The sequence below is a fragment of the Bos indicus x Bos taurus genome, chromosome 5, assembly GCF_003369695.1.
Source record: "Bos indicus x Bos taurus breed Angus x Brahman F1 hybrid chromosome 5, Bos_hybrid_MaternalHap_v2.0, whole genome shotgun sequence".
Lineage (NCBI taxonomy): Eukaryota > Metazoa > Chordata > Mammalia > Artiodactyla > Bovidae > Bos > Bos indicus x Bos taurus.
This window is the reverse complement of record NC_040080.1, coordinates 54,483,800-54,555,888: the sequence shown is the minus strand read 5'-3', so window position 1 is coordinate 54,555,888 and position 72,089 is coordinate 54,483,800. Positions and strand designations below refer to the sequence as shown.

General features: G+C 43.5%; 1 protein-coding gene across 1 annotated transcript; it reads left to right on the top strand.

Moving 5' to 3' along the window:
- The first annotated feature begins 16,735 nt into the window (after positions 1-16,735).
- On the top strand, positions 16,736-52,901 carry DRAM1 (DNA damage regulated autophagy modulator 1). The gene is made up of 7 exons (XM_027541978.1): positions 16,736-17,319; positions 34,870-34,937; positions 37,422-37,564; positions 42,110-42,287; positions 46,357-46,415; positions 50,292-50,384; positions 50,982-52,901. The coding sequence occupies exons 1-7, from the start codon at positions 17,189-17,191 to the stop codon at positions 51,024-51,026; spliced, it is 717 nt and encodes a 238-aa protein (XP_027397779.1). The 5' UTR covers positions 16,736-17,188; the 3' UTR covers positions 51,027-52,901.
- The last annotated feature ends 19,188 nt before the right edge of the window (positions 52,902-72,089 follow it).

Here is a 72,089-nt window from a genome sequence, read left to right as displayed (position 1 = left end):
AGGATTTTGTCACCTCTTCTAGCTTTGTTTGAAGTAATGCTTCCTAAGACCCACTTGACATCACACTCCAGGATTTCTGGCTCTAGATGAGAGACCACACCAGCATGGTTATCTGGGTCATTAAGACATTTCTAGTATAGTTCCTCTGGTTAGCATTTCCTAAAAGAACCAACCTGTCCTTAATCCCCACTACTATCTGGAGTCCATTCACCCAAGGCCTGCAGGAGTTTCACCACAAAGAATAAACCATCCTACTCATAAACTTTCTCCTTTTTCTTAAAGTTTTTTTTCCATGTTATATTCAATCACTTTACCATGTTGATGCAAATCCCCTCACACTGTCATCCCAGGATCTCCCAGCCTTATCTTCATGTGTTCCAGTCACACAGGACCACTTTTCTTCCCCCTAAGCAAAACAAGTTTATTTGAACACCAAATAATTAATTTCAGGTACTGAGAGTTCACTATATATATCATTAATCTCAAAGCATGTCTGACAACTTGTACATCTTTAATCAATGTTTGTTGAATGAATTAACCACAAATCTTGAGTGACTGGTTCTTTAATAAGACATTGAGTGAGTAAGCTAAAGTCGCTCAGTTGTGTCTGACTATTTGCTACTCCCTGGACTATACAGTCCATGGAATTCTCCAGGCCAGAATACTGGAGTGGGTAGCCTGACCCTTCTCCATGGGATCTTCCCAACCCAGGGATCAAACTCAGGTCTCCCATATTGCAGGTGGACTCTTTACCAGCTTAGTAAGTAAAATAATTGTTAAAGGACTGTCTTCTTCAAAAAATTACATTTGGGGAATTTCCTGGCAGTCCACTTGTTTGGACTCGATACTTTTCACTGCTGTGGGCCAAGGTTCAACCCCAGGTCAGGGAATTAAGATCCCAAAAGCTATATGTTATAGCCAAAAAAAGAGAAATTACATTTTTTTTTAATTCAAATGAGTGGGAGGCACACAACTGTTTGCTGTCCTAGTATTTCTTCTATTATCCTAGCCATTTTCAAATCTTGTCCAATTCATGTCAGACTATCAAAAGCAGAATAGCTTTGACAAAATCTTTTCCCCCCTTTCCTATAATATCTTTACTATGTACAAGAATAAATTCATGAGATCATAGTAAACATGAGCATATACCTTAGTTTTTCATAGATTATGACAACTAAAGCATAAACTACACCTCCTAAGAAAAATCTATGTAGGACTATTGAAGTAAATATTTAAGACTAGCCAACTTGAGAAATATTGACACCTGCTTATTTAACTTATATGAAGAGTACATCATGAGAAACACTGGGCTGGAAGAAGCACAAGTTGGAATCAAGATTGCTGGGAGAAATATCAATAACCTCAGATATGCAGATGACACCACCTTTATGGCAAAAAGTGAAGAGGAACTAAAAAGCCTCTTGATGAAAGTGAAAGAGGAGAGTGAAAAAGTTGGCTTAAAGCTCAACATTCAGAAAACGAAGATCATGGCATCTGGTCCCATTCATGGGAATAGATGGGGAAACAGTGGAAACAGTGTCAGACTTTATTTTTCTGGGCTCCAAAATCACTGCAGATGGTGATTGCAGCCATGAAATTAAAAGACGCTTACTCCTTAGAAGAAAAGTTATGACCAACCTAGACAGCATATTAAAAAGGTGAGACATTACTTTACCAACAAAGATCTATCTAGTCAAAGCTATGGTTTTTCCAGTAGTCATGTATGGATGTGAGAGTTGGACTATAAAGAAAGCTGAGTGCCCAAGAATTGATGCTTTTGAACTGCGGAGTTGGAGAAGACTCTTGAGAGTCCCTTGGACAGCAAGGAGATCCAACCAGTCTGTTCTAAAGGAGATCAGTCCTGGGTGTTCATTGCAAGGAATGATGCTGAAGCTGAAACTCCAGTACTTTGGCCACCTCATGCAAAGAGTTGACTTACTGGAAAAGACTCTGATGCTGGGAGGGATTGGGGGCAGGAGGAGAAGGGGACGACAGAGCATAAGATGGCTGGATGGCATCACCAACTCGATCGATGTGAGTCTGAGGGAACTCCAGGAGATGGTGATGGACAGGGGGCCTGGCGTGCTGAGATTCATGGGGTCGCAAAGAGTGGGACACGACTGAGCGACTGAACTGAACTGAACTTGAGAAAGTCAGATCATATGAGTTCCTATATTTGTAAATTAATTTAGAAACTATTCATAAGGGGAAGGAGGAAAAAAAAAGACTTAAAATTTTTAAGAAATTCTCACTCTCTTTGTTGTAATGGAAATCCCCAAATTTCTCAAATTCTTTCTTCTCTATGTCTGGAAGCCTAAAAATACCTGTTAGGAAGTATGATGAAACTGATGAAGTTTCTGGTTCCACTGCCCAAACCTGTAGTAACTTGTAATGAGCAGATATCACTCCCACAAAGGGCTCTGGCTTCTCTCTCTTTGAGTAACCAGAATTTCTAAACCTTTACTGAGACTTTCCCATCTCGGCATTTAGTGATATGGGGATAGTAGTACCTCTTCAGTTCAGTTCAGTCACTCAGTCATGTCTGACTCTTTGTGACCCCATGGACTGCAGCACACCAGGCTTCCCTGTCCATCACCAACTCCCAGAGTTTACTCAAACTCATGTCCATCAAGTCGGTGATGCCATCCAACCATCTTATCCTCTGTCATCCCCTTCTCCTCCTGCCTTCAATCTTTCCCAGCATCAGGGTCTTTTCCAAGGAGTCAGTTCTTTGCATCAGGTGGCCAGAGTATTGGAGTTTTAGCTTCAGCATCAGTCCTTCCAATGAATATTCTGGACTGATCTCCTTTAGGATGGACTGGTTTGATCTCCTTGCTGTCCAAGGGACTCTCAAGAGTCTTCTCCAACACCACAGTTCAAAAGCATCAATTCTTCAGCACTCAATTTTCTTTACAGTCCAACTCTAACATTCATACATGACCACTGGAAAAACCATAGCTTTGACTAGACGGACCTTTGTTGGCAAAGTAATGTCTCTGCTTTTGAATATGCTGTCTAGGTTGGTCATAGCTTTTTTTCAAGGAGCAAGCATCTTTGAATTTCAAGACTGCAGTCACCATCTGCAGTGATTTTGGAGCCCCAGAAAATAAAGTCTGTCACTGTTTCCACTGTTTCCCCATCTATTTGCCATGAAGTGATGGGACCGGATACCATAATCTTCATTTTTTGAATGTTGAGTTTTAAGCCAACTTTTTCACACTCTTCTTTCACTTTCATCAAGAAGCTTTTAAGTTCTTCTCTTTCTGTCATAAGGGTGGTGTCATCTGCATATTTGAGGTTATTGATATTTCTGCCAGCAGTCTTGATTCCAGAATGTGCTTCATCCAGCCTGGCATTTTGCATGATGTACTCTGTATACAAGTTAAATAAGCAGGGTGACAATATACAGCCTTGACGAACTCCTTTCCCAATTTGGAACCAGTCTGTTGTTCCATGTCCAGTTCTAACTGTTGCTTCCTGACCTGCATACAAATTTCTCAGGAGGCAGGTCAGGTGGTCTGGTATTCCCATCTCTTGAAGAATTTTCCACAGTTTGTTGTGATCCACACAGTCAAAGGCTTTGGCATAATCAATAAAGCAGAAATAGATGTTTTTCTGGTATTCTTTTGCTTTTTCAATGATCCAGCAGATGTTGGCAATTTGATCTCTGGTTCCTCTGCCTTTTCTAAAACCAGCTTGAACATCTGGAAGTTCATGGCTCACATACTGTTGAAGCCTGGCTTGGAGAATGTTGAGCATTACTTTACCAGAGTGTGAGCTGAGTGCAGTTGTGCATGGTTTGAGCATTCTTTGGTATTGCCTTTCTTAGGGATTGGAATGAAAACTGACCTTTTCCAGTCCTGTGGCCACTGTTGAGTTTTCCAAATTTACTGGCATATTGAGTGCAGCACTTTCTCAGCATCATCTTTTCAGGATTTGAAATAGCTCAACTGGAATTCCACACCTCCACTAGCTTTGTTCGTAGTGATTCTTCCCATGGCCCTTTGACTTCGCGTTCCAGGATGTCTGGCTCTAGGTGAGTGATCACACCATCATGGTTATCTGGGTCAAGAAGATCTTTTTTTGTATAATTCTTCTGTCTATTCTTGCCACCTCTTCTTAATATCTTCTGCTTCTGTTAGGTCCATACCATTTCTGTCCTTTATTGTGCCCATGTTTGCAGGAAATGTTCCCTTGGTATCTCTAATTTTCTTGAAGAGATCTCTAGTCTTTGCTATTCTATTGTTTTCCTCTATTTCTTTGCATTGATCACTGAGGAAGGCTTTCTTATCTCTCCTTGCTATTCTTTGGAACTCTGTATTCAGATGGGTGTATCTTTCCTTTTCTCCTTTGCTTTTGCTTCTCTTCTGTTTTCAGCTATTTGTAAGGCCTTCTCAGACAACCATTTTGCCTTTTTGCATTTCTTTTTCTTGGGAATGGCCTTGAGCACTGCCTCCTGTACAGCTTCACTAACCTCTGACCACAGTTCTTCAGGCACTCTGCATATCAGACCTAATCCCTTGAATCTATTTGTCACTTCCACTGTATAATCGTAAGGGATTTGACTTAGGTCATACCTGAATGGTCTCATGGTTTTCCCTACTTTCTTCAATTTAAGTCTGAATTTGGCAATAAGGAGTTCATGATCTGAGCCGGTCTTGTTTTATGCTGACTGTATAGAGCTTCTTCATCTTTGGCTGCAAAGAATATAATCAATCTGATTTTGGAATTGACCATCTGGTGATGTCCATGTGTGAGTCTGATGAGTCTGTCTTCTCTTGTGTTGTTGGAAGAGGGTGTTTGCTATGACCAGTGTGTTCTCCTGGCAAAACTCTGTTAGCCTTTTCCCTGCTTCATTTCGTACTCCAAGGCCAAATTTGCCTGTTACTCCAGGTATCTCTTGACTTCCTACTTTTCTATTCCAGTCCCCTATGATGAAAAGGACATCTTTTGGGGGGTGTTAGTTCTAGAAGGTCTTGTAGGGGTTCATAGAACTGTTCAACTTCAGCTTCTTCAGCATTACTGGTCAGGGCATAGATTTGGATTACTGTGATATTGAATGGCTTGCCTTGGAAACGAACAGAGATCATTCTGTCATTTTTGAGACTGCATCCAAGTACTGCATTTCAGACTATTTTGTAGGCTATGAAGACTACTCCATTTCTTCTAAGGTATTCTTGCCCACAGTAGTAGATAAAATGGTCATCTCAATTAAATTCACCCAGTCCAGTCTATTTTCACTGATTCCTAAAATGTTAATGTTCACTCTTACCATCTCCTGTTTGATCACTTCTAATTTATTTGTGGACCTAACATTCCAGGTTCCTATGCAATAGTGTTCTTTACAGCATCAAACTTTTCTTCCATCACCAGCCACATCCACAACTGGGCATTTTTTCACTTTGGCTCCATTTCTTCGTTCTTTCTGGAGTTATTTCTCCACTCTTTTCTAGGAGCATATTGGACACCTACCAACCTTGGGAGTTCATCTTTCAGTGTCATATCTTTTTGCCTTTTCATACTGTTCATGGGGTTCTCAAGGCAAGAATACTGAAGTGGTTTACCATTCCCTTCTCCAGTGGACCATGTTTTGTCAGACCTCTCCACCATGACCCGACCATCTTGGGTGGCCCTACATGGCATGGCTTATAGTTTCATTGAGTTCGACAAGGCTGTGGTCCATGTGATCAGTTTGACTAGTTTTCTGTGATTGTGGTTTTCATTCTGTCTGCCCTCTGATGGATGAGGATAAGAGGCTTATGGAAGTAGTGTCTCTTAGGAGTCGTTAATGTCCTGATAGTATGTACGACTGTATAAAGACCAGGTTCTCTGGGTAACAGTATTAAACTAGTATCAAGCATTCATCAGTACACATTTTTTCAAAAACATTTATTAACCATTTATTTTGTGCTGGTGTGTATTGTAAGCCCTGACCATTTTTTTTTTCCTTTTTTGTGATGCAAGAGCTTGATTCTTTTTTTTTTTTTTTTTTGTCCATTGCCACTCGGCATGCAGGATCTTCATTCCCCAACCAGGAGTTGAACCCATGCCCCTACAGTGGAAGTGCAGAGTCTTAACCACTGGACTTCCAGGGAAGTCCCCTGACTTAAGATTTGGTCACCAAGGCATCCAAGGATCACCATCTGAGATAAACATATTACCAGCCACACACTAGATAAAGAGGCATGTTTCTTTAAGAGATCTTTATTGACTTCAATAAATGACCATGTGGACTATTTGTTTTTTTTTTTTTCTCTTCCCTTGATTTAAATTCCTGCTCCGTGCTATCTTTGTAACTTTCCCATAATCTAAAATTATTCCAAAATATTTATTAAAATTTCAGGAATCTGTCCCACCCCAATAAAAGCAGAACCCAGGCTCATTTGTGCCCTCGCTCTCTCTCTGTCACAGGTGTGCTTCTGACTTCACAGATGTGCTGACTTCACAGGTGTTTTGACTTCTTTCTCTGACTTCACAGGTGTGCTGTATGATTTCCAGGTTGTATAAGTAATAACGCCTTATCTTTTCAAAGTTTCCTGCTGGCTATTGCTAAAGGGCATCTTGCACTCAAAATGACCACACAGGCTGGTCCAGCCACATTGGTTATTGATACAGCCTGAGACCAGCCCACAACCTAGTGCTGGAGATACAAATATAGGGAGGTTTCGTTTCTGCCCACAGAATTTTGAGTCTAGTGGGTAGACTGAGATGTTACATTGTGAAGTATATAATAGAAGTAGCCCAGATGCTTCCAGATGCAGAAGAGCAGCACAGAGGGAAGACTTCCTGAAGAAGATCATTGTGAAGTAAACGGATTCAGCAAGTATTTATTAAGCACCTATGTCAAAGCACTGCTCCAAACCTGGGAGCAGAGCAGTGAACAAAGCAGAAAGAATACTCTTTCTAGCTATTCCAGGAGAATATATTGAAGAATGTTTTCCAAAAGAACAATTTAAATAAAACAAATCATATATCTTCAAAGGTTAATTATGTATTGATAAAAGTGAGTAAGCTCAGGCACCAGAAAAATCTGGCTCACTGTATAACATTTGCTGCCTTTGTGTGCAGAGGTAACTTCTCTCCATACCTGAATCTATTCACAGTTCAGGGATCCTTGCCATAATAAACACAGACACACACACACGCACACACGCACACAGTGTGGATCACCCAAATGGTGATCAACACCGCAGTGGTAACATCCCCATTATGAAAATGTCCCTTTGCTAGAGCAGGAATATGAGAAAGAGATTCTACTTAGCCCCTACCTCTAAGAGCATATTTTAAGTTCTTCTGTATCATAAAAGGGACATTGGAAGTTATACACAGTGCTTCATAAAGGGATGGTAGACATTAGTATGAATATGAGTTGAAACATAAAGAAGGCTGAGCACTGAAGAATTGATGCTTTTGAATTGTGATGCTGGAGAAGACTTTTGAGAGTCCCTTGAATAGCAAGAAGATCAAATCAGCCAATCCTAAAGGAAATCAACCCTGAATATTCACTGAAAGAACTGTTGCTGAAGCTGAAGCTCCAATAACTTGGCCACATGATGTCAAGAACTGACTCACTGGCAAAGACCTTGATGCTGGGAAAGATTAAGAGCAGGACGATAAGGGGGTGGCAGAGGATAAGATGGTTGGGTGACATCACCCACTCAATGGACATGACTTTGAGCAAACTCTGGGAGACAGTGAAGGACAGGGGAGTCTGGTGTGCTGCAGTCCATGGGGTCACAATGAGTTGGACACCACTTAGCAACTGAACAACAACCACCTTTTGTTCAGATAAATTTCCTGGACTGTTTCAGAGACTCTTGGAAGGAGAAGGATGGTGACATTCTCTTGGGTGGGATGATCCCTGAGGCCCTCTCATTCATTGAAAAATACACCATTTTGATTTGATTTTGAATGTATTGAATTATAATCATCTTTTACTCACTTTAGCTCTCCTATGTTTGTTGTCCATAGCAATGTTTGTTAACCTCTGCCTGACTTTCTCTGAGAATCTACAGATACCATGTGAATAGTTCAGATGAGTTAAAGAAGGTGGGAGAGTCAACTTAAGCATAGGTATATGTTGAGAAGTGGGCTTCCCAGGTGGCACGAGTGGTAAAGATCCTGCTTGTCAATGCAAGAGATGTGGGTCTGATCCCTGGGTTGGGAACATCCGCTGCAGAAGGAAATGGCAACCCACTCCAGCATTCTTGCCAGGAAAATCCCATGGACAGAGGAGCCTGGTGGGCTCCAGTCCATGGAGTCACAGAATCAAACACGACTGAGCATGCACACACACATATATTGAGAGATGTGAGCTGCTGTAGCAGATAAACCCAGAAATCTCAAAGGCTTTAGTTTCTCATTTATGTAGACCCAAACCAGTGTTTCTGAATGGTTGGGCACTGGGGTTTGGATGGAGTTCTCTGCCTCACAGAGCTGTTCAGGGATCCAGGTTGGCAGTCTCTATTCATACAAGTGACTTCCACGGTCATCATGGGCACTGCTATCCAGCCAGCCAACAGGCAAAGAAAGTGAAAGAGGGATACCCACTCTTTCACTGGGAAGTGACTCACCACCTCCATCGGTAAGAACTAGGAAATAAAGCTCCTGCCTAAGGAACCTCTTCCCAACAAACACCAGACAAGGGAAAAGAAGCAGGAATCTTTCATTCCGTTTTTTTAAAACTTTTAATTTTATATTGGAGTATAACTGATTAACAGTGTTGTGATAGTTTCAGGAGACTCAGCCATACACATGTATGTATCCATTCTTCCCCAAACTCTCCTCCCATCCAGACTGCCACATAACATTGCACAGAATCCCCTGAGCTATACAGAAGGACCTTGTTGGTTATCCATTTTAAATGTAGCGATGTGTACATGTCCATCTCAAACTCCCTAACTATCCCTCCCCACCACCCTTCCCCTCCCTCCTCCCCCACCCCCTCCCCCGCAACAATAAATTCATTCTCTAAGTCTGTGAGTTTGTTTCTGTTTCGTCAATAAGTTCATTTGTATCAATTCTTTTTAGAGGAATCCTTCATTCTAGGTGAACATCTAGGCATACTGTATGTTCTCTACTCCTACAATACAATTGAGAAAAGTAACATGATTGTCAAAAGGTGACTAATGAAGTATGATATTGTAAATATGAAATCTTATTGAATTTTGGTAAATACTTTACTGAAACTTTGAAAAACAAGTATTTTCAGTTGTTCCGGGTCTTTGTTCTGGCACACACATTGTTGCGTGCAGGCCTTCTCCAGTTGCAGCCAGGGCGGACTACTCTGATCGCCAGGGCTTCTCACCGTGTGGCTTCTCGTTGCAGAGCACAGGCTCACGGTGTACGGACTCAGTAGTTGTGGATCACAGGCTCTAGAGTGTGGGTTCGGTAGTTGTGGCACGTGGACTTAGTTGCTCTGAGGCATGTGGAATCTTCCAAGACCAGGGATAGAACCCATGTTCCCTGCCTTGGCAGATGGATTCTTATCCACTGTACCACCAGGGAAGTCTGCAACTTCAAAAAATATTTTGGACTAATTGCAGATCTATAGAAAAGTTGCAAAGATAGCACAGAGAATTCCCACATACCCTTGACCCAGTTTCCCCTAATATTAACATGCACCGTGGTAAATTTATCAAAACTAAGACATTAACATTGGTGCATTACCATTAACTAAGCTATAGGCTTGATTCTGATTTCACTAGTTTTTTCACTAAGGTCCTTTTTCTGTTCCGGGATCCAATGTGGGATACCGGATTATGTTTAGATGTCACGTTTCCTTTGTTCCTCTAGTCTGTGACAGTTTCTCAGTCTTTCCTTGTTTTTCGTGACTTTGACATGTTTCAAAGTAGCAATCAGGTATTTTATAGAGTGGCCTTCAATTAGGGTTTGTCTTGGAAGGCAATGGCAACCCACTCCAGTGTTCTTGCCTGGAGAATCCCAGGGACAGGGGAGACTCGTGGGCTGCCGTCTATGGGGTGGCCCAGGGTCGGACACGACTGAAGCGACTTAGCAGCAGCAGCAGCAGATGAAGCTGGGAGGGAGTAATGGGCTTTGGGGAAAAATACCACAGAGGTGAAATACTTTCTCATCACATCAGGATATCTTATTATATCAATATATAGAATATATTATTATTATATCAATATGTGGGGCTTCCCCGATGACTCAGCAGATAAAGAATCCACCTGCAATGCAGGAGAAGCAGGAGGCCTGGGTTCAGATCCCTGGGTCAGGAAGATCCATTGGAGGAGGAAATGGTAACACGCTCCAGTATTCTTGCCAAAACAAATCCCATGGACAAAGGAGCCTGGCAGGAGTCCAAAGGGTTGCAAACAGTCACACAAAACTAAGGGACTGAGCATGAACACACACACATATTAATCTGTAGAATATAGAACATCAGTTTACTCCTGGTGATGTTAACTTTGATCATCTAATTAAGGTAATGTTAAGATTTCTCTCTGTAAAGATACCTTATTTCTCCTTCCATACCTTCATCTTCAGAAGTCAGTAAGTTCAGTCCATATTCATGGAGAGGGGACACTGCAGCTTTTAGAAGAGGGAAATAATTGAGGCTTTTCAGTTCAGTTCAGTCACTCAGTCCTGTCCAACTCTTTGTGACCCCAAGGACTGCAGCATGCCAGGCCTCCCTGTCCATCACCAACTCCCAGAGTTTACTCAAACTCATGTCCATCGAGTCAGTGATGCCATCCAACCATCTCATCCTCTGTCATCCCCTTCTCCTCCTGCCTTCAATCTTTCCCAGCATCAGGGTCTTTTCAAATGAGTCAGTTCTTTGCATCAGGTGGCCAAAGTATTGGAGTTTCAGCTTCAGCAACAGTCCTTCCAATGAAGAGTCTTCTCCAACACCACAGTTCAAAAGCATCAATTCTTTGGCACTCAGCTTTCTTTACAGTCCAACTCTCACATTCATACACGACCACTGGAAAAACCATAGCTTTGACTAGATGGATCTTTGTTGGAAAAGTAATGTCTCTGCTTTTTAATATGCTGTCTAGGTTGGTCATAGCTTTTCTTTCAAGGAGCAAGCATCTTTGAATTTCAAGACTGCAGTCACCATCTGCAGTGATTTTGGAGCCCCCCAAAATAAAGTCTGCCACTGTTTCCACTGTCTCCCCATCTATTTGCCATGAAGTGATGGGACCAGATGCCATGATCTTAGTTTTCTGAATGTTGAGTTTTAAGTCAACTTTTTTACTCTCTTCTTTCACTTTCATCAAGAGGCTCTTTAGTTCTTCTTTGCTTTCTGCCATAAGGGTGGTGTCATCTGCATATCTGAGGTTGTTGATATTTCTCCTAGCAGTCTTACTTCCAACTTGCCCGTGAATAAAAACATAGAGATTAAGTAAAGAATGGGGAGGGAAATGGAATTAGCAATGCTAATTTTCATACTCTCTTTTCTGATAATTAAAGAGCTGCGTAATGACAAATGACCAAGACATTGAACTGTGAATTCTAAAAAGCTGCTTTTGCAAAAAAAAAAAAAAAAAGAAAGACAAGGACCTAATGCAATGCCTCAACTGCTGCTTATAGAAACGCTGGACTAGGAAATTCAGACGGAGAAGGCAATGGCAGCCTGCTCCAGTACTCTTGCCTGGAAAATCCCATGGACAGAGGAGCCTGGTAGGCTGCAGTCCATGGAGTAGCTAGGAGTTGGACAGGACTGAGCGACTTCGCTTTCACTTTTCACTTTCGTGCACTGGAGAAGGAAATGGCAACCCACTCCAGTATTCTTGCCTGGAGGATCCCAGGGACAGGGTAGCCTGGTGGGCTGCCATCTATGGGGTCACACAGAGTCAGACACGACTGAAGCGACTTAGCAGCAGCAGCAGCAGGAAATTCAGACAACTGAAAAATCTGAGGAAATATAAAACCACCTTAAAAGCATCAGATTTAACCAAAGAAAAAGGAGTTACTGAGACAAGACCTCTAAAAAGAATAGAAATCCAGAGGTGTGGGCCCAGCTCGGGAACTGTATTTGGTCAGGGGCATCTACCCTGAGTAAGTGCCACTGAAATTGTAGGCTTTCAACTACCTTCTAAGTAAGGAATTTAAGCGTTAGAGACCAGGGTTGCGGGACCAAAGTAAGGGTGAGCAAGAAATAACCAGCCCCCAGGACTTCCCAGGTGGTCCAATGGCTAAGACTCTATGTTCCCAACGCAGGGGGCCTGGGTTTGATCTCTGGTCGGGGAACTGGATCCCTCATGCCACAGCTATGACCTGCTGCAGCCAAATAAATAAATGTTAAAAAAAAAATACAGAAACGGAGGTGGTATATGATGAAACTGCAATAGGTTATTAAAGCAATGAAACTGGTACTACAGTTTCAAGTAATTTAGAATGTTAACATGGATTTTTAAAATATTTGTATTGTCCTTTGACAGAGCAATCCAATGCATGGAAATTTACCTAAAGTGAAAAGAAAAGCAGAAACCTGAAATGTTTGTAGAATGTCATTTAAATGCTATCTGGATGAGCATAATTTATTTCACTGCCCCCAGTGTTTAACAATTTGGGGCATGAAATAAACTATAGCTCATTAATTCAGTGGATAAATACCAAGTAAAACCGGTAACTCAAAGAGTGTAACAACATGGAACAGATGTTTCATACATAAAAATAATCAAACCACACACTTATAACTACAATTTGATTTTAACTATTCCTACGTAACAGAACAAAATAGAAGCTAGGAAATTGAGAAAGTTGACTTATTGCCAGGGAATTATGAATGCTTCTCAATTGTTTATGTTATTATACATTGTGTAAGTTTTTCAAAATGAATAAGTATATCCATACAAAAGTTTAAAAATAAGATAACTGTATATATTTTAAGGGTTTCCTTCTGTAATTCTGGAGTTTGGGGAATTAGAATGGTGAGGCAGTTCCTCACAATGTTTAGGGTTACAGTTTTTTGAGTCAGATAAACCTGAATTCAAATTCTACACTTCTATTCAATAACTTAATGGCCTTGAATTTCAGTTTCCTCATCCATAAAAAGAGGATGATACTTGAGCTTTGGTGTGAGGTTTGTTTAGATCAGAACGACACTGCCTGTCAGTAAATGATGGTCATCGAGGAAGAACGACTTCATCCTCAAAAGGACAGCCCACTGAGATCCTTACTTTGAGACAGAATGACTTCCTTTGACAGAAAGTCAGAATCAAATCCAGGGGAGAAGCAAAACATTTATTATACATCTTAAAGGTAGATAATAAGAAGTTTATTAATATTTGCATCTCATAAACGCATGGGAGAAACTCAAGTATGAGTAACAAAGGGAGAGCTAGACCTTGGGTGTATACAGCATCTTAAAAAAGAAACAATAAGTTTGTATAGAAATGACAGGACAAGGGAAAATGTTTGTAGGCTTCCAAGGGCAGGAAACTGTGGGAATGTAATATATTGGGGGAAGTGAGTGGGGTGAGGCTTGTTTGCAGATTCCTCTGGTGTCATCTCTGGGCTAAGAATCTAGAACTCTCTTCAACAAAGGAAATTTATATTCTTCCTTTAGACAGAAAGGGGCTTCCCAGGTGGCACAGTGATAAACAATCTGCCTGCCAATGCAGGAGATGCAACAGATGCGGGTTTGATCCCTAGGTCAGAAAGATCCCATAGAGTAGGAAATGGCAGCCCACTCCAGTATTCTTGCCTGAAAAATCCCATGGACAGAGGAGCCTGGCGGGCTAGTCCATAGGGTCACAAAGAGTCGGACACAACTGAGAGCCGAAGAGAAGAGTTGTAGGCAGAAAGGAAGAGGGTAGAGAGGACTTTTTCTGCTTTTGCGCCTTCTTAATTGGATTCAGCTCAAACCAATATGTTAGAGAGACATATTTGGGGGTGACATATTCTGGTTTCCTTCACCAGTAAGGATGTTTTTCAGTATTTTTGCATTTCTTACTGTATAAACTTTACCATTCTAAGGAGTGGGTGTCATAAGATTTATGGCATCAAAAGCTTTTGGAAGGGAAAGCAGCCCCGGGTTCCTTAGGACTGGTAGACACCATATGTATGCGTGTACAGTTAGTTACACTTATGAATCCATTTTAAATATATACATGTTTACATACTTATGTTAAACAACAAAATTCTTACTACCTTTATAGTCAGACAACTCTTGTATGTTTGGGTTAAAAGTGGTTAGCCGGGGGAAAGGGATGGTTAGGGAGTCTGGGATGGACACGTACACACTGCTATATTTAAAATGGATAACCAACAAGGACCTACTGTACAGCACAGGGAGCTCTGCTCAATGTTCTGTGGCAGCCTGGATGGAAGGGGAGTTTGTGGGAGAATGGATACATGCATATATATGGTTGAGTCCCTTTGCTGTCCACCTGAAACTATCACAACACTGTTAATCAGCTATACTCCAAAGTAAAAAGTTTAATAGAAACAAACAAACAAGCAAACAAAAAGTGATTAGCCAACTGGATTGTTTAAGGGACTTAAGGAACAGAGAGATAAAAAGATCAAGTGAATTCCACTTGATGTTATAATTCCCCTGCCTCAGGGAGGGTTTTTAAAATCAAATCAGTTGTAGAATGGGCTTTCCTGGTGGCTCAGACAGTAAAGAATCCATTTGCAATGTGGGAGACCTGAGTTCGATCGCTGGGTTGGGAAGATCCCTTGTAGGAAGACATGACGACCCACTCCAGTATTCTTGCCTGGAGAAGCCCCATGGACAGAGAAGCATGGTGGGCAACAGTCCATGGGGTTGAAAAGAGTCAGACATAACTGAGCAACTAAGCACAGCACAGTACAGCATGTTTGCAGAGTAGAAGAGAAACAGGAGGTGACAGGGAAGGGAAGGAAGGCCAGGGAAGAGAGTGGGTTTTCAGAACAGAGAAACCTAAGTAGAGACCTATAACGGATTACTAAGGATGCCAGCTTTTGTAATATTTTCTTAAAAGAAACTAATTAAAAGCTTCTGCTTTATTGGATTTGTGGTCACTCCTCCCACAGCCTCAATGATCTCCTGAAATACAAGTCTGTCCATGTTCCTACTCCCCTCACTGCTGCTGCTGCTAAGTTGCTTCAGTCGTGTCCGACTCAGTGCGACCCCATAGACGGCAGCCCACCAGGCTCCCCCGTCCCTGGGATTCTCCAGGCAAGAATACTGGAGTGGGTTGCCATTTCCTTCTCCAATGCATGAAAGTGAAAAGTGAAAGTGAAGTTGCTCAGTTGCGTCCAACTCTTCGGGATCCCATGGACTGCAGCCTTCGAGGCTCCTCCGTCCATGGGATTCTCCAGGCAAGAGTACTGGAGTGGGGTGCCATCACCTTCTCCAACTCCCCTCACTATCAAAACCAAAATCAAAACCAAATAAGATTCTTAGTAGGGCTCAGGTGCTGCAGCCTCTTTGCTGACCTCTCCACTGTCCACCTTACAGTAGTGTGTTTTCTTGTCTGTCTTTATTTTAATGGTTCATTTATTTATTTGGTAGTTCTGCTTACCAGGTGGCACAGTGGTAAAGAATCACCTGCCAATGTGAGAGAGGTAGGTTCGATCCCTGAGGAAGATCCCAGGAAGACGAAATGACGACCTCCTCCAGTATTTTTGCCTGGAAAATTCCATGGACAGAGGAGCCTGGCGGGCTACAGTCCAAAGGGCTGAAAAGAGAGATGACTGAACGATTAAGCACACACACTGCGTGTGAAATCTCAATCCCCCACCAGGGATTGAACCCAGTGACTTCTGCAGTGGAAGAGTGTAGTCCTAACCACTGGATTACCAGGGAGTTCCTCTTGCATGCTTTTCCAGTTCCAGAAAACCAGGTAGTTTGCAATCTATGCATTTTCTCCTGCTGTCTCCTTGAATTACAAATGCTAGTCTCCCCTCTTTGCGTGAAGAGCAATCGCTTAAAAAACTGTAATATCTGTCAGGAAAAGGTCCTTGGTTCTTCATCTGAGCAGCAGCACCTGCCTCTCAACTCTATGCATATCTTACTTATTTTTTTTTAAAGATTATCATTTTTGTTTGATATTCCATACAATGTATTTTATTTTGATATGTCAGTCGCCTAAACCCCATGAAACTATTTAAATCTTTGTATCCTGTCCCCTAGTAAGGTGTGACACCCAAGAAATGTTTACGTGTCTTAAAGGAACCCACGTTTGGTTACCAGTGACCCTGTGACGTCACATACCTTGGGCTCAGAATTCATAAACTGTATTTCAAAATCACCGTGCTTGCAAGCGCCTCCGGAGCACAAATCCCTTTCGCAGCGTTTGAAATGTACGAAGTCACTATTACCAGTCTTACGACATAGCTCCAAGCCTGGGCTAACCCTGATCTGTGAGAGAAACAGAAACTTAATTTCTAGGAAAGAAAAGTCCGCCTGGGGGTGGGAGGGACGAGGGAAGTAGAACTGTGGGCAGCACAGGCTCGGCCAGAGCTCAGTCCGGCCCCCTACCCTCACTCCCGCAACCCCCAGCCTCCACACGCTCCGGGTTTCCAGGTGGACACCGCCCAGGTGGGTGCCACATCCATGTCCCATGGCCTGGAGAACGTCACCCAACAGTTCTGCCCGGAGCCGTGCAGCCGGGCGGGACGCGGTAAATGTCACCACGCGGTGGTCACGCTCTCCCTGGGGACGCGCGGGCGGCGGGACCACGCAGAGGAAGCCGTCGGGGTTCGAGGCCCGGTACCCCGGAAACCCCGAGGGGAGGAGGAGGGGCGGGGAGGAGTTGATCCGTTTCTCCGGAGTTGCGCAAGGGGCAGGACGGCGCGGGTAGACTGGGACCGTCTGGGCGGGCATCCCCGCCGCGTCCCGCGCCGGGAGGCCGAACCAAAACCGAAAGGAGCCGGGTCCCCCGCAGCCCCGGCGTCGCGTCCGCGGGGAGGTCGCCGCGCGCCGGGCAAGTCGGCGAGGGCCGCCGCTTTGTGACTTCACTGGTTTCGCAACAAGCCCGGGCCGCCCGCGCCCCACCCACCCCCGGCCGCTGCCTCGCAGCCTGCCTCCTCGCTCCGCTCTCCGCGCCTCCCCTCCCTCCGGAGCCGGGCCTGCCCCGCCGTCGCGGAGCCTCGGGTCAGCCCGGCAGCCCGCGGCTGTTCACCGCACGTGCGCCGCCCCCGCCTCCCGGCAGCGCGGAGCAGCCCAGCGACCAGCCCCGCGGCCCGGCTCCGTGGAGCGCAGCGCCCTCCCGGCGGTGGCGGCGCGATGCTGTGCTTTCTCCGGGGAATGGCCTTCGTCCCCTTCCTGCTGGTGACCTGGTCGTCCGCTGCCTTCATCATTTCCTACGTGGTCGCCGTGCTCTCCGGGCACGTCAACCCCTTTCTCCCCTACATCAGGTGAGGAGCCGGCAGAGCGAGGCTGGACGCGGGGCACCGCGCGGGGAGCGCTGCTGATGCGAAGGGGAGGTGTCCAAACCCCACTGGGCGTCCTGCTGAAAGATCGGGTACCCACGTATAGAAGAGGGTGCCCCCGGTGGTCCCGGGATGGACTGGGAGACAGGGCGTGGGAGCTGAGCAGTTCCGATTTTACCCCGACACTGAACAGAGTGGCATCCTGAAAGGCTCAGGATAGACAGAAGAACTTGCAGACTGGGTACCGGGCAGACGTCTCTTGGGCGGTATTGAGACCAGAGTGGGTCCTGATGGATGGCACTTGCTGAGTGTGTAAGAGGTAAATCTAGTCGCCCAGTCGCGTCCGACTCTTTGCGACCCGCCTGGCTCCTCTGTCCATGGGATTCTCCAGGCAAGAATACCGGAGCGGGTTGCCATTCCCTTCTCCAGAGGATATTCCTGACCCAGGAATGGAACCCGCATCTCCCACATTGCAGGTAGAATCTTTACCATCTGAGCTACCAGGGAAGCCCTATGCTAAAGCAGCTCCTGGATTTCACTTCCGCTTCCCAACATCCTCGAGAAGCGGCTGTCTGGCTCCTCTTTCTTGCGAGAAAACTAAGTTTAAGCAGATGTTGAAATATCATCAGTGTGACACTGATGTCACAGCTGGGAAATTGGAAGCAGAACTCACACCCAGATTAATCCCTATGCCAGAAGCACCACCGTGCTTGGGTCTTTGAGAGCGGCTCTAAGTTTTTTGTATGGAGCTGCCCAAGATCCCTCTGGGTACTTGGTCTTCAGATTGTCAATGATTGGTGACATCTCAGGTCTTGTTGCCACAGTTTCATTTTTCATGAGTTTTTGCCTCTACCTACTTTTGGGGGTGGGGGCACACTGCTGGGATCTTAATTCCCTCACCAGGGATTGACTCATGCCCCATACATTAGAAGTCACAGTCTGAACCACTGGACCACAGCGGAAGTTTGGCCTCCACCTTTATTGAGAGTCACTTTATCAGTGCCCAGAACACATGTCTGGATTTCCTGTGGCTCCCAGCTCTGTGCCTTGCCCGTGTTAATGGCATTCCTTAAACGTCAGAAAGATCCATCCTTATTCTAGTGGTGTATCCATCCTGTCTTACCCCTCTGGATCTGTATTGATTGGTGAGGGGATTAGAAAGTTGGTGAAATCTAAGGTTACTGCTTAATTATTGTAGGAATTGTAGAGATTACAGAAATTGCAGGGCCTCTTCCTCTTGCAGCTGTTCTGCCTGGAGGGCAATGCTCTGTATAGTCTTTTTAGTAGGCGATGAAGGGGAAATGAAGGCGGAGCAAGTGAGGTCTAGAGTTTAAAGGTGCAAGGAAGCAAGCACAGAAGGATGCACAGAAGCCAGTCTGGAGTAACGGTGGTTTTGCCAACGCAAGATGACTTTCCCATCAGGCCTGCTGCCCCTGCAGAAACCTCGGCTTGGTTTCTCCTCAATAGTCTCTGTTCTCATTGTCTCACTTCTCTTGACTCTGAAGTGTGATAGATCCTCTTAGACTGGTGTAAAAAGAAAGAGTTCTTTCCCTGTAATGCTTTTCATTGAGAAAGTAGTAGCTTTGTTTGTAGGTCAGGGGCAGATAGTGAAACTGAAAGTCACTCAGTCGTGTCTGACTCTTTGTGACCCCATGGACTATATAGCCCATGGAATTCTCCAGGCCAGAATACTGGAGTGGGTAGCCTTTCTCTTCTCCAGGGCGTCTTCCCAATCCAGGGATCGAACCCAGGTCTCCTGCACTGCAGGCGGATTCTTTACCAAATGAGCTCTTAGGGAAGCTGGGGCAGATAGTATTTGTTACAAATTGGGTAGGTGATCAGAGGCAGCATTTGAGTCTTTGTAGGGGTTTCTGAGGGCTCCCCAGGTGGATCAGTGGTAAAAAATTCACCTGCCAACTCAGGAGATGCAGGAGACATGGGTTCAATCCCTGGGTTGGGCAGATCCCCTGGAGGAGGAAATGGCAGCCCACTCCAGTATTCTTGCCTGGGAAATCCCATCGACAGAGGAGCCTGGCTGGCTACAGTCCATGGCATTGCAAAGAGTCAAACATGACTGAGCAACTGAGCATATGAGCACAAGAGTCTGATCTGGTGGTGATTACTACCACATCCAGGTGAGATATTAGATGTGCAGAAAAGGGGAAGCAGCTGACAGGACCAACCTGTTGTGAGATGATTAAATCACAAGATGTTCCAAGGAAGAAATTTTAAATTTAGCAAGGAAAGAAAACTTTCAGGAGAAAGCAGAATTATAGAAGAAAAAGGTACAAGATTGTTCTCTTGTTGCCTGGAGTCTTCGGCCTACAAGCACGTGATTGCTTGCCTAAGTGTGCCTCGGGCCTTTAGGTTGTTTGCTCTTTATGCCTATAGGAGTGGCTGGAGCACTGGATTACCTCTGCCCCTCTTAGAAAACTTAAGTCTCTGAGGCCAGGGCAAGGGCAAGATCAGAAGGGCAAGGACAGGATGGGATTAACTCCAAATGTATCTGGTTGGCCTAGACCTTACCTAGGTGGTAAAGAAGTCACCTACCAATGCAGGAGACATAGGAGACAGGGTTCGATCCCTGGGTTGGGAAGATCCCCTGAAGAAGGAAATGGCAGCCCACTCCAGTATTCTTGCCTGGAAAATCCCATGGACAGAGGATCCTGGCAGGCTGCGGTCTATGGGGTTGCAAAGAGTCGGTCACGACTGAGCCTGCACAACAACTTAGTTGTCTAACTCATCTCTGCCCTCAAAGAAGCCTCCAATTCTTCCTTATCCTCATTCCCTCCACTTTTCTCCAGCCTCCTTGGCCTCCTTGGCCTCCTTCCTGGATCTTGAGCGTGTTAGGCACACATCTTCCTTCTGGCCTTTGCACTGGCTGTTGTCTACCAGAATGCTCTACCTCCAGATTATCACAGGCTTTCTTCCTTATCTCCTTCTTTGTTCGAATATTATCTCTGTGAGGCCTGCTCTGATGGCCCACAGGGCTCCTGATCCCCTGTCCTCAATCCAGTCTTGTTTACCACAGCATCTATTACCTTCTAACAAATGATGTGATTTGCTTATTTATCATGTTGATCCTGTAAGATCCATGAAGGCTCCCGATATTTGTTGAGTTTACTATTTCTTGGGTGTTCATCTGTGAGTCTTGTTTCTCTTCCCTCCAGGGTGGGGCAGAGTCCTTTACGGAAGGCTTGATAGGCCCTTGGTGGTGGGTCAGTGATTTGAACATATTTAGGGAGAAGGCAATGGCACCCCACTCCAGTATTCTTGCCTGGAAAATCCCATGGACGGAGGAGCCTGATAGGCTGCAGTCCATGGGGTCGCAAAGAGTCGAACACAACTGAGCAACTTCATTTTCGCTTTTCACTTTTCACTTTCATGCATTGGAGAAGGAGATAGCAACCCACTCCTGTATTCTTGCCTGGAGAATCCCAGGGACGGGGGAGCCTGGTGGGCTGCTGTCTATGGGGTCGCACAGAGTCGGACACGACTGAAGTGACTTAGCAGCAGCAGCAGCAGCAGCAGGGTAAGCACCCGATACTTTGGCCACTTGAGGCAAAGAGCCAACTCATTGGAAAAGACCCTGATGCTGGGAAAGATTAAGGGCAGGAGAAGAAGGGGATGACAGAGGACGAGATGGTTGATAGCATCACAGACTCAGTGAAGGTGAGTTTGAGCAAACTCCAGGAGATAGGGAAGGATAGGGAAGCCTGGCATGCTGCAGTCCATGGGGTCGTAAAGAGTCGGACATGATTTAGGGACTGAACGATGACCCTTTGATGTGAAGTCATTGTTCAGTCAATTTGATCTTCTGATGTTTTTAAACAACACTGAACACTTTAAATAAAAGCCATTGCATTTTACAATTTTACTTATCTTCCAGTTTCATTGAGATACAGTTAACATACAGTGGTGAGTAAGCTTAAGGTGTAGAGTATCATGATTTAACTTATGTACATCATGAAATGATCATCACAATAATTTTAGTGACTATCTATTATCTCATATGGATACAAAATAAAAGAAAAATATGTTTTTCCATGTGATGAAAACCCTTAAGATTTACTCTCTTAACATACAACAGTGTTCATTATATTACTCATGTTGTACTTTACTTCCTTATCTTACAGCTGGAAGTGTGTGCCTTTTGGCTTGTTGTTCAATTGCTCAGTAGTGTCCGACTCTTTGCAACCCCATGGGCTGCAGCACGCCAGGCTTCCCTTTTGGCTACCTTTGTGTTATTCCTCCCCCGACTCCCACCTCTGGAAACTTCAGATCTAATGTTTGTTTTGAAGTGTAATTGACCTATAACAGTTCCTTAGTTCCTGGTGTGCAACATAGCAATCTCTGTACGTTACGAAATGATCACCACTAGCCATTGTGTTTTAATTTTACTTATTTTCTTTTGGCTCTGCTGGGTCTTTGTTGCTGCCCTGGCTTTTCTCTGGTTGAGTTGAGCAGGGGCTACTTTTCATTGCAGTGTGCAGGCTTCTCCACGCAGTGGCTTCTTTTGTTGAGGAACACAGGTTCTAGGGCGTGCTGATTTTAGTAGTTTGCAGCACATGGGCTCAACAGTTGGAGTTCCCAGGCTCTAGAGCACAGGCTCCAGAGAAGGCAATGGCACCCTACTCCAGTACTCTTGCCTGGAAAATACCATGGACGGAGGAGCCTGGTGGGCTGCAGTCCATGGGGTCGCTAAGAGTCGGACACAACTGAATCGACTTCACTTTCACTTTCGTGCATTGGAGAAGGAAATGGCAACCCACTCCAGTGTTCTTGCCTGGAGAATCCTAGGGACGGCGGAGCCTGGTGGACTGCTGTCTATGGGGGTCGCACAGAGTCGGACAGGACTGAAGCGACTTAGCAGCAGCAGCAGCAGAGCACAGGCTCAGTAGTTGTGGTGCACGGGCTTCGTTGCTCCACAGCAGGTGGTATCTTACCAGATCAGGGATCAAACCCAAGTCTCCTTCATTGGCAGGCAGATTCTTTACCACTGAGCCACCAGGGAAGCCCTAGCTAATGCATTTTAAATAAGATCCAGAACTATGGAAGGACCTCTTCCAGTAAAATAATCAAATTCAGCTTTCTTATGAGACATTTTCTGATAACATTGTTATTCTTCAGTATATTGGACAAATGGAAATATACTCAACCTCATGAATGGAACAAAAATTAAAATCTACTGGATTGGCAGAAACCCAAATGTTTGATAACACATTCTACTGTCGAGACTTTGGGACAACAGGCTCCCATACATCGCTGGTGGGAATGTAAAATGATTCAGTCTCTGTGGAGGGATTTAGGCACTAGTTATCAAAATGACACAAATACAATATCTATATAGGATTAATAACGGCTTTTAATAACAAAGGGTTGGAAACAATACAAATGTCCATCAGTAGAGGACTGGCTAAATAAGTATGATTTACCTAAGAATACCTCAAACAAAAGCTCTCTACACAAAGAGTACGCTCTTTAAAATTTCCATTACATTGTTACATGGAAAAAAGCAAGACTCAGAACCAAATAGCTACCATGGTAAAGATGGTGAGGGAGAAATAATATACATTTGTATTAGCTTGCATGAAGAAAATAATAAAAGTAGTTTATCTATGTATGATTAAAGGAGGTGGCCATGATCACATGGTCATTGAGACCTTAGCAGATGGAAATAAAAGAGTGGGAATAAGACTTGCCTTGCCATACTTAAAAAAAAAATAATGTTTTAATTTTAAGATAACTGTCATTTTACATCCAGTTATAAAAAATATTAAAGATCCCATGTGTCTTTTTTTTTTTAATTGGAGGATAGTCGCTTACTATGTTGTGTTAGTTTCTGCATTCGATAATGTGAGTCAGCCATAAGGATACATATATACCTTCCCTCGTGAGCCTCCCTCCCTTCACGCCCCCTACCCCTTGTAGGTCATCCTCATGTATCTTTTTTTCCCAGTTTCTCCCAAAGGTAACATCTTCTAAACTTGGCATACCTTTTTAGATGAATTTATTTTTTAGCCAAATGAATGTTTCCTATCAGAAAATTAAATTAGAAGCATGGGGATTAAAACAGTCACCAAATTCAACAAGTAGTTTCTGTACTGCGTGCGTGCTAAGTCTCTTCGGTTGTGTCCGACTCTGTGACCCTATGGACTGTAGCCCGCCAGGCTCCTCTGTCCATGGAATTCTCCTGGCAAGTGGAGAATTGGAGTGGGTTGCTGTTTCCTCCTCCAGGGAATCTTCTCAACACAGGCATACCTCTCCTGCATTGGCAGGCAGGTTCTTTACCACTAGCGCCACCTGAGAAGCCCATTAATGCTGGGATGTGAAAACCAAAGACAAATAAAAGTCAACCTCAAAGAATTTGTTTAGATTTGCAAGGCCACACCCATATTCTTAAGTACAATCGTGCTTAATTTGTTATAGTTTCTTATATTTCTTCTCCTACCAAATCCCTCAGGCTATTTTCAGTCACCTTTATCCCAGCTGATAAGCCTTTCTCTTTTTATACCTTCTGCTTTGGCCTGTATCTCCTACTTCCAGAATATTCTGTGGCCCTTTAGTTTTAAATTTTTGCCAATTCTGTATCCTGATTGCTTTTTATTAGCCTAGTCTCACGTTTTGTGCAAGTACTGTTTGCTGGGTGGCTTGTGTGTATGTGTTAGTCACTCAGTCATGTCCAACTCTTTGCAACCCCATGGACTGTAGCCCACCAGGCTCCTCTGTCCATGGGATTCTCCAGACAAGGATACTGGAGTGGGTTGCCATTCCCTTCTCCAGGGGATCTTCCCAACCCAGGCATTGAACCTGGGTCTCCTGCACTGCAGGCAGATTCTTCACCACTATGCCACCTGGGTGGCTTGTGGTGAAAGGTTGTTGCTGACCCACGAAAAGATGCCAGGATTCTTGGCCACCGGAGGAGAAGAATTCAATCCGGGGCCAGAGACAAGGCTTGATTGCTCAGAGCTTTTGTGTAATCAAGTTTTATTAGAGTATAAAGGAGATAGAGAAAGCTTCTGACATAGGCATCAGAAAGGGGCAGAAAGAGTACCTCCCTGCTAGTCTTCAGCTGGATGTTATATAGTCACTAGCAGTCTGTTAATGAATGAAAGGAATGTCTTAAAACTCAGAATGGCACCAGGCCCCTCACCCATAAGATGCATTTTGGGATAATCTTGACGGAAGATTCATCCCAGGCTGTGAAACCATTGACTTGAATCTTGTAGAAGGGCAGATTACCATACAAATAGTTTCATTTACACAGATTAGGGGAACAAATTCTGAGTTTAACATAATGGTTTGTTGAGTAGGTTCTGAGCCATTTGGCGGCAACCACAACGGACTTGAAGGCAGAGTCTAGGGTAAATGCATAGTACATTAGCATAGCTTAAGACAAACATTTCCATAAGAAAAATGCATTGCTGAACTCAAGGTTTGAGAATAATTAACTTCAGGTGAAACCAGGTGTCATTATGGCAGCTCAGTATTTTAAGAGAAACCTTTTAAATTTGTATAGAGAAGGGGAAAAAATATCACTAGTTTGTTTCCTCCTACCGCTTAAGCGAGATAAAAATGTCTGACACTTGCAGCCTATTTCCTCTGTTTGGAGATCCCTAACCTTCCTGCCTGTTACCCTCTCAGTGGTCTTTGGCTATTCCCATTGTTCCTCCTCATGACCACACACCCTGCCTAGTGAGTGGTGGCAGAAAACTGGGATCACCGAGGATTAAGCCAAAAGGGAGGCCAAATCACATAGTGAACAACATAAAAGAGGTTGGGTCTTTAACTCCAAAACTGGATCTAAAAATTATCCTTATTTAGTTAATAATCACAAAATTTAGGTTTTATATATATAATCATAACTATGTGCTAATACTTATAAGGAACAAAATCCATTTCTAATGGATAAACCAGAATGAAAAGATAAAGCTCCTACAGGAGCAAAAGATAAAGTTCCTGTAATAAATAGATGGGGAAACAATGGAAACCATGACAGACTTTATTTTTGGGGGCTCCAAAATCACTGCAGATGGTGACTGCAGCCATAGAATTAAAAGACACTTGCTCCTTGGAAGAAAAGCTATGACAAACCTAGACAGCATATTAAAAAGCAGAGACATTACTTTGCCAATAAAGTCAACTGAAACACGTAGTAGGTGATTAGTATATACTGTGTGATTGCTAAGATCATTTTCAGCGGAAGGGTCTGTATTATTAGTCTTCTCAGCCTCTCTTCAACTGTTAGCTCATTCTGCCAGGGTTCATTGTTCATTAAGTTTGATTGTGATTCCGGTTGTTCTCCAAGATCATTTCTGTTGACTTCATGAAAGTTTCCGTATTTTACACCCTCACTTTGTAGTGCTATTTGTGAGTATTTACAAGTATTTAACTTGAGAGTCCCTTGGACTGCAAGGAGATCCAACCAGTCCATTCTGAAGGAGATCAGCCCTGGGATTTCTTTGGAAGGAATGATGCTAAAGCTGAAACTCCAGTACTTTGGCCATCTCATGCGAAGAGTTGACTCATTGGAAAAGACTCTGATGCTGGGAGGGATTGGGGGCAGGAGGAGAAGGGGACGACAGAGGATGAGATGGCTAGATGGCATCACTGACTCGATGGGTGTGAGTCTGAGTGAACTCCAGGAGTTGGTGATGGACAGGGAGGCCTGGCGTGCTGTGATTCATGGGGTCACAAAGAGTCGGGCACGACTGAGCGACTGAACTGAACTGAACTGAACAACACTTGATAATCATACTGAGAGGGAACATAGTGTGCTAAGTAAGGGAACAACTTTGGAGTAGATACCTTTGATTTGAATACAGCTCTGCCATGTACACCAGCTGTGGGAGTTTGGACAATTCATTTGACTTTCTTTGCTTCTCTGTGGGTTAATAATAGCACCTGCCTGATGCATGAACATGTGAACTCACTTAGAACTCATCAGTGCCCTGGTCAAGAACATAAGTTCTCTGTTAGTGTTTGCTATTAGTAATATCAAGGGATCAATCCACGTTGGTCTGGATAGATGCCAGTGTTAAGTGGGAAAAGACATTTGGTTGAGGTGAGGGCTAATTTTATAACCGCTTAGTTTGTGAATATAGTAGTAGCTTTCTTAACCAACCTCAACTTAATCAACTTGCTCTCCTAACTGATAAACTCATTCTCTGAAAAATGCAGTGATGGAAGCTGGGGGTCCCTGGAAACCTCCCAGCAGTGGCCTCTCTCAGGGCTGCTCGCTCTCTTCTCTCATCTATTTCTTTGTCCACCTGTCAAATGCCAGCTGTGTTGGTTCCCAAATGAGTTTATGCCAGATGTATTTTCTCTACTGTGATTGTGTGATTTAAAATCAGTGTACAGGAACTGTTGGGCTGCGAATGCAAAAAGATAGTTGTCATTTCTAAGGGAACTCAGTTGAATGCTTCGGAAAGATTCCAAAGAGACAAGTTGTCAAAAATTGCAGTCCATTTAGTAGTGTTTATGACAAGTGTAAAGATGTACAGAACCTGATGAAAAACTAGAAGGATTCAGTACTGCAACTGCTTCAGAAGTGTTTTTAAGATTTCCCTTCACTGTAAAGGCACTGAAACTGGAAATGAGATCATCCACAGTACATGTGGTGTGTATGCCAGGAGGACACATAGTGGACTCAGTAACACACGTTACAGCCTTGGTCAGCGTCAGTACACAGGCAGATGAATGTATGGACAGTTGTATATTTGTGGTGTGTACATATTCATATAATTTTTATTTATTGTTTTTAGTTGAAATATAGTTGATTTACAATGTTTTGTTAGTTTCAGTTGCATAGCAAAGTGATTCAGTTATGTATATACATATTCTTTTTCAAATTCTTTTCCATTATAGGTTATTACAAGATACTGAATATAGTTCCCTGGGCTATACAATAGATCCTTGTTATATATCTATTTTATATATATATATTAGTGTGTGTGTTCATCCCAAACTCCTGATTTACTCCCCACCCCACTCCCGCCATATTCACGTAGTTTTTGATGGCTTCCTGCTTAAACCAGGTTTTTTGATTATTGTGGTTTAGTCACTAAGTCGTGTCTGACTCTTGTGATCCCATGGACTGTGTGTAGCCTGCCAGGCTCCTCTATCCATGGGATTCTCCAGGCAAGAATACTGGAGTGGGTTGCCATTTCCTTTTCCAGGGGATCTTCCCAACCCAGGAATCGAACTCAGGTCTCCTGCATTGCAAGTAGATGACTGAGCTACGAGGGAAGTCCCAAGTTTTTGATTCTTAACTACAGTGAATTTCAGGCAATGGTGACTTTTGCTTCCTTGTTCAGCTGCAACAATGGGACTTGAGATAATAAATAATAGGATAATGAGGTCTCTGTGTATACAGTCAGAGAAGGAAATGGCAACCCACTCCAGTATTCTTGCCTAGAGAGTCCTGTGGACAGAGGAGCTTGGTGGGCTGCTGTCCATAGGGTCACATAGAGTCGGACACGACTGAAGGGACTTAGCATGCATGCATGCATTGGAGAAGGAAATGGCAACCCACTCCAGTATTTTTGCCTGGAGAATCCCAGGGATGGAGGAGCCTGGTGGGCTGCCGTCCATGGGGTCACACAGAGTTGGACACGACTGAAGCGACTTAGCAGCGGCAGCAGCAGCAGCAGCTGTGTATATAGTCACATATTCTGACATTACTTAATGACATTTCAGTCTTTACAGTGCAATAAGGAAATCAAAGATCCTAAACTTCCACAGCTCGTAGTGTTGTTTGCCTTCTGAGTTAACTATCAGTTCAGTTCAGTCACTCAGTCATGTCCGACTCTTTGTGACCCCATGAATTGCAGCATGCCAGGCCTCCCTGTTCATCACCAACTCCCAGAGTTCACTCAAATTCACGTCCATCGAGTTGGTGATGCCATCCAGCCATCTCATCCTCTGTCGTCCCCTTCTCCTCCTGCCCCCAATCCCTCCCAGCATCAGAGGCTTTTCCAATGAGTCGGTTCTTCACATGAGGTGGCCAAAGTACTGGAGTTTCAGCTTTAGCATCACTCCTTCCAAAGAACACCCAGGACTGATCTCCTTTAGAATGGACTGGTTGGATCTCCTTGCAGTCCAAGGGCCTCTCAAGAGTCTTCTCCAACACCACAGTTCAAAAGCATCAATTCTTCGGCACTCAGCTTTCTTCACAGTCCAACTCTCACATCCATACATGACCACTGGAAAAACTATAGCCTTGACTAGACGGACCTTTGTTAGCAAAGTAATGTCTCTGCTTTTCAATATGCTATCTAGGTTGGTCATAACTTTCCTTCCAAGAGTAAGCGTCTTTTAATTTCATGGCTGCAATCACCATCTGCAGTGATTTTGGAGCCCAAAAAAATAAAGTCTGACACTGTTTCCACTGTTTCCCCATCTATTTCCCAAGAATGGGACCAGATGCCATGATCTTCGTTTTTTGAATGTTGAGCTTTAAGCCAACTTTTTCACTCTCCTCTTTTACTTTCATCAAGAGGCTTTTTAGTTCCTCTTCACTTTCTGCCATAAGGGTGGTGTCATCTGCATATCTGAGGTTATTGATATTTCTCCTGGCAATCTTGATTCCAGCTTGTGCTTCTTCCAGCCCAGAGTTTCTCATGATGTACTCTGCATATAAGTTAAATAAGCAGGGTGATAATATACAGCCTCGACATACTCCTTTTCTTATTTGGACCCAGTCTGTTGTTCCATGTCCAGTTCTAACTGTTGCTTCCTGATCTGCATATAGGTTTCTCAAGAGGCTGGTCAGGTGGTCTGGTATTCTCATCTCTTTCAGAATTTTCCACAGTTTATTGTGATCCACACAGCCAAAGGCTTTGGCATAGTCAATAAAGCAGAAATAGATGTTTTTCTGGAACTCTCTTGCTTTGTCGATTATCCAGCGGATGTTGGCAATTTGATCTCTGGTTCCTCTGCCTTTTCTAAAACCAGCTTGAACATCAGGAATTTCACGGTTCACGTGTTGCTGAAGCCTGGCTTGGAGAATTTTGAGCATTACTTTACTAGCCTGTGAGATGAGTGCAATTGTGTGGTAGTTTGAGCATTCTTTGGCATTGCCTTTCTTTGGGATTGGAGTGAAAACTGACCTTTTCCAGTCCTGTGGCCACTGCTGAGTTTTCCAAATTTGCTGGCATATTGAGTGCAGCACTTTCTCAGCATCATCTTTCAGGATTTGGAATAGCTCAACTGGAATTCCATCACCTCCACTAGCTTTGTTCGTAGTGATGCTTTCTAAGGCCCACTTGACTTCACATTCCAGGATGTCTGGCTCTAGGTGAGTGATCACACCATCATGGTTATCTGGGTCATGAAGATCTTTTTTGTACAGTTCTTCTGTGTATTTTTGCCACCTCTTCTTAATATCTTCTGTTTCTGTTAGGTCTATACCATTTCTGTCCTTTATCGAGCCCATCTTTGCATGAAATGTTCCCTTGGTATCTCTAATTTTCTTGAAGAGATCTCTAGTCTTTCCCATTCTGTTGTTTTCCTCTATTTCTTTGCACTGATCGCTGAGGAACGCTTTCTTATCTCTTCTTGCTATTCTTTGGAACTCTGCATTCACATGCTTATATCTTTCCTTTTCTCCTTTGCTTTTCGCTTCTCTTCTTTTCACAGCTATTTGTAAGGCCTTCCCAGACAGCCATTTTGCTTTTTTGCATTTCTTTTCTATGGGGATGGTCTTGATCCATGTCTCCTGTACAATGTCACGAACCTCCGTCCGTAGTTCATCAGGCACTTTATCAGATCTTGTCCCTTAAATCTATTTCTCACTTCCACTGTATAATCATAAGGGGTTTGATTTAGGTCATACCTGAATGGTCTAGTGGTTTTCCCTACTTTCTTCAATTTAAGTCTGAATTTGGCAATAAGGAGTTCATGATCTGAGCCACAGTCATCTCCCGGTCTTGTTTTTCTTGACTGTATAGAGCTTCTCCATCTTTGGCTGCAAAGAATATAATCAATCTGATTTCGGTGTTGACCATCTGGTGATGTCCATGTGTAGAGTCTTCTCTTGTGTTGTTGGAAGAGGGTGTTTGCTATGACCAGTAGTTCTCTTGGCAAAACTCTATTAGTCTTTGCCCTGTTTCTTTCCGTATTCCAAGGCCAAATTTGCCTATTACTCCAGGTGTTTCTTGACTTCCTACTTTTGCATTCCAGTCCCCTATAATGAAAAGAACATCTTTTTTGGGTGTTAGTTCTAAAAGGTCTTGTAGGTCTTCATAGAACCATTCGGCTTCAGCTTCTTCAACATTACTGGTTGGGGCATAGACTTGGATTACTGTGATATTGAATTGTTTGCCTTGGCAACAAACAGAAATCATTCTGTTGTTTTTGAGATTGCATCCAAGTACTGCATTTTGGACTCTTTTGTTGACCATGATGGCTACTCCATTTCTTCTAAGGGATTCCTGCCTGCGGTAGTAGATATAATGGTCATCTGAGTTAAATTCACCCATTCCAGTCCATTTTAGTTCGCTGATTCCTAGAATGTCGATGTTCACTCTTGCCATCTCTTGTTTGACCACTTCCAATTTGCCTTGATTCATGGACCTGACATTCCAGGTTCCTATGCAATATTGCTCTTTACAGCATCGGACCTTGCTTCTATCCCCAGTCACATCCACAACTGGGTATTGTTTTTGCTTTGGCTCCAACCCTTCATTCTTTCTGGAGTTATTTCTCCACTGATCTCCAGTAGCATATTGGGCACCTACTGACCTGGGGAGTTCCTCTTTCAGTATCCTATCATTTTGCCTTTTCATACTGTTCATGGGGTTCTCAAGGCACGAATACTGAAGTGGTTTGCCATTCCCTTCTCCAGTGGACCACATTCTCTCTGAGCCCCAGGGAAACCAAATTCCACAAAACAGTTCCAGAAAGTGCTTAAGGCTAACTTTACCATTGAAGCAGAACTTTGAGTCTTTACAACTATTTATTACCTTTGCTATTTTTATTCCTCTTCCCTGATAACAGTTGTTTGTTCTTTTGTTAAGATCCTTATTGCTGAGACTTGTTCACGGGCAAGCATTGTGTCCAGGCTTGATCACAAAGCGGCTTAGGCCTAAAGTGGTTTCTCTTGTGTCAAATAGCTACATCTGGTTCACTTCCTCCAGGGCCCCCACCCTATCTGCTTTCAAGGACAGGATGCTTTGGGAGCTGTCTTCCTCAGAGCTTGATAGTAGCCGGATCATACCACATCAATTTTCAGAGCAGCTCCAGTCTTGTTTTTGACTCGTATTTACCCCAAGTTGGTCCACACTTTATCAAGGTTGACATCTGGGCAGAAGCTCTGATTCCTCTCTTAGGTGGATTCCATTCATTCCAACTTTCCCAAAGTAAGCTGGGTGATATTCGTCAAGGCTGATTGTGTGGTAATGAATGCCATCCTATTACCCAGACCTCCCGGTCCTTCTGATGTTTGATGATGTACTGTGGCCGTGACTCACATGGACCCTAAGTTTCTGGGTCTTCCTCGTCAGGATGGCATGTCAGTGGCTGAGATGAAAGAGGGAGCCTTCTGTTTGTTCTAACAAGAGTAGGCAACCACTACGATCCTTAAAGGGTTTCCGAGGTGATACAGTCAGAGAAGGCAATGGCAACCCACTCCAGTATTCTTGCCTGGAAAATCCCATGGACGGAGGAGCCTGGTAAGCTGCAGTCCAGGGGGTCGCAAAGAGTCAGACACGACTGAGTGACTTCACTTTCACTTTTCACTTTCATGCATTGGAGAAGGAAATGGCAACCCACTCCAGTGTTCTTGCCTGGAGAATCCCAGGGACAGCAGAGCCTGGTGGGCTGCCGTCTATGGGGTCGCGCAGAGTTGGACACGACTGAAGCGATTTAGCAGCAGCAGCAGCAGCAGGTGATACAGTGATTAAGAATCTGCCTACCAGTGCAGGAGACACCGGAGACTAGGCTCAATCTCTGGATCGGGAAGATCTCCTGGAGGAGAAAGTGGCAACCCACCCAATCCAGTATTCTTGCCTGGAAAATTCCATGGACAGAGGAGCCTGGCAGGCTACAGTCCATGGGGTCGCAGAGTTGGACATGACTGAGCACATATATACACTATCCTTAAAAGTTCTTAGAAGTGGCCACTTTTTTTTTTTTGGTCCCCCACCCCCCGGGTGGCTTGCAGGATCTTAGTTCCCTGACTATGGATTAAACACAGGCCCAAAGCAATGAAAGCTTAGAATCCTAACCACTGGACCGCCAGGGAATTCCCAGATTCTGCCTGTATGGTTTAAAATGTACAGATAAGCAAGAATAAAATATCATACTGAAATCCTGAGCTTTCGAATGGCATGTTTGATGTCATGTGGACTGCACACCTGGGCCCTTGAAATATGTCCTGGTTTGCTCTCCCTGGATGGATGGTCCCCAAGTCTGGTCATCTTCTCATCTCCTGTTGGGGCACCTTTGTCCCGCCTTCTGCCTACTCCCTTACGTGGCAGATTCCTCTCAGACCTGTGACAACAAGTACTCTTGCATGAGTCACTGGGTAGCTGCTTTTCTATACTCTGAGGGCAAGAAAAGAAGGCTTCTTTCCCCGGTGTGAATTACTCTTCTGGCAAAGTGCTGCCCAAGGGCACGCATGTGCTGTCTCCACTTCTCCCCATCACTGGTTCCCGTCCCCTCCTCACCCACTCAGAGCCTTGTAGTGCTCAGAAGGGCGTCCTGCACATCGGGCAGCCTTCTCCATGTCAAACATCCCTTTAGTGAGAAAACGAATTATTAGTAGGAAAATAGTGATGTTAACTCTTATAGTTACAAGGGACACTGAGGTTTGTTTGTTTGTTTTTTAATATTTGCTGTGCCAGGTTTTAGTTATGGCACGCAGGGTCTTCTCTCCATTGTGGCAGGCAGGGTCTAATTCCCTGACCAGAGCTGGAACCTAGGCCCCCTGCGTCGGGAGCGCAGAGTCTTAGCCACTGGACCACCAGGGAAGTCCAAGTGTGACTGAAATGGAAGTAATTGGGACCAGAGGCATTTGTGGGAAGGGGGAACATTAACCTCTTCATACTCTTCAACTATTAAATGTTCACAAAGCTCAAAGGCTCCTGCTTCCTGCACATATAGGGCACTTCACTTTGAAGTGCATCTTTTCAACTCGATCCATTTTTCAGTACTTAAATTTCAGAGCTGTTTTAAAATGTGGAAACATTCAACACGGGTCTGAGCTGTTTTATGTTGGGAACGCTTTTGCTGTCACTTTGAAATGCTGCTTTATGTGAGCAGCTTGAGAACATAAAAATGTAAACCTTGGCGTGAATGAATAGAAACCAGCACATGCCAAATGCTGCTTTCCAGCTTTAATTCCTTGATAGACTACATTTGAAAAATGTCTCTTAGAAGCTATTTTTTTGTTAAAATAATTTGTCATCACGAGTATGCCCTTGATATCTTATTTTTCCATAAAGCACTGATAAGCCTCAATAATATTTATTGTTCAGCCTTCCATCGTCTTTTCAGCAATGTAAATTTTTATGCATAAATTGTCATGTTAAAAATTAAAATGATGTGTTTATGTATATTTAATATTCAAATAGTAGATTTTTCAAACGTGATTTTTGGCCTTTTTCTCCTCCCCGGAACAGTCAGTACCTCAACAGGTATGAACACACACACGCACACATATACACACACAAAAAATGAACACATGCATCTGAGTTTTCAGGTGGAATCATCTGGGAACCACCACCACCATTCACTTTAAGTATTTCCTCACATAGCATTGTCACTTATACTTCCAAACAAACAAATGTACAAACAAACTCATAGAAAAAGGGACCAGAAAAAGGAAACAGACTCATAGAAAAAGTGGTTCTCAGATAAATGAGTACCAGAGATGTAATGTACAACATGGATAATATAATTAACACTGTTTTATGTTACTTGGGCTTCCCTTGTGGCTCAGCTGGTAAAGAATCTGCCTGCAATGTGGGAGACCTGGGTTCAATCCCTGGGTTGGGAAGATCCCTTGGAGGAGGGAAAGGCTACCCGCTCCAGTATTCTGGCCTGGAGAATTCCATGGACTGTATAGTCCATGGGGACACAAAGAGTCGGACATGACTGAGCGACTTTCACTTTCACTTTCACTGTGTTACATATGAAAGTTAAGAAAGTAGATCCTAAGAGTTCTCATCATAGGGAAAAAATTTTCTTTTTAAAAAAAGTTGTATCTCTATGAGATGATAGATGTTCATTCATAAAACTTCCTGTGGTGATCATTTCATGGTGTCTAAGTCAGATCATTATGCTGTACACCTTAAACGTATACAGTGCTGTTTTAAAATTGTATCTCAATAAAACTGGGGAAGAAAAGTGGATTTTTTAATTTTTCAGAGCCCACATGAAAATACTTTGGAACAAAATCAGATCAAATCTTTGGAATTCAAAGTGGCCGAACACATGGAAGGAACACAATATAATGCCTGCCAATTACGTGCCTGCCCAGGGGGCTGAACTGAATTCCTTTTTACTAATTTGGACATGCCTTCTCTTTCTCAGTGACACAGGAACAACACCTCCAGAGAGTGGCATTTTTGGATTTATGATAAACTTCTCTGCATTTCTTGGTAAGTACACAATGAAGTGAAGTGAAGTGAAGTCGCTCAGTCGTGTCTGACTCTTTGCGACCCCACGGACTGTAGCCTACCAGGCTCCTCCGTCCATGGGATTTTCCAGGCAAGAATACTGGAGTGGGTTGCCATTTCCTTCTCCAGGAGATGTTCCCGATCCAGGGTTTGAACCCAGGTCTCCTGCAGTGTAGGCAGACACTTTAAGGCAGAGTCATTAAGTACACAATGATTATTATAAGTAAATTAAAAACTCCCAATCTCAGGTGAAGTAAAATGTTATAGTTTATGTATCATTTTTTATTGTTACTTTTTAACAGGCATTATTTTTTAAAAAACGTTTTATTTTGTATTAGGGTATTGCCGATTAACAAACAGTGTTGTGATAGTTTTAAGTGAACAACAAAGGGGCTCAGCCATACATATACATGTATCCATTCTCCCCCAAACTCCCCTCCCATCCAGGCTGCCACATAACACTGAGTGGAGTTCCCTGTGCTATACAGTAGATCCTTGTTGGTTACCCATTTTAAATGTAGCAGTGTGTACATGGCCATTCCAAATTCCCTAATTATTCCTTCCCCATTCCTTCTCCCTGGCAACTATAACCTCTTCTGGAAATCTGTGAGTGTGTTTCTAACAGACATTACTTCTTAGAACACTTGTAGATTCATGGAAAAATTGAGCAAAATGTAGAGATTCCCCAGGTATGTCTTACTCCCTTGCACTCCTCCTGGTTGCTTTCTCCATTAACAACATCTCCCCATCAGTGTGGCTTTTTGCTTCGAGGCAAGGCAGAATCTGACATGAATATCTTTGTTTAAAATGCTCTCTGATAAATGATTAGCTTTTAGTCTGCTTTTAAAGATTCAGTAAAAAATGTGGCTGTCATACACTATTGAATACATAGAAATCTACTTTATCCTGACACATGCATAATATCCATCTCATGGACATATGATAATTTATAATTCAATCCCCTTTTGTTATATTTTAGGCTATTTTTTATTTTGTAATTTACATTGCTAAAGTGAATGTATTTGAAATATATCTGTGCATATCATGTGGAGTTTTTCTGTAAGCAAAATTTGCTGAGTTAAAAGGAATAGTACCCTCTCACACCATTCACAAAAGCCAGTGGCAAGTAAAGAACTAAACATGAAGAACAAAACCGTAAGAGGATTTGGATGTAATTGTAGGAAAATATTTTCAAAACCTTAAGATGGAAAAGCTTATCTAAGCTTACACAAAACCCAGAAGCTAAATAGGGAAGAACTGACAGATTTGGGTAGATAAAAAATTAAAACTTCTAAGTGATGAAAGATACACAAAGTTAAAGACAAACAACAGACCAGAAGAAAATTTGTAATGTTTATAGAAGACAATAGACTAATGTACTTAATGTATATAAAAACAACTACAAATTAAAAATGAACTCAAGAGAAAAATAAAAAAAAGATAAGCATGCAATTTTCAGAAGAACTGCAAAGGATTAGTGAACATACTAAAGGTTTCTCAGTCTCATGGACAATCAAAGAAACGCAAATTAAACCAACAGGTTGCCATTTTTCATTTGTTAGACTGGCAGTAATTAAAAGGACAAGGGCATGCAATAATTGCTTTCAGACGCTTCTATGGGAGTATAAATTGCCTCAGTCTTGGAGCAATTGGGAGGTACTTCTTGGCATTTTAATTGAGCATAGTTTTTTTTGACCCAGGAATACTACTTCGAGGAATTCGTCTTTCAGAAACACTGAAAGTGTGCCAAAGACATCTATAAAGGATGTTCATTGAGCATTGCTTGTAATGGGAAAAGTACATAATGTAGAAATCTATCATTAGGAGAAAGATGAGATAAGTATGGCATTCACTGTACATCATGATGAGGTATATAGACCTATTTGTACTGACATTGGCAGGATTGCTATGGTACATTTTTTATTTTAATTTGTTTATTTTTGACTACACGGGGACTTCATTACTTCATGCGGGATTTCTCTAGTTCCCGAGATCGGGGAGCTACACTCCAGATGCAGTGCTCGGGTTCTCAATGTGGTGGCTTCTCTTACTGTGGAGCACGGGCTCCAGGGCGCATGGGCTTCAGCAGTTGCCGCGTGTGGGCTCAGAACTTGTGGCTCACGGGCTTAGTTGCCCCGTGGCATATGGGATCTTCCCAGACCAAGGATCAAACCCTCATCCCCTGCATCAGCAGATGGATTCTTAATCACTGGGCCACGAGGGAAGTCGGGTGTGTGTGTGTGTGTGAAAGAGAGAGAGAGAGAGTCCAAGTCTGAGTCTGATGGAAGAAAGAAAGAAGGTGAGCAAGGGCAGGGGTGAGGGTGTGGGAAGACTGTTGCAATCAGGAGACTGATTACAATCTTGATTACAACCAATACAATCTTGGTAAAAACCATGCAAAACTGTTCATGTCTTTTTCCTTCTAAAATATCACTAAAAATTCATCACAGTCTGTTTCTTTTTCAGGGGCAGCCACAATGTACACAAGGTATAAAATAGTAGAGAAGCAAAATCAAACCAGCTATTTCAGCACTCCTGTTTTTAACTTGGTGTCCTTGGTTCTCGGATTGGTGGGATGCATCGGAATGGGCATTGTAGCCAATTTCCAGGTACGACCTGAAGTCTTTTCAGTTATTGGGGGTGATGGAGTTTATGTATCTGGAAAGAAAAGTGAAAGTGTTAGTCGCCCAGTCTGTCCAACTCTTTGTAACCCCATGGACTGTAGCCCCCCAGGTTCCTCTGTCCATGGTATTCTCCAGGCAAGAATACTGGAGTGGGTCGGCATTCCCTTCTCCAGGGATATGTATCTGGAGGGAAGAAGCAAGAACAGCAGAGGCACACTTGTGCCAAGAGATCTCTCAAACAGTTGATGAGTATATGAAAATTGGGATAGTTTGCTTTTTAGAAACAAACTGTTTTTTGTTTTTTGTTTTTTTAGATTTATTTATTTAGGCTGTGCTGTCTTCGTTGCTTCCCGGGCCTTTCTCTAGTTGAGGCAAGCGGGGCTACTCTTCATTGCAGTGGCTTCTCTCCTCTGTAGTTGTGGCTCCGTAGTTGTGGCATACAGGCTTAGTTGCTCCGTGGCATGTGGGATCTTCCTGAATCAGGGATCGAACCTGTGTCTCCTGTATCGGCAGGCGGATTCTTTACCACTGAGCCCACGGGAGAGCCCAGAAACAAATCTTTATCATTTGAAAGTCAAGTCTTGGGAGAAATGGGATGCATGTATGTATGACTGTGAAAAGGAGCATGCTTCAGCCCCTGCTGTGGGCTCTGGATGGCTCTGAGCTCTTCCTGAGGTGGTTTAATGTGCTGGGAGAGCTTCTTCAGTCATTGTAATCGTTTCATTAACAATGTGAACATATTTCTGCATGTGAGCATGTGTATATTTACTGATGCTACTGTTTGAACCTCTGGTGTTCAAAGAGAAACGTGTGATCTCTTCCTTTCACAGATGAGGACCTAGGTACATGGAGGCGAAAGAACCTGCTCAGGGTTACTCAGCTAATCAGTTGCAGGGCTGACATATGTCCTTATTGGAGCATATTAACTTATATGACGACTACTGAAGAGTCTGCTTGATCTGTTCTTACTGTGTCAAGAGTTGGAAAAACACTGTTTATTTGGCCACGCTGTGTGGCTTGAGGGATCTGAGTCCCCTCACCAGGGATTGACCCCGTGCCCCCTGTAGTGGAAGCGCAGAATTCTCACCACTAAACTGCCAGGAAATTCTGCCTACTGATTTTATTCTAACTTGTGAATTCCTATGATTCCAAGGTCTATTTCAGGGAAAGTGTGGGACCTCTTTGTCGATGGAGACAATATTTTATATTTAAAAAAGATATAACTAACTACGAGTACTCGCCTCACAGGGTTATTGCTGGGATGCAATGAGATAATGCACAGTACCTGGCAATCTGAACTTGGCGGTCATCACTTGGTGATGGTCACTGGTGCATCACTAGAGGCCAGCACCCCAGAGGGCCTGCTCTGCCATCACCATTGTCCCTTTGTGGCCTCAGCGTGGAAGTTACTCCTAGAGGACTTTTAGTTCTGCCCCGGAGAACTCCTTCAACCGTTTCCCCGACAGAAGTGAGTTGATCTTGTGTGATGCTTACTTTCAAAAGAAGGTGTCAGCCTTCAGTGCTAGCTGGCTGATCAAGTCCACTAAAGCCAGAGCAGAAGGGCGCTTCCCCCCGGCGTGGACCTGGGAGGCTGATAACCTCAGGCCTCCACCTGCACCGTTTGCTGTCCCCCTGTTCTCTAGTGTCTGCAGGCATTAGACCATTGTCGGAGAGCCCGCTGCCTCACCTGCACCACGTGGGCCTCAGGGAATCACCTTTTCTACCCTGCACCTGGAGGAAGCCATCTGTCGTCATCATTGTTTAGTTGCCAAGTTGTGTCCGATTCTTTGTGACTCCGTGGACTGATCCTCCAGGCTGGTCTTTCCTCCACTGTCTCCCGGAGTTTGCTCACATTCATGTTGTCTGTGAGGGGAGAGTATAATAAAGTGCTCTGGGAAACCCAGCGCTGGGTTGTGAGGGGTGAGGCACCCTCCCTTGTATGACACAGAATCTTCAGGACAGCCCAGGGCAGGGATGTTCCTCCAAGGTCGATAGCCAACGTGTTTTTGTTTGGGGGTGTTACAAGTCCACAACTACCAGTGTTTCCCTGTTAACACTGGCAAAAGGTGAGCTCCAAAACTGCAGCTCTCTGGAGCAAAACCTATAAGGCTTCCGGGGGGCATCTGCAAACTTGGTTTGCTTCTGGCTCTGTTGAATTTTCCTACTCTTGTTGTCTCGTATGAGGAAATAGGGCTTCCCAGGTGGCTCAATGGTAAAGAACTTGCCTGCCAATGCAGGAGACGTAAGCGACATGGGTTTGATCCCTGAGTCAGGAAGATCCCCTGGAGGAAGGCATGGCAACCCACTCCAGTATTCTTGCCTGGAGTATCCCATGGACAGGATCACAAGAACTTGAGGCTTCCTTAGTGGCTCAGAGGGTAAAAATCTGCCTGCAATGTAGAAGACCTGGGTTCAATCCTTGGGTTGGGAAGATCCCCTGGAGAAGGGAGGTGGCAACCCACTGCAAAATTCTTGCCTGGAGAATCCCATGAACAGAGGAGCCCGGTAGACTACAGTCCTTAGGGTTGCAAAGAGTTGGACATGACTGAGCAACTTAGCACTCAGGCACACACGCATGAGGAAATAAACACCACTTGTTGCCACATTGTCATGTGGTAGAGCCCCTCAGTGACATTTCCTTTTATTTTATGATTGTGTGCATTTTACATTCCGTAACAAACAGCATTTAGTGAAGTTTTCTAGGTGATGGACATTTATGAAAACATTTCATGCTTTACTTGTATAATTCTAATAATGAGCTCAGAAGACAGTTAGTAGTTTATCAATGAAGACATGGAGACACAGAGAGGTTAACAGTCTCCCCAAATCTCATGAATCATGAGAGGCAGAAGTCACCTTTGAATCGAAGCAATCTACCCAGAACCTGTAGGGAAGAGTTAATGTCAAGGCCAGAATGAGGCAAAGTCTGTGAGAAAAAAAGCATGTATACAGTTCACAGCTCTAGTGTCAGAAAGCACAATGGAAAAGAAATTTTTTAATGGAAAGGCGATGAACTGGAAAGTTACAATTTGTCTGGTGGAGTGAATTGTTCAGTGGGGCCAGTATGTCCTGTGTGATATCCTGCCAGGTCATTCTCACAGCAACGCAACGTCACAAGTGATGCACGTGTCTGTGTTTAAACCATAAAGGGCAGACTTTAGGGAGAAGACTTAGGTGGTGAGATAATTACACGTTTGGTTCCCTTTAAGGCTTCTGTGAAGTGATTATATCTTCATAAAGACCAGAAATAGAATCTCTAACTTTTCCTGAGAGCAAAGTGTTTACTTTGTCATTGGGCCCATAAATATATCTTTACAACTTCCTTGTTTGATATCCTGTAATTCATTTTCAGCCTGCTGTGAGCAAACCAACATGTGCAGTTATCTCAAGAAGATTTAGAGATGTGAGGGCAAGTGAGAGAGTTGAGTGGTGGTTTTTCCTGAGTGGGAGGAAACCTCATTTGTCAGGATCTCACAGCCAGCTTTCTCTCCTGCAGGTGACAGATGGCTGTATTTTGGTGTGTTCTCACCAAGCAACCTCTGTCAATGCTTTTGTGTCCCTCACAAAGTCTCCTTTTTGGAAAAGTCATTTCCCGAGGTTGAATCCTGTCAATAGTCTAGTTTTCTCTAGTGTTACTATTAGGTTGTCCAATCTGGGTTTTTCCATACAGTCTTACAGAAGAAACTATGAACTTTTTGGTCAACTCAATATCAAGAGAGTTTCAAAAAAAAAAAAAAAGGTTTTCATCTTAACCTCTATGCAAAATTCATGTCTGATATGCTTCATTTGCCTTTGCCTTCTGAAGGACAGCTTGGATGAGAGAATATGTATTCCACCATGAAAAAAGGCACACTGGAAATTCAGCTCCTGCTAAATTGAGGGCCTTTGGACCTGACTTCATCAGGGTTAATGTGGGTCTCTTGGAGTTTACAGAATAAGATTCAAAAGGATATGTTGAATTGGCCAGGGTTGAGGAAGCAAATTTCCTGACAGTGCTAGTTAGAGGGGTGGGGTGGCAGTGGAAAACAAAGTATGTAAATTCTGGATCTGATTTGCTTACCAGCCTGAAAAGAAAATGGAGAGTGGAAAGTACCGTTATCATCGGAAGATGCTCCTAAAATAACCTTGGTGCCTTCGCAGCAGATGCTTTGTCTTTTGTTTATCTTTCCTTGCTCAGTTGTGCCTAAGATTCAAGGGGTGAAAAGAATTTGTTTTTCTTATTTCTTTTATATTTTTTCGTTTAATATGGGCTTTCACACCCCCCTACCCAGTTTTATTGAGATACTGTTACTGAACCAGGCCCGTTTTGCTCAACTCGCAGCAAGTCAAACATATGCTGTGGAATAACCAAGTTTCTGGCATTGACTTCAATGCTGGAAAGGCCTTGATCATTTTCTGTAAGCCGCTGCCTTTTCCCAAGACGGGGCGGGTGCATTTGTGATGCCTGGTGGGCTTGAGAAGCCCAGAGTCAGGGAGTGTTCCACTCTGGATGTGCGTGGAGTAACAGCACGTGTGTGACATTCTCTCTAGGAGCTGGCGGTTCCCGTGGTCCACGACGGCGGTGCCCTTCTGGCGTTCGTCTGCGGCGTCGTGTACACGCTCCTGCAATCCGTCATCTCTTACAAATCCTGTCCCCAGTGGAACAGCCTTTCCACGTGCCACGTGCGAATGGCCATCTCTGCTGTGTCCTGCGCAGCTGTCATACCCAGTATCCTTTGAGCGTTTGTCAGGTCCTTGCAAGCCCGACACCCCCTTCACCTCACTCCTATTCCCCAAAATGGAGAAAGCTAAGGCTGACAGCCAGGCGTCAACAGGCTTCAGAGGAACGACTGGGCAAATCACAAGGAAAGTAGCTCAACCTTGTCTGGTTAAATCAAAAGAATCTTTGGGGGAAAGAATGGTGTGAAAGGAAAATGGAAAAAAAAACCGTCAGAACACTTCAGTCTCTGTTTACTTTCCTTCAACAGGGTCCGTTTCATGAGCCGTGTGAAAATATGTATTTTTCTTTGTAGTGGTTGGCTGAAAACATCAAATATTGATATTGTACTTAAAGTACTAGCCCAGTGGAGTCCCAAGAAGCCAGACTGTCCCTTCTTCCCACAACTAGGTGATTAGAGGGTTTGATTTACTTGTCCACATTAAGAGGTTTTAAAAAACTCTATACTATTTATTTCTAAGTCATTTAAAACACATTTACTTTTTCTTTTTACCACTGATTTCATTTTCAAAATGAAGTTTTATTTTTTCTATGTCAGCAGTGTGGAAGGAAAATATAAATTTATCATACTAATATATTCTGACTTAGAAGGAAAGAAAACCAACCCTTCCATTTTTTTTCTTTCTCATTCTTTCTTTTCCTTTTTTCTTTCCCCCAAGAGGCATTTAACAAAATAAAATTGGTCTTTCAGGGGTGGAAAATTTCCCATCTTTCCAAATATCATCTGCAGTCATATCGAATACTGAAGAGTCAATAAAAATTGACGATTGCTGTCAGATTATTGGAAAGCAGCAACTATTTTATTAGCACTGGTTTTGTTCATCTGGGTTGGGTTGTGGTATGTGGTGGACAAGCTTGAGTAAAAAAAGCATGGTGTCCTCATGTGCTTCTAAGTATTAAGCCTTGCATTTCTCTTTCAAAATTGAAGCTGTACAAAACGTGAAGTCTAAGGATGGTTTGGGATTTTGTTTTTTGTCATTTAGGGAAGGAAATATTTAATTATAAAAATTTCTAAGCACAGAGGAATGAATTCCTAGTACTGAGAAGTTTAACAAATTATGACTTTGGTTCCTAAGATAGTTCCTTCTCTGTTTCCTTATCCTATTTATGGATCGAAGACATTCATGCTTTCTCTGGACACCTATCTCCTCAAAATTTGTAGGCTGTATTAGTTGTCGGATTTATAAAACCATTTGTAAAGTTAAAAACAAAATTTCTCTATGCAGGAAAGCTTTCCTTGCTTCCAACTTTGGAGACAGATCTCTAGGTATTAAAATGAGAGTTTTAATAGAATTAGCATTTCAGGCCAGAGTTTCACATACTAATAGTTCCCGTTTCTAGAAGTTCCTAGGAGCCCTGCTGAGGGGTAGAATCCCTGAACAGAAGCAGATTGAGCCAAGGAACTTGAACAAATGCACCCATATGAAAAAGTCTGTGATCTTAAACATTAGCATCATGGATTTATATTTCCTTACAAAGCTTTTCAAGCATCTTTAAAATGCTCTGTATGAGTTCCATGAAACAGCCTCATTTGACTCCTGAAGAAACCGAGACTTGGGGTCATGCTTCTAAGCCCTTCCCGCTAAATTGTCCATCTTGCATCCAGCTCCTGCAGCTTTCAGAAGCCTTCACAAAATCACTAATGATGCAAAGGCCAGGTTCCTTTTCTTGAGACGTGTAATCTGAGGCTGCCTATTTTTCCAACCTCAATGTTACACTGTCTCCCGTGTGTGTGGCTCTTCGTTATTCTCGGCTCTTCATTATTCTCTGTGTTTGCTGGTGCTCTTCTCTTACCTAAATAACCTCCTCCACCTTGTCTTTCTAGAACTGAGCTGTCCGGCCAGGACAGTAGCCACTGGCCACATGGGGCTGGGGAGCACTTGAGCGGGGATAGTCTGTGCAGAGATGGGCTGTGAGTGTAAAACACCAGATGTCAAAGACTTAATGAGAAAAAAATGCAAACCATCTTATTAATAATTCTTTGCAGTATTACATGTTGAAATGAGAACATGTTTGGTATATTGGGTTAAATAAGATATGTTAAGATTAATTTCATTAAGTCCTTTTTTGTTTTTGTCACTGTGGCTACTGTAGTAGAAAATTTGAAGTTATATGCCTGAGTTTCTGTGGGATAATGCTGTTCTAGCTCACATGCTTGTGTGCTCAGTCCTGTTGGACTCTTGCGATCCCATGGACTTGTAGCCTGCCAGGCTCCTCTGTCCATAGGATTTCCCAGGCAAAAATACTGGAGTGAGTAGCCATTTCCTCCTCCAGGGTAGCTTCCCAACCCAGGAATCAAACCTTCTTCTCCTGTGTCAGCAGGGGGGTTCTTTACCACTTGAGCCACCTGGGAAGCTGTTCTAGGAGCTTCTCAAACCTCAAACAACTATTGTTGTTTTTTTGGCTGTGCTGCCTTCACCAACCAGGTATCTAATCTTCCCTCTGAGTCATCACTGCACCCTATTCTTTTCTCTCTAACGAGGCACATTCCCTGGGTCCATCAAGGCTGTGATATTTCTGGGAACTGAGACCAGGTCTGTTTTGCCAGAGTTTTCTCTACCTCTCCACCTTCTCCCCAGCATGGTACTTGATGGGACTAGCTGCTGCTGCTAAGTCGCTTCAGTCGTGTCCGACTCTATGCGACCCCATAGACGGCAGCCCACCAGGCTCCCCCGTCCCTGGGATTCTCCAGGCAAGAACACTGGAGTGGGTTGCCATTTCCTTCTCCATGATGGGACTAAAGGTGAGGCAAAGAATTAAGTGAAAGAATTAAGAGAATTAAGCTATTAGAAACAAAAGTATGGTCATGACATGATCAGGGGACCTTCGATGCTCTCTACTTTTACTTTGAGAAACTGACAAGTGTTAAAAATGGCAAAACATGAGAGGTGGGGAAAGGCAGGGAGAGAGGATGCTGCCTCCAAATTCAGAGATGCTCAACTTGGCATTAACTGATGCAACACTTGGAATTCTTAACTCTTTGCAAAAGCTTTTCATTAAAGAGCATCCCCATTACTCTCCAGCTTTCTTTTGTCTTTTAAGTTCAATCAAAACGGTCGCAACCATCTTTGTGCCGACAGTTTTGTCTGCCTTGCGCTGTAGCCTCAGTTCCTGGCTTTATTAGACTGACTTCTCAGGGTTTGTCTTTCATCCCCTAGGTCAGATGTAGGATGTCAGGTGTAGGACGTAGCTCTTTGATTTGTAAACCCTTTGGGCCAAGGACTGGGGGCTTCCCAGGTGGTGCTTTTGGTAAAAAATCCACCTGCAATGAAGGAGACCAAGGTTCGATTCCTGGGTCAGGAAGAGCCCCTGGAGGGGGCGTTACGGCAACCCTCTCCAGTATTCTTGCCTGGAGAATTCCATGAACTGAGGAGCCTGGCAGGCTACAGTCTACAGGGTCACACAGAGTCAGACACGACTGAAGCAACTTAGCACACGTGCACGCGTGGGCCAAGGATTAAGGTCTACTTATACACAGTTATTCAGTGGCAAAAGTCTGTTTTTTTTTTTCTTTTAAACAATAATACCTTAACTTGCTGTAGCTTGTGTTTGTATATGAGCCTTTGTATATGAGTACTTTGTACTCATATGAGTACTTTGTAATGCTTTGGTACTTTGAAATGTTAATTTTTCCTTGAAGCTATTGCCTTGAACATAATATTTTAAGGAAGAAGAATTTTAATTGACATTTTAATTTAGGTAAAATAGTATTTTAGGGAAAAAGTACTCCAAAATTACCCATATTAGACTGCCGTGTCAGTGATTTTGACCAAATTTAAACAACAGGGTCAAGCAAAATGTAGCCACAGATTAAAAATCTTCTATACATAACTGCCAAAGTATTGCTAAGGAAGGACTATTTCCATGTTGTATTTAAACTTCTGTCATAATCAGACTTAAGGTTTGAGATGATAAGAAACTGATATAACTGGTTTGATTGTAAATATGTTGGTACTAACATTTGAACACTGTGCAATGGTTATATTATTAGAAGAATAATCTAGTCTTTAACACTAAAGGACCTAGTCTTCAGTTTCCTTAACCAATTCCCCCTTTTTAGTGATTGCCTGTGCTTCACTAATTTCTATAACCAAGCTGGAGTGGAATCCAAAAGAAAAGGTAAAATTTAAGTTGTTTTAAATGTGACTGTCAAACCTGGTTCCTGCGTTTTCAAAATTATTTTTAAAAATTTGAATTTCTAATTCTCTCTTAATCCCTTCAACCATTGAGGCTTAGTAAAAGAAGTGAGATTGAAGGGCAGGGAAATGATGTGAATGAAGGTGTGTGGCAGTCAGAGGAAACAGACAAGCTAAGCATACAGGGGATCTGCTTAGCATGGGATGGGAACAGAGAAGAACAGTTTCTCAGCATAGTGTGAGAAATAAATGTGGTCAGGGTAAGTTTGTGGGGGAGTAATTTGTGCAAGTCTTTAAGAGGTGGGCAGAGAGGCTCATGCTTGATGTAGGTGATCAGAATAAGCCTCTGAAGGCTTTTGAACAGGAAAGTAAATTAAAAGAATATTATTGGATGAGTATCATTAGTCAGAAGCAGCCCCTGGGATGGATTGAAGAGGAGAGAGCCCAGAGGCAGGATGGCAGGAAGAAGGTAGTTCCACTAGATTAGATTTCAAATCGAGATTCACCTACATTGGAATTAATAGCTTGAGTATGAAAGGAAATGAAGTGAAATGACTTCCAAGCTTTTGTCTTGGGTAAGCTGAAGAACATGTTCTCATGAACAGATTCAGTTCCTAACAGGAATTAATGATTCCATGGGGGGAAATGGATGGGTTTGGTTTTAGAATAGTTGAATCTGAAGCTACAGTGAAAAACCGAGGAGAAATGTCCAGTTAGACACCAGGGACAGGATCAAGAGCCATCAGAGCATAGGGTGGAGTGACAGGTAATTTCCAGACCCAACACGGGAACATGAGGAATCAGATGTTTTGAACTGAGATCAGCTTATGCTCTTAGTTGGGAGAAGGCAATGGCAACCCACTCCAGTACTCTTGCCTAGAAAATCCCGTGGACAGAGGAGCCTGGTAGGCTGCAGTCCAGGGGGTCTAAGAGTCGGACACGACTGAGCGACTTCACTTTCACTTTTCACTTTCATGCATTGGAGAAGGAAATGGCAACCCACTCCAGTGTTCTTGCTTGGAGAATCCCAGGGGCGGCGGAGCCTGGTGGGCTGCCGTCTATGGGGTCGCACAGAGTCGGACACGACTGAAGTGACTTAGCAGCAGCAGCAGCATGCCCTTTGTTAACCTACAGAGAGATGGGAGTTACTGATGAGCAGGAGTTTTTTCCCAAGGCAAAGGTGGAGTTACTGATGCTTTTCGAAAAGCAGTTTCAAGGACTTCTCTGGTGGTCTTTTGGTTAAGACTCTGTGCTTCCACTGCTGGGCACGGATTTGACTCCTGGTTGGGGTAACAGCAGGGTCTGAGGAAGGACTTTCCACCATTACAAAGGATTCTGGCAGGTGATGGAACCCGGCAGGAGGCAAGAGAGAGACTGAAGGTGGTGAGGACCAGTCAGGCAGAAATTCAGAGGAAAAAGTTCTTCCTGAAGAGAGCTCACAGCAGAGCAGCCTCGGGTGTATTTTACTTTTTAACCACTGGGGGGAGTCCTTCCACCACAAATCAAATGAAACAAGTATGCTGGGAAAGATTAATCAGTCCCCTGACAGTTACCCCCCACCCCTTTTTTTTCCATTCATTTTCTATCTTAAAAATGTGGAAAGTACCTGATTTTCTATTCACTCCGAAAATTGCTATCCCACTCATATTGCCTTCTGTTCCCAATATCCACAAATGCAAAGAAAACCCTTTACATCAATTCATGGAATAGAATGTAGTGTAAGAGTCCGGGCCCCTGCTTCAGTGTACTGTTATTAATGTCATGCTACAGATATCTTCCCCTCCCCCCAAATTCTGCTTCTGTTTGGATAAGCCATCTTCGTTGTCCAGGGATGACATGAGATGGGGTTAATGTAGTCCTTTGAAAAGGACGTGGCCCTGGTTCTGGACCCCCTAATATAGCTGGTCATATGCTCCCCAGGGTGGCCTGGGTGAGAACAGCGGGTGGATGCAACCCTCCGTGGGGAGGGGGAGCAGTGGTATCAAGTTTGATGCACCTCGATGAGATCTTTGTGGTGGAGCAAAGAAAAGAACCCACCTGTAGTCTCGCACATTTGTTTGTTCACCTTTGTAACTGACAGCAGAGCAGACAGTGAAGCAGGAAGAAAATATAGGTTATGATCTGAAATCAGAGGGCTGGAACTGGTGACAGGCCACAGGCTAATTTGGCATGTGGGCTAAAATCAGAATGTAGACAAGCATTTTTGACTTGGACTCTGCTGCTGCTGCTGCTAAATCACTTCAGTCATGCCCGACTCTGTGCGACCCCATAGTTGGCAGCCCACCAGGCTCCCCCGTCCCTGGGATTCTCCAGGCAAGAACACTGGAGTGGGTTGCCATTTCCTTCTCCAATGCATGAAAGTGAAAAGTGAAAAGTGAAAGGGAAGTCGCTCAGTCATGTCCGACTCTTAGCGACCCCATGGACTGCAGCCCACCAGGCTCCTCCGTCCATGGGATTTTCTAGGCAAGAGTACTGGAGTGGGGTGCCGTTGCCTTCTCCAGACTTGGACTCTAGACAGTATTTAAAACTGTTTTTGTTTATCATTTTTTAAAAGATTTTTTGATGTGAACCATTTTTTATAGAGTCTTATTGAATTTGTTACACTATCACTTCTGGATTTTTTTTTTTATGTTTTGAGTTTTTTGGCCCTGAGACATGTGGGATCTTAACATCCCCTGCATTGGGGTCTTAACCACAGAACCACCAGGGAGGTCCCTAAAAATGCTTTTAAAGTGGTTTCCAGCATTTAAAAAATCAGGGAAGATATCTTTGTCTCTGACACACGCACACACACTCCATGGGTTTTGTTTTTTTTTTTTTTTTTTAATCTCAAAGTAACATTGGGGTCGTATATTCCCATTTGACAAGAATGGAACAGAATGGATGAGGCATGGGCTCCCCATTGTTCCTGTCTTTTTGCAACCATCAGTTTCATTTCTTTTTCCTGGCCTGCAGAGGTAGCCAACTTTGGAACCCCCATTGAAGCCCTTCTGTTTCATGCCTTGCACCCTCTCATTCCTGTCCCCAAGAAGAGAAGTCTCAGTATTAGCCTTTACTTTGTAGCTGTGCTAACCTTATAACAAGCAGACCTGTTGTCTGAACTGACGTTTTCTATAGCAACAGAGAAACACAGAAGCCAGTCTCCTTTAGATGCACACTTCAGATCTTAGTACACAGATTCTGCTGCTGCTACTGCCGCTAAGTCGCTTCAGTCATGTCCGACTCTGTGCGACCCCATAGATGGCAGCCCACCAGGCTCCCCCGTCCCTGGGATTCTCCAGGCAAGAACACTGGAGTGGGTTGCCATTTCCTTCTCCAATGCATGAAAGTGAAAAGTGAAAGTGAAGTCGCTCAATCATGTCTGACTCTTAGTGACCCCATGGACTGCAGCCTACCAGGCACCTCTGTCCATGGGATTTTCCAGGCGAGAGTACTGGAGTGGGGTGCCATTGATAGGTATTTTTCAAGCCTGCCTTTCAACTTTGGGGTTCCCAGCGGTGGGAAAACCAGCCATGCTTTGTATGGAAAGTTCTTTCTTCTACTGAGTCCACATTTGCTTTCCACTCTCAGCCATTTTGTGGTCCTTCTTCTGCCTGTTGAAATTCCACAGACAAATTGTAAAGCCAGAGTGTGTGAGAACCGGAGAGAACTTTGGGGTTATTGTATTCGCATTCTCGTTGGGCAGCTGCCCCGATGCACATCCATGTGGCCTTGCTCATCATGTTTCCTCCGGGGGTTGATTTATGCTCACTGGACAGCTTTTTCCTCTGTCCCGCCCTGCTCATTGTTATTTCAATATGTCCACTAAAGTGAATGCATGTAGGCTCAGTTCTGTTTTTCTTATTGTTTTTGCTCTTAGGATTATGTATATCACGTAGTGAGTGCGATCTGTGAATGGACAGTGGCCTTTGGTTTTATTTTCTACTTTTTAACATTCATCCACGATTTCCAGGTTGGTATTTATCCATTCATATGTTATAAGTTACTGATGATGAGGGTTAGTAGGAAGCCATAGAACATTTCTCTCATTAAAGAAACATAAGAGCATTAGCTTTCTTTTTTACCCTTATGTGTTTGAAAAACAAAAAAAAATTTGCAAGTATTGTGCAACTTAGTGTATTCCCAAAGGAAAGCTATCTTGAATAGTTCTCCCAAACAAGGAAACATTCATCTGTCCCCTGCCATTTGATGCTTATGGTCATAGATCCTGGTTATTTACTTTGTGAGGAGGTCTCACTTACAAGTTCCAAATAACAGGAAATATGTCTTTTCTTAAAAATAAAAGTGTGTTGTTGAAAAATGTTCTGAAGGCGGAGAGAAGGTGGGACCTTGTCAGATTTGGCAACAGGGAAAGTCTTGCATCTTGAAACAAGTGAATTATTAACTAAAAGGTTACAGAAAGCCAAGAAAATTCTTGAGGACCCAACTCAAGCTCCCTACAAACCATAGTGAGATCATCTCTGAGGGGGTGCAAAGCTCTTAGGAGTTTCAGAGCTGGCACTGGTGGTGTTTACTTTCTTTTAAACTTTTTTTTTTTTTTTTTTAATAGAGTGTCACCTTAAGAATATCCACAGAAATCAATGGTGATGTTTGAAGAAAGAAGAACTCTATCTCACTCAGTGGAAGTGGCAGACAATTCCTGGAAGTGGTACAGAGGACAGACAGGGTTTTAATGCTGCCCTGTGTGGAATTCATCTGCAGCACATCCAGGACTTGAATTTCTTTAAGAATTCCCAATAGTTGTACTATTTCCAAAGGTATGTTTTCCTAGAGAATGTAGAGCGTTTATGACATTGTAGCAATGTTTTTATAACTTTCCAAGTAGACACTGTTTTTGTATTAACAAATTCCTGACAGACAAAATAAGGTATTCCAGCAAATGGAGACCTCTTATTTTTATACAAATTCTGTTTTTGTTAATTTCTCTCTGTGTGAGTGATTTGTGGAGTACACTAACTGAGAAATTCATTCAAAAGTAAAATCAGGGGATGTTCTTTTTAAGATTTTATTTTTAGAGAATGCACTGTATAATTTTATATCATAAGAGCATTTCTAAAATTCAGTTTAAAATGATCATTAAGATTTAGTTAATAAACTAACACTAACTAAGAGACTGATTTTTAGATGAACCAAGCAAAAAGCTTCTATCAAAAGGCCTTAAGACCACTATGCGCATTAACTCAGTGACCATGGAAGACCTCAGTTTTGAAATTCCGTCCCCCGACCCGTGGGCCTCTCTGCTCACAGAGACCCAGCTTTTACCCTTGCTGCTAACTGACGGCAGTCTGTAGTGATGTGTTCCAGGTGGGATGGTTTCAGCCAGGCAAGTTAGAAATCAAATCCTTCTAACAACAGAGTGAAATGGAGGTGAGCAACTAACAAGAACTCACTGGATTCCAGAGTGATGAGGGGAGGAGGGGAGTGTGTCTCAGGGAACATCCGAGGAATGCGGGATTATGGGAAGGAGACTTGCTCAATCCTAAACCTCTGCAGAAACCAACCTGCAAAAAGCATTACACATTCCACTTACAAAGCTGCCCTTTATTGTTACTGGCACAACTCGACACACTGTCTGACTCAGAAGCCGCACCACACATCTCGCATTCCTTTCACGCCAGCCCATGGGCGCTGACGGGGAGTGCAGGTCTGAGAGGGGAGGGAGAGGAGCATGGTGCAGGAAGGAGTTACTTTGCTCCTCTTCTTCATCCCCACGGCTGGATGTTTGCACACTCTAAGAAATGTGAAGCAGATCCTTTGCTCGGTAACAGCACATCACGAATGACAAGTGAAAAGCAAGTCATTCCAGAGGAAGAAGTGGCTCTTGAGATGCAAAGGTTTAAAAGTGGAAGAGAAGGAACTCACCTTCAGGGACCCTCCAGACCAGAAACCCGTATCTGGCCAAGAGGTTCCAGACCTTGAGGGCTCATGCCAAGGGCAGAGCAGCTCACTTGGCCAGCCATGGAAGGAGGCTCAGTAGTGGTCAGCCGCCTCCGCAAGGACAGACCCTCTCCCCTGCAGGTTCAGTGGTGAGAGACTGAGACCCACCTCTGGGTTGGTGGTAACTTGGAACTGAAATGCTGGTTACGTCTGTGTTCTGCAGAGGAGGGAAGCCACTTACCTTTGCTGTGGAACCTGCAGTAGAATGAATCCACAGTTGGGTCTCCCTTGGAACAGACTGTTGTTATCAGCCCTTCTTGACACATTTATTGTCATCCTTAATTTCTGTATCTCTCTGCGTGATTTAGATTGGGAGCTCCTTGAGGGCAGAAGTCTGTGCCTTAATCTTTGTTACTTGAGCATTTACCAGGCTGCCTCCTGGTACACAGTAGGTGCTTAATAAAAACTCACTGAATGCATGAATGAGGGAGTGAGCAAGTGGAGACATGGCTGGGGGATATCTGTAGTACTGCATAATGAGATTTACTCTGGTTTACTAATGAGGTAATAAATAGCCTATGTCACCTTTTAATATTGACTGTTTTGCTTTGTGTGCTGTAAACGTTTCAGTTGTTTGGGCGTCTCCATGCTATGATGACTCTCTTCATCCTGGACAGTTATCACAGAAATTGTTCCATGGGCTAGAGCAAATGGTACACCTGGCTTGGCAAACTGAGAAGGCCAAAACTCACTCCAGACAGTCACGTTCTGCTGATTCCATGAAATCTCGAAAGCTGGTCTCCTCCATATTTTGGTATTATTTCTGATTGCCATGAACTTGCATTTCCTTGGACCTCATGGCTGAAAGAGTAAAATAAAATGAAATATTTCTTTATTTTAAATCTATGTCTCTGTTAAATTATAATATGTTGACTTGGTACTACTATGAAGTATATTTATTCAGGAAAGTATTCTAGCTCCACTTGGATTCTATAGAGGTAGAGTTTAAATCTCATTATTATTATTATTTTAAACAATTTTGGCCATACCACGTGGCATGTGGGATCTTAGTTCCCTGATCTGGGATTGAATGCTTACCCACTGCATTGGAAAGTGGAATCTTAAACACTGGACCTCTGAGGAAGTCTCAAACCTTATGTTTTCTTAATTCATGTAGTTTTGCCTGTGGGTAGGATGGCTCATCTTTGTAGATATTTTTGAGTAGTAGTATCAGAAGTTTGCACAGAAATCCAACTCAACGTTGTTGAAAGAAAGAGAGGCACCTATTGATTCAAGTTATGCGAGGTCCTGCGGTGGAGCTGTCTATAGGGACGGCTGGATCAGAAAGTCACCAGGACTCCATCTATTCTCTCCTTCTCTCTGCTGGCATCATTCTCAGGCAGGCTTTCCCCTTGGTGGGCGTGAGATGGCTTCTAGAGCCCCAAGCTACAAACTGTCCAGTGGAATGAGAGGACTTCCTAAAAGTTCTAACCAAAGCCCTCCAGTTGAAACTCACTTTCTCCGATTGGCTCCCTTGGGTCACATGCCCACCCTGTCACCCGGGGAAGTGCAATGCTCTGATTGGTCAGACCAGTGTCACATGTTCACCTCTGGAGCACTGAGAGGGGTCCGCGCCACCCAAACTACTGGGCTGATGGTGCTGGAAAGTTGTTTCTCAGAAGAAGGGGATGGGAAATGGGTCTTGCACTAATGTAAAGCTGCAGATTCCACTACAGAATTCAGTTCTTCCTGACCCCAGAGGCCAGAAGAGCCAACCCAACTTGATTCAGAGTAAACCAAATTTTACCGGCTATCAATCTTTTCAGGTAAAAAAAAAAAGTTAGTCATATAGGTGATCAGTTTGCATTCAGTTAACTTCAAAGTCATGTTTATATGTTTTCAAATTTCTTGTGTTCTTATTTAGTCTCTGAGGTTAGTCAGACAGTGAACTGTCACATGTTTCAAATGAAGAAGCTAAGGCAAAAAAAAAAAAAGAGAAGTTCAGTGACCTGTAAGTGGTTCTACTGCAACAGATTCCAGTCTGGGGCTCTTGTTTTCTTGATTAATAATCAAGTGCATCTCCCCTGCCCCCTAAACACTAACAGAGGATTCCACAGAAATTGCATTTCATAAACCAAATTAAGTGCATTAGTGTTGTGCTGTGTCTGGATTTCCTAACATCCCTTACATGTGGCATGGTCCCGTGCTCCCATTTTTCACTCATTTGGAGACACCCTGGTCTGGTATTTGGGCCTGGAATGAGGAAGGGGCAGTGGGAGGAAGATAAGTGGTCTTCACTCTCTCCCACTCCCTAATTCTGGCAAGCCTGTAAGCCCAGCCGTCTCCCCACACACATACTCTTGGTCTGGCTCTGAATGCCCTGCATTCTCCAGGCCAGAATGTCATACATCTGCATCCTGTCTGTTGCACAAGAGAGCAAGCAACCACAGCCTCAAGCCCTGGAGGAGAAGTTTCTGATGCTCCTGGGTCACCCCCAGCAGATCCATCTTCTAAAATGAAAGGCAGCAGGATGCCAAAGTTGCGTTGGGGGTGGTGGCGCCCTCCAGAATCGATGCTTGGAAAATGCCGACGGGGCTACCAGCCATCTGCCCTGTGGTTTGGGCCAGGGTGCCGTGAGATGATGCCTAGGAAGCCTGCAGCCCAGGCAGTCCCTCAGTTATGCGCAAAGCCCTCCATCCCCGGAGCCAGCTCCACCTCTGGACTCTTCAGTTACGTGAGTCTCTCTTTAACTTTGGTAGACTCGGGCTGGATTTCTTATGCTTATTCCTAGAAGAGCCCCAATTTATACAAACACTCAAGAGTTCTAATACGCAGATATAGCAAACTACTGTTTCCTGGACTTGCTGTGCCGTGGTGGAAAGATAATTTCTAGATAAGTGGCCATTCAGCCGTGCCTCACTTGCAGTCCTTCAACTCTGAATCATGTTTTCTTATTTTTTAAATTTTGAATCAGTCATATATTGATGCGATTCAAACATCAAAACTATAAAAAGGTCCTCTGTGAAGAACCTTTGTACTTGCCTGTTCCCTCACTTAATTCACCCCTCTTCTGGCAGATAGCCCTTTTCAATGAAAATACAAGCAGAAACATACCTATAAGATGATTTCCCTTTTAATTTCTTTCCCAAATGTAGCCTACCTAGCACACAGTTTTGAGCCTGCCTTTTTTGACTAGGCAGTGTGTCTCAGAGATATGTCCTTACTGGCACCCCACTCCAGTACTCTTGCCTGGAAAATCCCATGGATGGAGGAGCCTGGTAGGCTGCAGTCCATGGGGTCGCTAAGAGTCGGACTCGACTGAGCGACTTCACTTTCACTTTTCACTTTCATGCATTGGAGAAGGAAATGGCAACCCACTCCAGTGTTCTTGCCTGGAGAATCCCAAGGACGGGGGAGCCTGGTAGGCTACCGTCTATGGGGTCACACAGAGTCGGACACGACTGAAGTGACTTAGCATAGCAATACATAGAGAGCTTCTTCGTGTTTCTTTGTTGTTCTGTTTTTAACCCCTGTACAGTATTCCTTGTGCCATCCTTTGTTTAACAAGTCCCCTGTTTGATGATCAGTCATGTGGTTTCCAAACTTTGCAATTACAAGTGAATGACCTAGTACATACAGCATTTCACACGGTTGCAAGGACATCTGCAGGAGAAATCCTGTAAGTGGGAATGGTGGCACCCACGGGAACTGCATCTGTGATTTGACAAATTACTGTCATCTTGCCTTTGGAGCCTCTTGAGCATTTTTTGTTGGAAAATCTTCCCAGCTATTTCACCCTTTCATCCAAACTGGGGATACTGATGGTAAATTCACCTTTTCTGGGCAACACGTTCGTTCATCACGTGGATTTTGTAGTACAGGGTGTGGGGCAGAGGCCAGCTGACTGTGTCACTGCTCGTCTACAAACCCCTCTCCCTTCCCCCTTTTATTTAAGCTCCCAGGGTAGGGAGGGCAAGGCTGTTTGCTCCCCTGTCTGCAAACAGAACACCATCCCTGTCTTCTGCCTCCTCTCAGGTGCCCGCTCTCCTTCTGTCCATGGTCAAGAGCATCTCCATCTCCAGTTCAGTTCAGTTCAGTCAGTCAGCCATGCCCGACTCTGTGACCCCCTGGACTGCAGCATGCCAGGCCTCCCTGTCCATCACCAACTCCCACAGCTTTCTCAAACTCATGTCCATCAAGTCAGTGATGCCATCCAATCATCTCATCCTCTGTCATCCGCTTTTCCTCCCGCCTTCAATCTTTCCCAGCATCAGGGTCTTTTCAAATGAGTCACTTCTACGCATCAGGTGGCCGAAGTATTGAAATTTCAGCTTCAGCATCAGTCCTTTCAATGAATATGCAGGACTGATTTCCTTTAGGATTGACTGGTTTAATCTCCTTGCAGTCCAAGGAACTCTCAAGAGTTTTCTCCAACACTACAGTTGAAAAGCATCAATTCTTCGGCACTCAGCTTTCTTTATGGTCCAACTCTCACATCCATACATGACTACTGGAAAAACCATGGCTTTGACTAGATGGACATTTGTTGGTAATGTCTGTGCTTTCTAACATGCTATCTAGGTTGGCCATAGCTTTTCTCATTCTCTCGGGTTTTTCATTGTGATCTTGCATTTCTGTCTCTGCCTCTTCTAATCTTGTCCCTTTTCTATCCACTTTCTCTTTTGGGATCTCTTTGAAGGCCTGCCATTTCACTTACACTTCCTTAAGGTCTGAGAACATTTTGCTTTTATAGACATCAATCATCAATCACCATATTCCCTTTCCTCTTTCTGGCAAGCTGACTCATTACAGAACCTCGGGGGAATTCACAGGCTTTTGGTCCTCCCTGACCTTATAGGAGAAGGCGATGGCACCCACTCCAGTACTCTTGCCTGGCAAATCTTGCCCGGCAAATCCCATGGACGGAGGAGCCTGGTGGGCTGCAGTCCATGGTGTCGCTGAGTCGGACACAACTGAGCGACTTCACTTTCACTTTTCACTTTCATGCACTGGAGAAGGAAATAGCAACCCACTCCAGTATTCTTGCCTGGAAAATCCCAGGGATGGTGGACCCTGGTGGGCTGCCATCTATGGGGTCACACAGAGTCAGACACGACTGAAGTGACTTAGCAGCAGCAGTAGCAGACCTTATAGCTTGGTGGTCAGTGTGGAATGACCAGTGAGTGGGGAACAGGGGGCACACAGAGATTCCAGCTTTGGGAAACATAAGTTAGAAATAATAGGCTTTACCTATTATACAGAGTGAAGTAAGCCAGAAAGAAAAACACCAATACAGTATACTAACACATATATATGGAATTTAGAAAGGTGGTAATGATAACTCCTAATTCGAGACAGCAAAAGAGACACAGATGTATAGAAGTCTTTTGGACTCTGTGGGAGAGGGCGAGCGTGGGATGATTTGGGAGAATGGCATTGAAACATGTATATTATCATATGTGAAAAGGATTGCCAGTCCAGGTTCGATGCATGAGACAGGGTGCTTGGGGCTGGTGCACTGGGCTGACCCAGAGGGATGGGATGGGGAGGGAGGTGGGAGGGGAGTTCAGGATGGGGAACACGTGTACACCTGTGGCAGATTCATGTCAATGTATGGCAAAACCACTACAATATTGTAAAGCAATTAGCCTCCAACTAAATAAATTTATATTAAAAAAAAAAAGACATAATAGGCTTTAAAGATGGCCTACCTTGATGCAGGCCGTTGATCCATCATTACACCGTAATCCATAGCATCCATGAGGGTTCACTCTGGGTGTGGTGCACATTCCACGAGTTTTGACAAATGTATACTGAAACGTGTCCACTGTTGTAGCATCATACCAAATACTTTCACTGTCCACAAAATCCTTTTGTCATTTTGAAAAAAACAAAATTGGGTTTACCTATGGGGAGACAGTGTTCACTTTTTTCCAGTATTTTTCAGGTATTCAGGGAATTTTGCTTAACCACCAAGAACATTTTTTTACTTGCTTACATTATTGCTTATGTCCTGTTAATACTGATTGAGCATCCAACCATGGCAAAGATGATGTGAGAAGGTGATCATCTCCTAATTAGTCGCATTTTACCACCGAGGAAATTAAGGAAATTAATTTCCTTACACACCTTAAGGAAATTGAGGTGTGTGCTGTGAGGTTGTCACCAGACAGGTACCAACCAAGTGATGACGCTTGGACCAAACCCAGTGATGTGACCCCAACAGTCAACGTTCCCACCGTGTAGTCCACCTTCCCAACCTTCCTACCAGGACCATGTAGTTATCATCTGTTCTTATGTGAGTATGATTAACTTATCAGCGTCTGTAGGATCACATCACACAGGCCTCAAGGGGGTGAAATCCCTAAACTAGCAAGTTTAGAAAAACAGGTGAAATGTCCATTTTGTTGCTTCAAAAGAGTGAATCCCGGTTGTGCTCTGTGCTTCCAAGACTGACAGGGGTGGGGCGGGGTGGCAGGGAGAGGGCAGTGGGAACACATGAGGGAGAGGGCTCCCGTGCCACACCAGTCTTTAGTGGGAGTGTGAGATGAGCTCTCCCACGCCATGCACAACCCCCGAGAAGAAACCAAAATGGCTAAGGAGTCCCTGGGGCAGCGAGGCTGCAGGCTAGGGGTAACACTCAGTATGACCAAGGCTCTCGTGGCTATGAGGGTTGTTTCCTAGGTCTCTGAACTCTTGGTATCTCTTGCTTCTGGTTGGTGCAATAAGACAGGCTTGGGGTTAGAAACATCTGCTCTCTACTAGCCAAGGACGCAGTCATAGTAGGGTGAAGAGGAGACACAACTAGGCTGTCCCCAACTGGGTTACAGAAGTCCTCACACTTGACAGACCAATGGGCTTGGCATTCCACCTCCGGCAGGCGATGTGGATATAGGATGTAGAGTTCCCAGAGCCTCTAGCAGCAGCAGAAGGGTCTCAGGGCTGGGAGTCCTGGGTTCCAGCTCTCTTGCTCATCAGGCTAATATTAGCACAAGTGATAGGAATGCCTGGAAGACAAAATTCACCTTCCAGAACAACCCTATTGCTCAGGGTCAGGCCAAAGAAGGAAGCTTCGGGTACCACTCAAGATATCTGATTTAGGGTGAAGAGTGATGTAGTTAGGGTTGGCCAGTGATTTGACAGCTGCTAACATAACCTTTAACACGTGTATTAAAATGAATACTGAGCTTAGTTCAGTCTGTCATTTCCTCTTAATACTTGAAAAGCCACAGTTTTGTTTGAAAGTTCCCCCAAAAGGCTCTAGCTAGTGGATTTATTCTTCTGCTTGACTGCACTTGGAACTCTGAAGTCAGAGCCACCTTGAAACTGAAACTGGGAAAATCCCTGGTATCTCTAGCTGGGAGAAGAAGCAAAAGTATGTTCTGAAGTTTATTAAATAATTACCCAGTTGTTGACATGTTGTAGGAGGAAGAAAGAGCTGAGGTGCTGGCAAGTAGGAATAGAGATTTGTTAGGATTTTGGGTCATGGGGCTTATAAATGTGGGAGAACATTCTGGTGTTCCCTGACCTTTGGCTCAAATCAGGGCACGTGTTCTTCCAAGTAGACTCAGTTCACCAGGCCTTGGCATGCAACGTCATTAGTTTGACTGTCTGAATGACCATGGTCAGCTTGGATCCAGTTAATGCTGAAGATACTCAAAAGTCTTTAGCTGTTGGGAGCAGATGTAGCAGTGACTTGAAAGGAGTAAAATAAGTGAGAAACAAAAGTTGGAATTGGCCATTTCAAATCTCATCTGCAGTCAGTGTGAATGGCAGATGAGGGCAGGTTTCCTAATGAACGGTCCTGAGACTAATTTGCTTCCGAGGTTCAGAGTGGAAGGATAATGCTTTTCCTTGGAATTCCCCAGACTTCAGCCATTTCTGTGTCTTCTTTGCGACTTTTGTGATGCTCTTACTGCAATTTACTGAATACTTGTCAATGACTTAACTCTCTTTATCCATTCATCTGCTGAGGAACATTTAGATTGCTTACATATCTTGGCTATTGTAAATAATGCTGCTATGAACATACGGGTGCATATATATCTTTTTGAATTATACTTTTGTGTGGGTATTGCCCAGGAGTGGGATTGCTGGATCTTCTGGTAATTCTATTTTTAATTTTCTGAGGAACCTCCATACTGTTCCATAGAGACTGAACTTTTACGTTCCCACCAACAGTGTAGGAGGGTTCCCTTTCCCCACACCCAGTTTAGCATTTGTTAACTTAACTATGTTTATTTTAAAGAGAAACTTCTTCTCCCGCTGCTTCTTCTGGACTGCCTGGTTGGTAAATGGTGTTACCATTCCCTGGGTCGCTCAAGGTAGAAACGCTCTGCTCCTCACCCCGACCTAATGCTCTGTTAACTTCATCTCCTATGTACAGGGTTAAAAGATAATTATCATCCAAACCAGGGCATTCTGTAAATAAAAGTGACATTATTAATAAGTGTGCCAGAAATAAACTGGGTCTGTCAGAAGCAAATGGGGACTGAGTTGTTAATCATCTCTATGGCCGTGAATCCTCTTCCTCCTTTCCATTCCTACCATCACTGTCTTAGTGCAGGCCTTCATAATTATTTGCTTGGACTAGTGCAATAGCTCACTATAGTTTCCTTTATTTCATTCTTGGTTCTTTTCAACACATGTTACACACCACACATACATACACATGTGTTATACCAGCCTCTTAAAATCCTTCAGTAACTCCCCATAGCTTCAGGATAAATTTCAAATTCCTCAGTATGGTTTACCAGGCTCTTCACAGATCTGGTTCTTTTTTATCCTTCCAACCTGTGAGCTCATTTATTTATTCATTCATTCAACATTTATTGAGAGTTACTCTGGATTGGCACCATGCTAAGTTCTGGAATATAACAATAAAGAAGATGGCTTTCTGCCCTCAAGGTATTTATAGTGGAGAGGAGAAACAGCCAAGGAAACACTAGAGTAAAGAAAGAAAAATGGGCAGTGGTGAAGTACTGCCCTTCCTGACCTCACTGCTCAAGGGACCTGGAAGCTTGATAGAAATGCAGAATCTTAGGGCCCCAACTCAGCCTCACTAAATCCAAATTTGCATTTTAATAAGACACACGTGATTGGAGTTAACACTAGTTTGCAACCCTGGGTCTGTGGGACCATGCTAGTGGAAGAGCTTGGTTTGGGTCCTCAGGGAGGGTCATGCCCCGAAGGAGACTTGAAGGAGGAGACAGTCTGCTCAGTGGAGGTGAGGTGGGAAAAGGATTCACCTGTGCTGTGGCACTGAGGCAAGAGAACATCTGCTGTTTGGTGGGAATTGGGCTTTCCTGGTGGTTCAGATGGTAAAGAATCTACCCGCAATGTAGGAGACCTGGGTTCGATCCCTGGGTCAAGAAGATCCCCTGGAGAAGGAAGGAAATGGCTACCAACTCCAGTATTCTTGCCTGGAGAATTCCATGGACAGAGGAGCCTGGAGGGCTACAGTCCATGGGGCTGCAAAGAGTTGGACATGACTGAGTGACTAACACCTTCACTTCACACATTGTTCAGTATTTAGATTTGAGGTGGAAGCCTCATCTAACTCAGAGATACCCTTATTTAAGGAAGAAATTTGATCAATTTCAGCATATCCATTTTTTATTTGGGCCTATCTGGAAACTGTGATTTAGAATGTATATTTTAATTCATAGAGACAAACAATAGAATAGAAGTGACTAGGAGCTCCGTGCGGTGGGTGGGGTGGGAGGTGGAGAGGAGAATGGGGGATTACTGTTTAATGCGTACAGAGTTTCTGTTTGGGATGATGAAAAAGTTCTGGAAATGGACTGTAGTGATGGTTACACAACACTGTGAATATACTTAATGCCACTAAAACTGTATGCTTCAAAATGGTGAAAGTGGCAATTTTTACATTGTGTATATTTTCTTGCAGTTAAAAAAAAAAAGAAAAAGAATCAGTACTTTTTTTGTCAAAGATTTTATTTTCAAGTTCCTGCTTTGACACCCTAGCAAGTCAGGTAACTTCTTGGAACCTCAGCCTTTTTGCCTGTAAAATGGGAATAACGATATTACCTGCCTCATAGACTTGTCATGAAGATTCACTGAAGCAAAGCCCATAAGGTATTGGGGAGTATGTTGGGTTTTCCTTATGCCCATTAATGACGCTTGCAAAGTATGTTCTTCTTTTGTCTATTAATTTTTTTTTTTTTTTGACTGCTTTGGGTTTTTGTTGCAGCTCTCAGGCTCTAAGAGCAGGTGGGCTCAGTAGTTGCTTAGTAGTTTGAGGGCTTAGTTGCCTCACGGCATATGGGATCCTAGTTCCCTGACCAGGGATAGAACTGTGTCCTCTGTGTTGGAAGGCGGATTCTTAACCACAGGGCCACCGGCGAAGTTCCTTGAAAAGCATGTTCTTATATCTTCAGCACAATGCCTGGCACAACTAATCCTCTGCATCACTGCTATTTTCACTCCTTCCACATCCTCTTTGAGGTAGCTGTAGCTACACATTAGAATCACCTGGAGAGTTTTGTACATCTCTAGTGCCTGGAACAGCTAAATCAATTTCAGGAATTGAGCAGAAGCATCATTATTCCAAGTGATTCCAGTGTGGAACCAAGGCTGAGGAACTCTGCTCTAGCGTGGTTCACAAACTTTAGTGTGTACGGGAATCACCTGAAGGACTTGTCAAAACAATTTCTCGGTACTCTTCCCTTCTCCAAGTTTCAAGTTTAATAGATATATAACAGTCTCTCACTTTATTCATCTATCTGGTGGCCCTTTCCTTTTGTTTGGAGTCTACCCACTACTTAACTTCTTGCAAACCCATCACTCAACTGAACAATAACACTTAACAATTAACACTTCTCTTAATGCTTGCCAGTCACCTACTTCAGGCCAATGGTCTCAATATTTGCCAACTGTGGCCTTAGACACAATTCACCACGTCTCAAAGTTCTCCTCCTTTGAACTCAGAGTCACTACTCTGGGTAGTGTTGTCCTTATTTCTCTTTCCTTCTCCCTCTCCCTCTTGGAAGTAGGGATTCCCATGTGGGACACCCATGACCATGTTCTGGGTTTCCTATATTCATCCCTTAAAATGAGCACAGTCTTAGAAGTGAGATGGACATGGGTTTATATCTTGCAACCTGGGAAGTTCTCACAGTTTCATTTTCCTCATTGGTGAGTCTTGCATGATGAGAATAGTACTCCTATAAACGATAAACACGTAACACCCAATGGTTACAGTGTTTTACCTTTAAGAGCATGGTAAAATCTTGACCTTGAGGAGAACTCCAGGAGTGGTGGGACTGACCTATAGGATGCAGAGGGCAGAGCCAGGGATATCAAAACCACAGTGTGGAGGAATAAAGCCAAGATTTACCAAAGAGCAAGGAAATGGGCCCAACCAAGGATTTTCCAGGATACCTGGGCAGACAGGGAGGTGAGAGATGGGCTCTGGGAGAAGAAACTGACTGAGAGATTCCCTGTGACCGCATTAACGTGTGAGCCTGCATACAGGCATGTGCACAGGATGGGGTGGTTAATAGTGCTATCATGGGCTATGGAATGACCCCAGAAGACACCCGCAAGGGGATTTTGACCCCATCAGTGTGGAATTCAGTCCCTTTGGCAAGAGACAAAGTGATAAACCTGCTACAGTTTGCACCATTTATTATGGTCATGTGCAAAACACGACCACGGGGCGTGACGCAGAGCTCTTGTTACAACGAGACGAGGTCTCTGAGTGCTGTTTCCCGTCGGTGATGTTATTCAGCAGGATGGCTCACATGTTGAAATCTGAGACTCCTTGGGTGAAGCACCCCTCTGCAGGCTGTACCAGATGTTGCTTGTGTAGCTCCCCAAGCCCAGAAAGATGAGTTAATCCTTGAAGGAAATGATTCTGAACTTGCCTCAGACTCAGAGGCTTTGATCCAACAGGCCATGGCAATAAAACACTCGGCTATCAGAGAGCTGTGGGTGGTAGTCCCATCTCTGAGAGGGGAACAGGGCCACTGGCCGCCGGCTGCGTTCCGGAAGGCCTCCAGATGCAGAGAGCCAGGAGCAGAGGCCTCACTCAGTGTGATGTCGTGAAAATCCTGGACTTTAAACACATGTAGTCATAAACGAAAACTTCCTCACCCTTTACAGACCCCACTGGAGTATCACACTCTCCAGGATGCTTCTCGGGAATGTTCCAGGCCTCACTGACCCCACTCACTTTCCTTTACCCTCGTGGTCCATAGCACACAGTCTACCCCTTCATGATTCTCCAAATACAGTCTTCTGCCTTCAGTTAAGCGGTAAGTTCCTAGAGGTCCTAAACCAAGTCTAGTTTGTATTTCTTTGCATCTCTGAATGTCTAGCATTCTAAGAGCATTGTGGTCATCATTTCATCCTTAGGATCCAGCATAGTACCTGGCACACAGCATATGCTCAGTAAGTGTTTATTAAATGCTTATGAAATGAATGGAATTGTTGGTTGATAGCAAAGCTGAGCTGGCATGACAAAACAAATAAGAGAAGGTGTTACAGGTACCTCTTGTTTGCCCAGCACCTCACCCGCCTTCTTCCAGAAGTTTCCTCATTCTTCACCCATCTTTGCGGTTCCATAGGAGCTGCCATGTTGTTTGATGGCTCTCTGGAGTTTGTCTGACTTAACACTACTTCACTGAGTCCTTCTAGGGGGGTTTTCACCTTGAAACCAGAGGCAATGTTAAGCTAATCTCTTTTAGGTGTCCAAAGCTATGTAGCTATACTGGTGCATTTAAGAGCTATGGACCCCCATGTTTTTCACTACCTGGAGAAAGGTGATGGCTAGCTAAAGGAAACATGTAAGTAACAATGTGAAGGAATGGAGGTACAGAGACAAGAAGAATAAACGAGAACCCTGATGGTCTTGGAGTTCTGTGGTTCAGTGTTTGCTGTGTCCCAGGCGTATGCCTGTCTTTGGGTTTCACAGGTGTCACATTATCCCTCATAATAGCCCCTTCTTTTGCTTCAATGAGTTTGAGTTAGTTCTCTGTCATTTGTACCCATACAAGTCCCAACTAATACAGAAGCTCCTGTTCTGTGGTAGAGATAAAGACTCCATCAAAAAATGAATAAAATATCATTATGCCACATTATGAAGTTTTGAAAACAGGAATATTTCAGAATCTCCCATCCTCGTTTGTGATTTTTAATAAATCCCTCTGATATCCCACCCAGAGCTTGCCCAGTTCTGAACAGAGGGAAGGCACAGGGAAGCTACAGTTTCTAGCAGGTTGATTCTTTATTTTTCATTTTGGATGACTTTTTAAAAAGTTTATTTTTGGCTGAGCTGGGTCTTCATTACTGTGAAGGCGTTTCCTTAGTTGCAGCAAGTGGGGGCTATTGCCTAGTTATTGTGTGCAGGCTTCTCATTTCAGTCGCTTCTCATTGAGAACCATGGGCCTTAGGGTGGGGGAGCGGGCTTCAGCCATTGCAGTTCCTGGCCTCGACAGCACAGGCTCAATAGTTGTGGCTCATGGGCTTAGTTGCTACAAAGCACGTGGAATCTTCCTAGATCAGGGATCGAACCCACGTCTCCTGCACTGGCAGGTGGACTCTTTTATTTTTTCCTTTCTTAAATTATGAAAGTATGAGAACATGTTTACAGGAGACTTGGAAAACATAGGACAAAGTTACATACAGTTTCATTGTATATTACAATTATTTTTTTTTAATTAAGATTTTTAGTTAGAGTTTCAATATCAAATTCTCGAAAATTAAACTGTACAGAAAAGTAGAAGGATATAGTAGACCTGAAAAGCAGCATGAATCAATTCAACATAAATAAGATTTATATGGGTTTCACACAAGAGATGACTTTTTATCTATGTGTGCATTTGCATTTGCTGAGAATCGGATGCTTGGGGCTGCAGGGCCAAGTGCCTATAGAATAGTGGGCTCTGAATGGCAGTCAAGGACTAGACATGAAAGGATGGTCTTCATGAACAGGGGTGATGGAAAAGAGCCTTTGAGCAGCTCCATACAAGACAAGATGCTGCTAGAGACTTACTAGTACCCACATTGTCTGAGCTTCAAATCCAGGTAAATGGCCCAGTGCATAAGCAGGAACTTGTGGCAATAATGGGAGAAGCTTATTTGATGTTGGGTCCCTAGCGCTATGGCTCTGGTGACCATATTTGTAGAGCTAATCTTTAGCATCAAACCCTTCTCTAGACACACTGGTCTACTTATTGCCACCCAAATAGGCCATGTGGATCTTATCCTTAGTACATCTGCTCACAAAATTCCTGGTGCCAGATAGCTCTCCTTCCCTTATTCACCGCCTTCTGTTCACATTAAACTCATCCTCCAAGGTCCAGCTATCTTATTTTCTACAGAAATGACTTTATTCTAATCAGTCACATCTGGCATTTCATCATTTATTCTAAGAATGGTAAATATGTGCAGTATAACCTCATTCATACGCCTCATTCCAGGAAAACATCACCAAATGGTATGGGTGCTCTCTTTCTCCAAGACTAAGAACATTAGAATTCTTCTCCACGTAGCGCTTGAGGCAGCTGCTGAAGGCTCACGGCAAGTGACATGAGACCCAGTTGCTCTCTCTGTTCCATTCCCTCATACTGTTATTTGTAGTTTCTAACTGTGCTTGTCTTCTATCACCAACTGGGCTATTAAGTCCTTCAGGACAAGAACAGTAATAGTAATAGTAACAAGAATCTTAATAATAATATTCACAATCATGATAACAAAAACAACAATAATAGTAGCCACAAATACTTTTTAAACACTTACAGGCGCCGACACCCTACTAACTGTTTTACACATGCAGTCAGCCCTCTGTATCCGGGCTCTGCATCTGCAGATTCAAACAGCCTTGGATTTCAACTGGTTGGCTGAATCTGCATGGATGTAGAACCTTGGGTGCGGAGTTCTGACTGTACTACCCATTTATATAAGGGACTTGAACATCTGCAGATTTGGGTATCTGTTGAAGGTGAGTGGGTGGTAGAACTAATTCCACATGAATACCAAGGAACAACTGTATTCTCTAATTTAACACTCAACACAATTCTGTAGATGAGGGATTAGTGTTATCTCTGTTTTATAGACAGGGATTCTGAGTTTCTTATTTGTTTTATAAATTGATTTTTAAAATAAAACTTGTAAATGTTTTAGTGTATGGCATGGTGATTTGATAAACATATGTAGTGAAATGATTACTGCATTTAAGCTAATTAACATATCTTTTCTCATAGTTACCTTTTTTGGTTATTGTTAGTGAGAGCACCTGAAATCTACTGTCTTAGCAGATTTCCAATAATCATTATGGTATTCTTAACTACAACCCGAACATTAGATCTCTAGACTATATAACTGCAACTTTGTACCTTTGACCAATATCTCCCCACTCCCCTCACCTTCCCTCCCCTGTTAACCACCATTCTATTCTTAACTCCCATGTATTCAACTCCTTCAGATTCCACATTTAAGTGAGATTATGCAGTTTTTTTCTGTCTGGCTTATTTCAGTTAGCATAATGTCTTTCAGGCTCATTCACATTGTTGCAAACGGCAAGATTTCCTCCTCTTTTTTTTTTTTTAAAGCTGGATAATATTTCATTGTATACATTGGGTTGACCAATATATGGAAAACCCGAATAAACTTTTTGGTCAACCCAATATATACACTATAATTTCTCAAGCCTCTCATCTGTCAATCAACACTTAGATTGTTGCCACATTTTGAGACGAAAGATGATAAGTAACTTGAATGTGGCAGAACTGGAATTTGACCTCCAAGCCTTTACTCTTACCCAACATGGTATATCATCTTGAATCTTCCAAGAACCAGAAAGTCATGTGCATCATAAGTATTTGCTAAATATAGGGTTGTTGTTGTTTTTTTAAAATAAAACAATCAGTTCAGTTTAGTCACTCAGTTGTGTCCGACTCTTTGGGACCCCATGGACTGCAGCACGCCAGGCTTCCCTGTCCATCACCAACTCCTGGAGCCTACTCAAACTCATGTCCATCGCATCGGTGATGCCATCCAAACATCTAATCCTCTGTCGTAATAAAACAATGAGGTTCTTCAAAAGAGAGAGTGAAATTGAATTGAAAATAAAAGAAGCAATTTCTCCTCCCAAAGAGTTGGAGCATTCTTGAAAGGGGTTTCTTGCCCAATGTCCTTGGCTGAGGGTGATGCCATTTTGCATTCCACAAACAAACACACTTCATGGAAACAGGAATACTAAGGATCAGCTCTGGGGAGGACACTCACTCGGGTGAAGAAGCAGCTCTGAGAGCCTGGGAGCCTCCTGGTGGATCTTCATGGTGGCTCTGCCACCTCCCAGCCTCTGGCACCTCTCTGAGACTGTAACCTCATTTGTAGAAAGATTCATTGAAACTCAATGAGCACTTTTCTGAAGTCTTCTCTGAAGTATTAGCCCTACAAGAAATTCATACATAAAGTGGTTCTTGTTGTCAGATGATATTGAGAAACTGCATTTCCTCTGGGGAGACACACAATCCATGTTCAGTGATCTGAGATGACCAGCCAGAAAGAACCTGCTTATCTAGTATTTAATTAATGTTAATTTTTTTATTTTAATTTTTTTTTGGCCATGGGATCTTAATTCCCCAACCAAGGATTGAACCCATACCTCCTGCATTGAAAGCACAGAGTCATAACCACTGGACCACCAGGGAAGTTCATAATTAATGTTTACTTAACCCAGTGTTTCCTAACCCATTTTGGTTTCACATAAAACTGCTAGTATTTCTCAGAACTAATACCTACATTTAGGTAAAAACAATTGGCTAAATATTTTCTAAAGAGCCTTCCTAAAACCCTCTATGTCTAGAAATAATAATATAACTTGACTATAAACTGCCCTTCAGTGAATCAAAGGTGGAAGCATAGTTTCAAAATTTTGAGATTTCTTTGTCAGCAAAGTTTTCAGGGTAAGATAACTTGCTCAGGTTTAGCCATTCACCCTGCCCTGTGAGTTTCTGGAAGTGGACGATAGGGGGCACTAGTAGACTGCAGTAATGGTCACCCCTCCACAAACAGCAGGAAAGAGGAACTGTAGTTGTAGCAACCAGAGCTGTTCCTTTTCCAGGGCAGTGGAAAGCTACTGAGAGTCAACTCCTTTCCCTTTTGGGTCTCTCTCCTTCTCCTTTGGAGAAAAAATTGGGATTGAATCAGGATAGATAACACTGTACAATTGCCCTTTACCTTTCTATGTACAAAATCATATAAAGCAACTCTTTCCAACTGCTTGTGGTTGGTTGTGTTCACTCTGGGGCTTTGTGTTGGTCGTGTTCACTTTGGGGTTGTGTTCACATTCATCCATGGAAGTTCTTAGTGGACTAAATATAGAGCCTATGAGTTGAAAAAGGAATTCTTTCTTTAATCAATTCTCTCATTAAAAAAAAAAAATTGTACAGGTGAAGAAAAGAACAAATTTCACAAAGATATAAAAAGTTCTTTGCAATTAATATTTTTCTCTAATCTTTGGGTGCAAGGCTTATACAGTAAGCCTTTTCAATGATATGGCTATAAGAGACTTGGAGGCAAATGGGATATACATAACTCAACTTTTTCTCACTTATCCCCTCTTTGTCCTCATTTTCCTATGAAGTAGGACAAAGCGGGCAGGCTTCCCTGTCCAAGTCAAACACAAGAGATTGGAGTGACTGGTTCTAAGTTGATATTTTCATTTTCCCAACATCTTCCCTCACTGTTAACTCCCACCTCAGCCCCGGGTTGCCTCTATACAGAACCCACCCCTTAGGAAAAAAACTTTCCATGGGTTACACAACTTTTTCTTCAAGAAAAGCATAAATAAGATTCAGGAGTGTAGCCCACAGAAACTAACAAAAGACAGAGAAATCAATTTCCGCAGATAGAAATTCTCTACATCCTGGCTCAGATGAACTTTGAGCTTGGAGAGTCTTCAGCCTTCACCCGACTTCATCTGGTTGTGTGCACAAGGGACCCGAGTGCCCAGGCCATACAGGGAGGTGTGCCAGCCTGGCCGCCGGAGCTTCCTCCGCCCTCAAGCTGGACCCCAGGCCCCAGCCCTTAGGTCCCAGGCACTCATCTCTGCAGGCAGTATGGTGCACAATCAACAAACAGCTACATTCCTCCCTGATTCTCCCCACGTGTATGCATGCTAAGTCACTTCAGTCATGTCCCACTCTTTGGGACCCCAAGGACTGTAGCCCACCAGGCTCCTCTGCCCATGGGATTCTCCAGGCAAGAATACTGGAGCACGGCTTCCCTGGTGGCTGAGAGGCAAAGAATCCACCTGCCGATGCAGGAGACACATGTTCAATCCCTGATCCAGGAGGATCCCACATGCCTTGGAGCAGTTAAGCCCGTGTGCCACAACTACTGAGCCTGTGCTCTACAGTCTTTGAGCCACAACTACCGGGCCTGTGAGCTGCAGCTACTGAGCCTGTGCTCCACAATAAGAGAAGCCACTCCAATGAGAAGCCCATGTACTGCAACCAAAGAGTAGACCCCACTTGCCACAACTAAAGAAAGCTTGCATACAGCAACCAAGACCCAGCACAGCTAAAAATAAATACATACATAAATAATCAAAACAAAAAAGAATACTGGAGTGGGTTGTCATTTCCTCTTCCAGGAGATCTTTCTGACCCAGGGATCAAATCCAAGTCTCTTATGTCTCCTGCATTGGCAGGTGGATTCTTTACCATGCTTACCATCTGAGAAGCCCTGATTCTCCACCCTATATGGAGCACCTTGCTTTCGACCATCCCATTCTTGTCCCAGTGAGGACAGTGGAGACAATGGAACATGGAGGGTGATGCTGGCCAGGGGGCAAAGGTCAAGTTACGTGCCTGATGTTTTGATCCATCTTTACCACTGGCCTCTCTCAGACAGGAAGACTGGGAAACTTGAAATTAGGCAGTTGAAGCTACTCAGAAAGTTTTCAGAGCCTTAGAATTCTAGGAAGTCCAAATCATAGTCACAAAAGAGGGAAAGATTCATGAGTAAAGGATGAAATGGCAAACACAACATGGTAAAGCAACCATACTCCAATAATAATCAATTTTTAAAAAGGATGAAATGAGTGAAAAGGGTCATCCTTTAACAAGGATGAAATAAATTGAACACCTCCCCTTTTATTGGACACATTTTTTTTCTTTAGAATTTTATTATATTTATTTTTTGGCTGTCTTGGGTCTTTGTTGCTGCACAGGCTTTTCTCTAGTTGTGGAGGGGCTGTTGCTACTTCCTAGTTATGGAGCACGGGCTTCTCATTGCTGTGGCTTCTCTTGTGGAGCAGGGGCTCTAGGGCATGTGGGCTTCAGAAGTTTCGTGGCATGTGGGCTCTGGAGCATAGGCTCAATAGTTGTGGCACACAGGCTTAGCTGCTCCGTGGCATGTGGGATCTTCCTGGATCAGGACTGAACCCACGTCTCCTGCATTGGCAGGTGGATTCTTTACCTCTGAACTACCAGGGAAACTCTATATTTTTCTTCAATCCCACAGTCACTCTCAGAGTTAGGCATACTATAATCTCCTTTTATAAAGGGAGGGAGGGGATCTGAGTGGTTAAGGAAATGGGCCCGAATCACTGAACAAATGAACTCAGTTTTGAACTCAGGTCTGTGTTCACAGCTCAGAACCAGTACACCATTACTTTCTGTTCTCAACTCCTGTTTTCTGCTATAATAACATTCAATTCATATCCTCTAAATGTGAAAGATTTTTTTCCTATACTTTCTTCAAGTTTGCAGAGATAACTATATTCGACAATGACATTTGTGTCCAC

Bases quoted from the DNA above. Each gene is read 5' to 3' on its own strand.
- DRAM1 (XM_027541978.1), top strand. From the start codon at position 17,189: ATGCTGTGCTTTCTCCGGGGAATGGCCTTCGTCCCCTTCCTGCTGGTG. The intron at 17,320-34,869 runs GTGAGGAGCCGG...TCTCTTTCTCAG, and splicing joins CCCTTTCTCCCCTACATCAG to TGACACAGGAACAACACCTC. The intron at 34,938-37,421 runs GTAAGTACACAA...TTTCTTTTTCAG, and splicing joins AAACTTCTCTGCATTTCTTG to GGGCAGCCACAATGTACACA.